The 70103-nt window shown below is 46.8% G+C and overlaps 4 protein-coding genes across 5 annotated transcripts in view; 1 reads left to right on the plus strand and 3 right to left on the minus strand.

Annotated features, from left to right (window-relative positions):
• Positions 1-1502, plus strand: part of Spmip5 (sperm microtubule inner protein 5) — a 5482-nt gene extending 3980 nt beyond the window's left edge. The window contains exon 3 of the mRNA XM_050144766.1: positions 1312-1502. Within this exon, the coding sequence (XP_050000723.1) occupies positions 1312-1502 (191 nt within the window). The remainder of the gene's footprint in view (positions 1-1311) is intronic.
• Positions 1503-11379: 9877 nt separating this feature from the next.
• Positions 11380-28699, minus strand: LOC126505095 (pancreatic lipase-related protein 2-like). Its single transcript, XM_050147832.1, has 12 exons — positions 28570-28699; positions 27980-28134; positions 26585-26710; positions 25828-25962; positions 24997-25108; positions 23718-23837; positions 22239-22358; positions 19705-19823; positions 17418-17547; positions 14085-14196; positions 12802-12969; positions 11380-11490 (listed from the first exon to the last, which is right to left on the minus strand). The coding sequence occupies exons 1-12, from the start codon at positions 28649-28651 to the stop codon at positions 11427-11429; spliced, it is 1443 nt and encodes a 480-aa protein (XP_050003789.1). The 5' UTR covers positions 28652-28699; the 3' UTR covers positions 11380-11426.
• An 11656-nt stretch (positions 28700-40355) lies between these two features.
• On the minus strand, positions 40356-56402 carry LOC126505084 (inactive pancreatic lipase-related protein 1). 2 transcript variants are annotated; one of them, XM_050147814.1, is made up of 14 exons: positions 56317-56402; positions 55535-55659; positions 55402-55450; positions 53935-54089; positions 53452-53577; positions 52081-52215; positions 50520-50628; positions 49217-49336; positions 48467-48586; positions 46773-46891; positions 46033-46162; positions 43902-44010; positions 43119-43286; positions 40356-40472 (listed from the first exon to the last, which is right to left on the minus strand). In XM_050147814.1, exons 3-14 carry the CDS (start codon positions 55448-55450, stop codon positions 40391-40393), a joined length of 1422 nt encoding a protein of 473 aa, XP_050003771.1. In that variant the 5' UTR covers positions 55535-55659; positions 56317-56402; the 3' UTR covers positions 40356-40390. The 2 variants fall into 2 exon arrangements, with proteins under 2 accessions (XP_050003771.1, XP_050003779.1); XM_050147822.1 differs by lacking the exon at positions 56317-56402 and having other exon boundaries at positions 55535-55799.
• Positions 56403-65476: 9074 nt separating this feature from the next.
• Positions 65477-70103, minus strand: part of LOC126505159 (pancreatic triacylglycerol lipase-like) — a 20644-nt gene continuing 16017 nt past the window's right edge. Inside the window, exons 10-12 of the mRNA XM_050147915.1 lie at positions 68982-69090; positions 68270-68434; positions 65477-65540 (exon numbers count right to left, since the gene is read on the minus strand). Of these exons, the coding sequence (XP_050003872.1) occupies positions 65477-65540; positions 68270-68434; positions 68982-69090 (338 nt within the window). The remainder of the gene's footprint in view (positions 65541-68269; positions 68435-68981; positions 69091-70103) is intronic.

Below are 70103 nucleotides of genomic sequence, written 5' to 3' on the forward strand. Positions count from 1 at the left end.
CCCGGGCAGTTGGGGGAGGCTGGCATCCCCCTCAGAAGCCTAGACAAGTCCCAGTGGACTTTGAGCATCAGCTTGTGAATCGGTAGCTGCCCTTTGGGAGTTTTCTCTGAGCTGGATTCATTGTTCTCTGAGCAGACACAATAGCCCTGTGAGGATGGGACTGCTCTTAGAGTCCCTTAGAGATGCTCCCGTTAGGCTCCAGGAGGGCTCCCGGGGATCACGGCAAGGGTGCTGATTTCTGTCCTAGGTTTGAATCCAGCTTTAGGTACTAATTCTGCAGGAAGAGACTTCACACTGAATGACGGATGACGCAGCACTAATTTAATGTGACTTTGACCTGGATTATGTGTATATCTAAAGGGTTATAGGAAAAGTCATGCAGGGTCCGGGAATGGTTCAGTTTGTAGCGTACTCACTGCGCATGCGTGAAGCCCTGCTTGCTTCCTCCCCAAAGCCCATGTAAATAAACCAGGTATGGTGGTACATGGCTGTACTCTCATGGTAGATCTCAGGGGCTTGTTGGCCGATTAGAATGGCTGAATTGGTTTTTAGAATCACTGAGATATCCAGCCTCACACAAACAAGGCAAGAGTAACAAAAGAAGACATTTGGTGTAGACCTCTGGCCTCTACAAGTACATGGGTGCACTCACATACAAGTACACTAATGCACTGTGGTATGCTCACATGTGCACACACAACACACACATACACACACACTAGGCTAATAGCCTTTCTTGTTAATGCTAAATTGTTTAGGAACTTATCCAAAATAGATGATCATTTATATGCTTGCTGGGCTTTAAAATACTACAGATGTGACAAAGACTCCCTGCCCAAGTTTTAGAATTTAGCTCATCTCTATGGTTACTTGCTGTGTGTCCTAAAGCAAACTGGTTTACCCCCCTGGCTCCTGTGCAGAGAGAGATGGACCGAGTGTCCCCTAGGGTGCCATTCAGCTTTGAATTCTGGGACTTGGGGGCCTCATTTGACTCTTCAGCACCCGCGTTCACCCTGCCAGTCAGTGTCAGCGCCAGGACCTGATGGCGCTTCAGGTGGACTCTAAGTGTGTCCTGGACCTACACTTCCTGACTAGGTCTCAGGACTTGCCCGGGAAGTATCCGTGGCTACTGAAAGCATGAAATGAGATATCTACCAGAGGGAAGCCTTTTCTAGGACCACTGGCTCACAGCTGGAGATCTCTGTGTGGCCTGGGGGTTTCTTGGGTTAACTTTTAATATGCCAGGGAGCTTGGGAGTGCTTCCCACTGGGCTGCTCTGAAATCCTCAGGACCCCTGCTGTCTCCTTGCAGAATGCAAGAATGTGAAAAAACCACTGGACGAGCCCCCCATCCCTGGCTGGGCAGGCTTCTTGCCCAGAGCCAAGGTCACTGAATTTGGCTGTGCCACAAGGTACACCATCATGGCCAGAAAGTGCTACGAGGACTTCCTGGAACTGGTGGAGCAGGCCAAGAGGGCACGACGGAAACCTTATGATCAGTAAGTGTAGCTGGCATTATCTGTGAGCTGCAGGGTGGAAGGAGCAGAGGGGGTGGGAGCAGGGGCAGGGGGGCCCGCCCCACCCCAGCACTGCTACTGACCTGGTGTGTAGAATGTGCACATTTGTCGTGACAGGGCCTTCCTGTGGCAAACATGCCCTGCACCATGCCCTCCAGCTGAGCCATGAGTATTCTATGCTGGGAGCAGAAGGACAGACAGAACTGTCTGTCTCAGCATTGGCCTAAGACTCAAGCTGCTGAAGGAAGCCAGGCGTGGTGGTGCACACCTTTAATCCCAGCAGAAGTGAGATCAGGGCCTGATCTACATACTGAGTTCCAGGACAGCCAGGGCTACATGGACCCAGTCTCAAATCAATCAATCAATCAATCAATCAATCAAACAAACAACCACAAAATATGAGGATGATGATTGGTTATGGCCTCTAGTGCCCCGGGGTTGATTTGGTAGATCCGCCCTGCTAGGCAGCTGCCCCCCCCCCCCCATGCATCCCTCTGGAAGTTTGCTTTGTTGAAGAGGACAGCCCTCCCCCACTAGAGGAGGACTGATCTGCTGTGCTCCCTTCTAGAACTTCCAACCAGGCTCTCAAGATGCTAAAAGGGAGGGAGCTGGCAGGGACCCTGGAGCACCCTCATGTCTCAGTTTACCATCTGTGAAATGGGGATGGTAATTCTGAACGCTGGGGTGGATTGTAAGGTTTAGAACAAGCACACTGCGCTTGCTCAGGACCTGTATGCTATACCTCCTACTATGAGGAGTAACTTCATGCTTTCTGCTTACTTTAGAATATATAGTGTGAGCTCCGCACAGCCTCCTGATGCGTCTCCAAAAGTCTCACAGCGCCACGGTCTCCCACCTGAATACCAAGACTCCTCTGTGCCAGGTAAGCTCGAGAGGCACTGTTTCCTTCTGAGCTCCCTGCTTAGCTGGGTCACCTGTGTGTCGCTCATATGGAGGCTTTCTCTTCCAGGTCAAACATCCCCAGGTGAGGACTTCCAATCTCCTGGAACCTGTGGCTGTGCTCAGTGGTCCAGTCTGTCATGCAGCAGGAATGTGTATGGGGAACCCCCATCCTCAGCAAGGAAATTTGCAGAGGGATAGAATCCCGCCTCCTCCCAAAGAGATGTGAGCCTTAAGGGAGTTCAGAAGCCTGCTGTGTTTGCATCAGAACCAGCCCTTCACACTCTTTGAGCAATGAGGAGATTTAATAATAATTCTTTAACCACTATCTGTGCCCTGAGTGATTGGCAATGTCACCCATGACCATCTTTGAATAGAGAAGCTACCTCTCAACCTGATAAGTTTTTTCTGTTTTGGGGAGGGTGAGGGGTAATGGTAATTTTCAATATGTTGACCTAGTAAAGGGCCCATTCCAGGGCTGTCTCCTCCTAACACCAAGGTACCCTTGTGTAACTGGGTCAGGCTCTTCTCCGAAAGCCTAACCAATCCTTCTAACCAGTCTGTCAGTCAACATGGGTCCTGAGGTAGCCTGTCCCCCAACCTTGGTACAGAAATCCTATTCCAACTCCAGTTTTTTATAATCCAAGTTCCCAGGGTGTCACTTGAGGCTTCTCTCCTGCCCACCAGTTCCTGAATAACCATTCAGAGACTTAATATTAATTTTAATTATTTGGCCAATGGCTTAGGCTTATTTCTGGCTAGCTCTTATGTTTAAATGAACCCATTTCTACTAGTCTATATTTTACCACGAGGCTCCTGGCTTGTTACCTCACGTCTTGCTTCTCCCACAGCTGCTGGCCTCTCCCTAATTGCACCTTCTTTCTCCATGTGTCTTTGCTTGGGTTTCCTGCCTGGCTCTATTCTGCCCGGCCACAGGTCAAAGCATCTTCTTTACTAACTAATGGCTATAAAACATATTCACATCATACAAAGAGACATCCCACATCACCAGGGAGATTCCAGCTGGCAAACCTCAGCTATGTGAGATTACCAGGGATGTTTAAATGCAGCACCCAGCTGGGTGGCTTCACCACACAGGAAGTCCAAATCTGTAGGTTTCAGTCGCTGGGACCAAATACCTAAAAAGCAACTCAAAGGTGGACACAGTTCAGGGGTTCAGCATTCATCATGGTGGGGAAGGCATGGCAGGCGGGAACATGAGGTGGTCAGACACATTGCATTGTCAGTCAGAAATAGACAGGAAACAGCCAGGCTACATCAAATCTCAAGGCCCGCCCTAAGGTGACGCACTTCCTCCAGTGAGGGCTCCGCCCCTAAATGCTCTGCATCGGTCCAAAATAGCGCCACCCTGTGGGGACAGCGTTAAAACACAGGAGCCTGTGGAGGATGCTTCACATTCAAACCCTGCGGCAGATCTTCAGTCTCTGTCTTCTGGTCACATGCCATTCTTCCAGTGTTTTTTTGTTTGTTTGTTTGTTTGTTTGTTTTTTCTTTTTTTCTTTTTCAAGACAGGATTTCTCTGTGGCTTTGGAGCCTGTCCTGGAACTAGCTCTGTAGACCAGAGCTGGTCTCGAACTCACAGAGATCCGCCTGCCTCTGCCTCCCGAGTGCTGGGATTAAAGGCGTGCGCCACCATCGCCAGGCTCTTCCCGTGTGTTTGTAGGTTCACTGCCTCTTGGGAACACTGGCCACACTGGCATAGGAGTCCACTGTGCTGCATCCTGATGTCATCCTAACTAGTCAAACCTGCAGGACCCTGTTTTTAAGTCAGTCGTATTCTGAGGTCCCTGTGTTTAAGGGACACAGTTCAGTCAGTCAGATTAGCTTCCTGCGTCTTTCCTGCTGCAGGTCAGGTGTCTGATCTCATGTGGCGGTTGTCGGTATGCAGAAGAAATCAGAGGGAGCTCTGAGGGGACAGATCTGTCCATGGGCATCAAAACACTTGCAAACTCACTGAGCCCACAGAGACAGCTTTTTCTGGGAGCTCCTCACACAGCAAGGTCATCCTTGCTGCACAGTGCTTAGTTGAATTCTCTGGGGGGTGGGGAGAGAAGAGCATCCAGGGGCTAGGGGAGAGTTTCTGGATTGGTTTAAGGTATTTTAGGGCCAGGGAGATGATGGCTCAGTGGATAAATGTCCTGCTGTCAAGCCTGGTGTCTTAAGTCCAGTCCCTGGGACCCATATATGGAAGGAGAAAAGCATCCTCCATAGGTTGTCACCTCTCACCGTCACAAGTGTGCCGTGACACACGTGTGCCTGAATACATAAAAAATTAAAAATATATTGGAGCTTTTGTTTAAGGAAAAAAGAAAGCCATGTCTCAGCAGAAGGCAGCTGGCATTCTCTCAGAGGGATGAAGGAACACTCCAAGATCAGTTAAGATGCTTCCAGGTTCTAAAGGAGTGACCACAACCCACACAGGACCCAGGAAGCAGGTCCCCCAGCTGCCTGGAGGTACGGGACCCAGACCTCTGCTTCTCTGTCAGCCTCTCTCGTCACTAGACAGTCTGAACAAGAAAAGTGGGAGTGGGAAGGGAAGGGTGTCTACTTGGCCCTTCTCAGGACACACAGTTTGCAGGTAGGTGTGTTGGGCTAGCAGGGTCTTTTCCGCGACGTGAAGGGGTTGACAAACTAGCATATTTCTCACCTCCTGTGTCAATATTTAATTTCTTGGCTAATTCGTTTTGCAATAACTTTTAAAAAATGGCTGAAACTTAAACCCTTAAGACCCCAGTGGAGAGGTAATGAGGTGGAGATCGTTCATCTCGTCAGCGGTCTGTTCTTTTCCAGGTCACGAGCACCACATTCAGGGTTCAGGGCTGTGATTCCCTTTGTCTCCTCAGTTCTGCTTTGAAATCCTTTTCCTTAGTCCTCATCCTTTCTGTTTCTCCCTAGCCTATAATTTCCATGAGTTTCTGTCGCCCGGGAGGGGTGTATAAAGGTGATTTTTGCCTTGCAGCAAATTATCATTATTATCACAGGCTGCATCTGTAATGAGCTCATTCGTGCTACTAAAAACAATCCCATTACCTGAGGATGAAAAGCGAATCCCTGGGCCAACCGGGCCTTTTGTCAGGATAGCTTGGGCCTTGTGGCAATTAAAGTTGTCTTCTTAGGGGTCACCTTTGCTTTCTGTACAGAAATTGATAGTCCTCCTTTATGTTGGTGGAGGGGGGACACCATTGGTCCCTGTCCCTGCTACAGGGCCCACAGTGGTGACCAGCTGCCTGTAAACTCCTTACAAAGCTCTCAGTCATGACGTAGCTTTGACTTTGCTCAAGCAGCGTTGTGTGTGGTGTAGGGCGCAGGTCTCCAATCTCAGCTTTTTATTTCTGCACGTGTGACCCATGGACTCACTCCGTAAACTCTCCGAGGACCACACTCCTAATCTGTGAACTGAAGATCATGCAAGAACCTCGTAACATCCGTATGATACTAAGAGACCAGCCAGGTGTGGGACTGTGGCTGTAGTTTAGTGGTAGAATACCCAGCTCGCATGGGCAAGGCCCCAGGTTTGATACACAGCCCTGTTATACTTTCCTTGTTGCTGAGGTCAAGTACCCAACAAGAAGAAACTTTTTAAAGTTTATTTTCTCTTACAGTTCAAGAGGGTATAATATACCTTGGTCAGGAAGACAGTGGCTGCAGGAACAGAAGGCAGCTGGTGATGTCACCCCCACAGTGGACAAGCAGAGAGTATTCAGTTCAGGACGTCAACCCGTGGAATAATATCCAGAGTGGGTCTTCCTACATCATCACTTAACCCAGTCTGGAAACTCTCACAGGCATGCCTAGAGGTGTGTCCCCTAGATTAGTTTAGATGCTGCCAAGCTGATGATATAAGAACAATTACACCCATAAAACAGAGCAAGACAAAGCCAACCAAATCCCAGCATAGACAGTCACATGGTACTGCCGGAAAGTGCAGTGCACTGAGCCCTGATGCCTCTCTGTGGTCTGTGATCTCCTCCTCGGCCATTGCCACAGTGAACAACTCCTAAAGAGCCATGGACTCACCCTGGGTCACCTCAAGGAGGCAGCAGGGGAGAACGGAAAGAGGGGAATACAAGAGTATACAAGGGTGATGGAGCCTGCTCCGGGATTTGGGCGGCTATGGCTGCCTGCGGCCACGGCTGGCTTCAGGAGTCCTCAGGCCTTGCATTGCCTGATGGTCTCCAGGAGAAAACAACCGCTTCAAGCTCCTGTCTTCTGTTATGAAAATGATCAGCCTGCCTTCCTTGTGAGGTTGTTTTGGAAAATTCGGTGAAACAATGGGCTTAGCGTGGTTTTCACAGTTTGCAGGTGTTAAGTTCATATGTGCAGCCCGTCATGTGTAACCATTGCTAAAAGAACAAGGGCAGACAACACGGGAAGCTGAATGAAGACAGACGCCTCACCTTGTGCAAGCTGGCCTGAAACTCCCCACTTGCTTAGAGTGCCGTGTGTGTGTGTGTGTGTGTGTGTGTGTGTGTGTGTGTTAATGCAATTGTCAACTGATTGGCTAGGTATTTCTAGCGAGCAAGCCAGTAAGAAGCTTTACTCCATGTGCCTGCCTCCAGGTTCCTGCTCAAGTTCCTTCCCTGACTCCCTTACTGATGAGTTGTGAGCAAAGTGTAAGCTGGAATAAACCCTTTCCTCTCCAAGTTGCTTTTGGCCAGAGTGTTTACCACAGAAAGAAAACCAGAATAGGTCCAGACAATGCATATTATAGGCTTCATGGGCCATAAGAACGTTCATAACTACTCTTGCCCTCAGTGGGAGAATAGCCAGTGTGTAACTAAATGGATGATTGATGTGTTTCAATAAAACTTTATTGACAGTCACTGAAATTTTAAAGTTATATAGTTTTCATGTATTATAAAATGCCATTTGTATTTTGAATTTCTAAGAAACAATTAAAACTGTGAATGCCATTCCTAGCAAGGGAGAAGAAAAAGAACAGGGGCTAGAACCCCGACTCCAGCCTCTGCTGTACACCACAAATTAAGCCAAAAGCATGGTGCTAGCCAGACTCTGGTTGTGCTTTATTTGCTGCAGTGTGGGCCAAGCGAGCACCGCTGAGAGACAACTCACTGGAAGATTCCAGAAACATAGCCTCCTGCAGCTAGCGCTCCGAGAACGCAGCCTAAAACCATGGCCAAAAGACAGGAGGACAAAGACCAATGTGGAGCTTGTATTAGCCAAGAGAAAGCCTACGGTGGCTTGAGAGAAGGCAGAAACAAAGGCCCAGGAGAGGCTTTTTATACCCTGCATTAAAGTTAAAATCTAATTTAGATGAAAATGGAGGCACAGAAATGAAAAGTGTGTGTGACCAGCCATGCGGCCGCATGCCCTCTAACGATGGCTTCACAAAAACACATTCCCTCGGCGTAGAAAAAAAAGAGGATAGTTCTCCTTTTTCCGCAATTTGATTTCGTTGTTTTTGCAAATTGCTTTAGCTTTGTGACGAGTACAAACTCCATTTCTGATCTGCAGCAAACAAAAATAGAGCATTAAAGTGTTTAAGGTCCAATCAGAGGCTTGCTGCGTGCGGCACGATATTAAAATAACAGAAAAATCAATTCCGTTTTTTTATTTTGAACGTGATTTGTCGCAAAGAGCATTCTAATAGATAACGCTGATTATATGGTAGCAAATGTAATTCATATATACCGAGCGCTACGCCTTTGTCGGTCGTCATTAAGGAATTTGACACGTATGCAGAAGGACAATAAATGTCAGCTGAAATACATACCAGCCAGATAGAAACGGGATGCTGAAATGAGCCACGCTGGCGCACACTATACTTAGATGTAATAATATGTAGTCTAAAGTAGCTTGGGTTTTCAAACAAGAACTCTTTTTATGTTGTCATTTAAAATATCTCATATTTCTGAAGGTCAGGAATAAATGGCACTATTAGCATTAAAAAGCTAGTAAAAGATATCCATTTAACATAACAGTTTACGAAATAGCTTTGTAAAGTATTCATTTTCCCCCCACCCCATGGAGGCTGAGAAGACGTGATGAAGATGCCGGATTCTCTGTGGGTGACTTTACTTTGCACCTTTGCTGCTGTTAACATCTTCATTCAGTAAAATCTTGATGGGATTATGTGCCTTGAGCCTGGGAGAGTGGGGAATACAGTTGTCTTGTGGCCTTGGCTGGTCTGGCAGTGCCGTGGGTTACAGGGACGTTAGTGTCAGAGGTGAGGATAAAGGGTTTTCTGTGGCTGACCTGGGTCTGGGGAGCTTTAGCAATAGCAGCTGATAAATCAGAATCTCTGGGGGAGGCAGCCATTGAAGGCCATTGGTTGCCTTTTACCTTCCATAGTTGCTGAACTGCAAATATAGTAACAAAGTTGATCTACTGGGCTCCTGCAACCCTGTCGGTCATTCTCTTTATTTCCTCTATTTCTTAAAAGTTAAACTACAAAGAAACTTCCCTAGCAGCTACCTGGAGTGATCAAAAATGAATCTTCTCATCATATTTATATCAACATCCTTTGTCATGAAAATAGATAAGATATTGTCGGTCTCTTAATAGGGTTCTAAGTGGCTCTCCTGGCTGTCTTGATATTTTGAGTAGCGTGGGTAGCGGATAGGAATATTTCAGGAGGACTGAAATATGCAAAGCCTCCGAGTCCGCGTGGCGGCTTCTTGGCACTGCTTGCGTTCTCCCCTGGATTGGGTGGCTCTACCCATTTTGGTATATATGGATCCTAGTTGGTTATTTTTGTTTGAAAAAGTTTAGTTTTGCATAATCTGATGAGTGGACTCTCATTTTGGTCTTATTTGCATCCCTCTGATTCCCCGAGTGAGGCGGAACCGCCAGCATCTGTCCCGTAGCTCCCCTTGATATGCTTCCGATGCGGACTGTCTGTGAGAGTGTCACACAGTGGAACCCTGGTGCCCTTGGTGGATGCTGAGACACTGTAGGTCTGTATGAGATGAGAGGACACGGCTGTGGGAAGGGACTGGTTGTCCTCACAAGGGTGTGAGTCGGGGCTCAGGGACGGGTCATTTCTCAGGAGGATAGGTTGGTATAGTCAGTCTGAGTTGGTGCTGCTTTTGTTTCTGCACACATCCAGTTGTCCCCCACCCTGTGACACAGCCCTTGCCACCCAGCCACCAGAACTGTGAGACAACGAGAAATAAGCCTTTTGTGGTTGTGGTTCAGCATCAGGTGGTTTTCCTTGTTTGTTTCAATACCAACAGACGACAGCAGCCTCTCTATGGGCTCACGCCCTTCGTCCATTTTCTCATTGTAGTTAGTTTTCTTCTATTTATGGCATCTGAATACTCAACCTTGGTTGTGCCTACTTGAAACACCTTCTCTGAGGCTGGACTTGCCTTTCTTGTCTGATTTTGACTCTCTGTTACTCTGAAGGAAAGCTCATGTCAACCAGTACCTCTTGCCTCGTGGACTGGCTGCTGGTTACGTGCCGGGTGCTGTGGTTATGTGGTTTACCTGCGTGCTGTAGTGACTTAATCATGACTGCCGCCCTTGGGCAAGGCTGTTGTTGAGCATGGGGGAGTCAGGTGGCTGTGACACAGAGCCAGCGCAGAACAACTGAAAAGCTTTATCCGCACTGTTAAGATCTGTAGGGGCTGGAGAGATGTCTCCGTGGTTAAGAGACCTGGGTTTGGTTCCCATCACCCATACTGGGCAGCTCATAACTACTTGTAACTCTACAATGAGCATGCATGCATACACACACACACACACACACACACACACACACACGACAGACACACAGATGCACACATAACCTAAAGAAATAGAGTAAGGTTCCCAGGAAAGGAATTTGTTGTTGGTAAAGAAGGGGGTTTGTTAGAAACCCAGAAAGAATTGTTCTCAGTGGTTTTCACCTTGCTTGTATGTTTTCTTGGAGCTTAAAAAACACAGGTGTTCACCACAGAGGAGGTGACTGGGCTAAGATGGAGCCAGGATATGAAAACCTCACAGTGATTCTAATACATGGTCAAGACCAAGAGCAGAAGCTCTGTGCTCTGGGGCTTTATCTAGAATACATAGTGGGGCTCAGATAACAGCCATTCATTGTACCAAGTTAAGATTTTTGAATGATACATAGGGTTTCAAGGAAAAGGAATGGGAAAATACCAACAAAAGAAACGAGGAAAAGGAGAATGGACTGAAAACCCTGAGATACTGAGATGAAGCGCTTTGGTTCCACCGTGGGCTCTCTGCTGCCACAACACCATTCTTGGAAGTTTCAAAATGAGACCATTTCTAGATTCTGAGAATCAAACTGACTACTTCACTGTGGCCTGCCAAGTTTATCCAGCAGGGAGCATCACAAAAGGGTATTGATTGTCTGAGCACATGTGATGGGAAGGAGCCCATCCTCTTCAGCAGCAGGACCCACCATTCACACATGCTTGCTTATGTCTGGACAGACAGAGCTTCTTGATGAATGAGCACCATTTTCTGTACCATTGGATAATACTACCAAATTAGTGGAGAATTAAAAACACCAATTGATACCAGCATATATAGTATTCTTCCATTTGTGCTTGGACAGAAGGGTAGGGTGTGAGGCAGACATATGCATAGGTAGAACGTTTCTGGGGAATAAACTCAAGTTGTCCCTGGGAAGAAAAACTGAGACACGTGAAGATGTAGGAATGTTCTGTATCACTTGAGTGTTGCACCAAGGGCAGGTATTGACTAACTGCATTAAAGCTCCTCCTCCCTCTTTCATGCCATGGGTGATTTGAACCCAAAACACAAAAGTAGGCATTATTGGAACACAAGATACACAAAATGCCCTGAAAGAGATGTGACAGAGGTGTGTGTGTGTGTGTGTGTGTGTGTGCGCGTGTGTGTGTGTGTGTGTGTTTTAAGTCCCGGGTATTATCTGTGGTGCCCTTGCATTTGCCCCATCATGTCCCAGTACTCAGAGAATGTCATGGTACACACCTCAAGCTCAGACCAAGTGCATTAAAAGCATTTATTATGGAAAAGAGGCAAGAGCCAGAGTACACCTCTAGCAAGGGTAAAGAGACAGCAAGGCGTCTTCACTCACAGTGTTGCTGCTACAGAAGTTGTACCTGCAGGGGAAGCAGCAGGCTGGTTGGTCAGTGGCTCCATGGCTTCAGTGAGACTGTCAGACAGTGCTTGTCCAGCACCCAGGTTTGCTTCCTCAGACTGAAAAACTCTAGGACCCTAGGCAGGGACCCAACTGATTCCAACTAGGGATGTTCTCCTTGCAGGCTGTTCAAATGCTAAAAGCACAGCAGCTACATCACACCAAAGCCTGTAAGTCAGGTTTCCTGTTGCTTCTGTCTTCCAGAAGCCAGCAGTGGCCCTGCCACTGGCCCAGAGCAGGTTTTCTCCTCGAGGTCTACATCTCTCTGTTTTTCTGATTGCTCTCTTTTGAGCTATCCTTTCTTTCTATGTTTTGAAATTATTTGGTTCCTGGTTATCTTTAATGCCAACTTGACACACTCTAGAATCATCTTAGAAGAGAACCTCAATAGAGGAATCACTTAGATTGGATTGGGCTGTAGGCAACGGTGGAGCACTGTCTTGACTTTTAATTGATTTCAGAGGGCCGAGCCTATTGTGGGCAAGCACCATTCCCAGACAGGTGACCCTGAGCTGCCCATGAAAGCTAACTGAATATAAGCTGGCCTTTGAGCCGTCTAGCAAGCAGAATTCATTTCGCTGTGAAGCGAGCTCCTTAGCCAGAGAATGCTGTTTGGGCTAGCAAGAGGGCCTGCCTTCCAGTCCAGCCTCGAATCTGAATCCGCCTGCACCCCCTTCAGTGATGGACTGTGACCTGAAGAGGTAAGCTAAAATACTCATTTCCCCCATCACCTGGTTGCTTTTGGCTATCACAGCAACAGAGCAGAAACCACAACAGTGGATTCTGTCGCAACTCCCACTAAAGTCGATTCTCTTCCCCGAGACCAAGAGCTTTTCTCTGTGAGCCAGACTCATGTCTATATCCCTCCTATGCCAAGTCTCAAAAAACTCCGTTCACACTGAAAACCGCATTCTAACCGAAACTAATTCCACCACCCTTTCCCTAGATACCTCTGTCATTGGGAAGAAAATGATCTAACAACCAGTGCTTTCCCTTGCCAGGCTGAAAACCATCTAAGGGAAATGATCCTCAGTTTCCACAGCAAACCAGCTGGCTGGTGGGGAGGGGATGAAAAGCTGGGTAATTTAATGAGAGAACGGACAGTGAGCAAGGGTCTGGGCGATGTGGGAGACGGATGACGTGGTGATGAAAGAGGACGTGAAAAGGAACGAGGCGTGGATGGGTGGGTAGGTGAGAGACTGGGAGGACAGGTGGAGGCAAAGGCAGAGGAGCACATAAATACGGCCGGAGAGAAGGAATCTCAGATACGTACTCTTTCCCGGCTTTACCACTCTGCACGGTGATTTGTGAAGCTCCTATCTCAGGACTGGAGAAGTTTATCTGATTGTTGTTCCAGAGGAACTTAACCATCTGGATTTCTCCAACACTGACGTCCACATCAATGTCCTTCACGTGTAAGGTATCTGGTATGAGTTTGCCGCTGATTGCACAGACAGAAATATCATGTCAGCTGGATGCATGACTACCTGGGATGATCTTCACCTATCCTCTCTAAGTAAAGGGGTGCTGGCTTTCTGCAAATACCAGGGGCTTTGCAAACAAACATTTCTGGAGAACACACTTAAAAAAGTCAGTCTTCAGATGTCCATTGTTTTTGCTTGTCCCAAAGAGAAGAAAAGTATTTGGGGTAGCTGGGAACTCAAAGTTTGCTACATGACAAACTGATGCAGAATCTTTGGCTGAAAGATTCATGCAGTTTGGTAAGCACAATTTGTTAATGTCACATTAGTAACTCCAGGAGTTGTCAAAAAAAAATTAAACTCACATGTGGAGCCATTAAAATTAGTGCAAAACCGGAACCTAATTTTTACCATCTAAGCTATATTTTCACTCAGCACATACCCACCAAGCTCTTCATACATCTAGCATAAGCTAGAGGCTGAGGCCATGATAGGAATAAGCTGTGGGCCCCAGGCTTCATGTGTGCCTCTGTGTATATTGGGGTGGGGAGCTGAAGGGGGGGTTGTCATATAGATGGACCTCATTCAAAGGAAGAATTAAGATCAAGCTAGGCCTAGTAATGCAGGCCTGTCATTCTAATTATGTATAAAGGGAGGCAGGAGTATTTCAAATTCAAGGACAGCCTGACCACTTAGTAAGACCCTGTCTCAAAACAAACAAACAAATGAACTGAACAGAAACACTAGAAAGAGGTCTGGAAGTACAGCTCCATGGTGAAGTATTTGCCCAGCCTGTAGGAGGCCCTAGGGCCCAACTCTAAGTATTACATTATGTAACACACACACACACACACACACACACACACACACACACACACACACCGTAGTCCTGTGATTAACAAAAGCAATCAACACATGATCTGTTTTAAACACCAAGCCCTTTCTCACAGAGCCTCCTCTTTTCACATACAAAGTGGGGTGGCTGAGTTAGACAAGGCAATTTCTTCCCAGCTCGGATAGTCTGGGCCTTGGGTTCTGCTCGCAAATACCTGAATTTGCAAAGCGGTAGATTACCAAGACTTTATGAGTCATCTCTTAGGTACAACTTAGCTATTGCCCTTGCTACAGAACTCACCTGAAAATTTCATACTGTTTAGAGTTTCCGTTACTTCCATACAGAGAGACCAAGATGTACCCGTTCACTTGCTTTTCTCCAGACAGTGTGACTGACACCTTGTATCTCCAACCTGTGCCAAGAAGTATATCATTTCAACACACGTATCTTGTTGGGAAAAGAAGTGACCCAACTGGAAGCGTTATTTTTCTAAGATCGACTTCCCCTTGGGAATGCGACTGTTTTCTTCCATGGAGTTGACACATGACTTCAGATACTGGGCAAGGTAAGGAGACCAAAGGGACAGAAAACACAACAGCTGAGCACAATGCAGTGTCTGCCCTAATGGATGAAGGACAGTCTATTGCTATACACGTCCCCAGTGGATACAGGAGAATGTCCCCCTCCTCCATCCCAATTTGTATATTGAGGTCCTGTTTGCGATGGCTAGTTTTGTGTCAACACGACTCAGCTAGAGTTATCTTAAGGTGGAAACTTCAATTGAGAAAATGCCTCCGTAAGATCGGGCTGTAGGCAAGCCTGTAGAACATTTTCTTAATTAGTGATGGGGGAGGGCCCAGCCCATTGTGGGTGGGGCCAACCCTGGGCTGGTGGTTGGTCCTGGGTTCAATAAGAAAGCAAGCTAAGCAAGCCAGTGGGTTGTTGCTGTGACAGACCTGACCATGTGTTTGGGAGGATTGCGGGAGGACTTTCGGACATCGGGCTAGGAGAGCCACGGAGTGTTGGGAGCTCCGCAGGCTGCTCTCTAGGAGCTTGGAAGAGAACATTGAGAGCAGAGCAGATGAGGGGGCCAGACTTGTGAAGCTTCAGAGGGAACTTTGCGAGTCCCTTAACAATTCTGTCAGGGCCGTGTGCTGTTCTGAGTTAAGAATCCGTGGTTCTGGTCAGCTGGGTTGGAGAATCAGCTGTGATTAGCAAGAGTCCAGGATCACTGAAGCAAAACCTTTGATTTACTGGGGTACTCGGTGCTGCTTAGCTGGAGTGGAGAAATCGGTGACGATTAAGAAGAGGCCAGCATTATTAATGGGAAATCTTCGTGGAATTGTTTCCTGAGAGTCAACACGCAGAAGTCGTGTGTGTTCAGAGGTGGCCAAGATGGTACCTTGTGCTGACAGGTGAACTTAGTAGTGTAAGAGTCTCCCAGGTGGTACCGGTTTTGCAGGCACGAAGGAGTCCTGGAGAGGCTTGGAAGGAGTCACAGAGGTTTGGCACTGTGAGAGCCCAGAAGAAGGCACAGGAGTAGCAGTGGAAGCCCCAGGATTGTAGGGGTCATGGAGAGAGAGAGCTTATGAGAGGCTATTGGGGAAAGTGCAGCCCAGTCACAGCAGAGGAGCCGGCATTTGGGGGATGCTACTACCGCAGGAGACTGCTAAGTGCAGCAACCACGGAGTGATGCCAGGCTGGGTCTAGAAGACAAGCTGTGTGTGCTGCAGGGGATGGAGGCTGAGCAGTGACCCAAGCCCCTTGGAGGAGCCCAGAAGGTCATGAATGAACCCTAGATGATTGGACATTGAGTTTTTACGCTGTGGGAGTTTGGTTTGCCCAGGTTCTTCCTTCTGGAAGTATTTATTTTTTATTTTTCAGGGGCCCATGGTTGAGAGGCTTTTAATTTTAAAAGCCTTTAGGTTTTGAAAGAGACTAATTTAAAGAGACTGGATTTTGGGATGTTTTAATTGTTATAAAGACTGTGGGACTTTTAAACTTTGGAATGTTTATATTGTAATGTTTATTAATGTGTGATCTTTGCAAAGAACAAGAAAGGAATGGGTGTAGCTTAACAGTGGTGTGTTTGTGTGTCAAGCTGACAAGGAGTCAACAGAGCTGACTAGTTATGTCAGCTTGACACCGGCTGGTGTGGTGGCTATCTTTAGAACTCCTGCTACAAACTGAGTTAGTTATCTGAAAGGAGGGAACCTCAGTTGAGAAAATGCCTCCATAAATCTGTAAGGCATTCTTTAAATTAGTGATTGATTAATTGGTTAATTAGTCAGCCCATTGTGGGTGATGTCATCCCTGAACTGGTGGTCCTGGGTTCTTCTATAAGAAGGCAGGCTGAGCAAGCCAGGGAAATAAGCCAGTAAGCAGCCCCCATCCAGGTCCTCTGCACCAGCTCCTGTCTCCAGGTCCTTGCCCTGTCTTAGTTCCTGTCCTGACTTCCTTCAGTGATGGACTGATACCTGGAAGCCTAAGCCAATAAAAACTCTTTCCTCCCCAGCTTGCTTAGGTCATGGTGTTCATCACAGCAACAGGAACCCTAACTGGGACTGCTGATGCCATACTGTTAGGGGAGGGGACCTTGGGAGATAAGTCTTGAGAGCAGAAGCCCATGGATGAGATTAAAGGGACTTCAGGTGGCTCTGCGGCCCTCTGTGCCCTACTCGTGGGCAGGAAGATGCTTGTGTGCAGAACCTGATTGTGCTACGGTGCACACCTCACTTCAGCCTCCAGGACCTTGGGGGAATAGATAGGTTTAAAAGCTCCCAGTCTACAAGAGGGCTGCTGTAGCTGCCTGAACTGGCTAAGGCTTGGTTGCAGGTGGCTTTGTTATTCGAGGTATTTGATCATCTTCTTTTCCAATTGGTCAGCATTTACATTTTCTTCTCAATCTTTTGATTAAAAGCAATCCTATGCGTAAGACTCTTTGGCCCTTCTGTGTTTCTGTAGAATGTTCTGAGAAGCAGAGTGATGGCGTCAAGAGAATGTGCATGTGTAGATACTTTATAGGTACTAATGAGTATTCTATGATAAAGGTGGGATTGCATGAAATAATGTAAGTGTATACTATATAATCATTTAAATTTAAAGCTGCTGCAGAAAAGGCTTTTCCATTAGTTTGATCTTGTGTTTTCTAATGAGAATTTGGGCAAAGTGACACCCATGATGATGGAGTGTTGCGTGTACATGCATGCATGTTTGTATGCATGCATGTTTGTTTGCATGTGTGTTTGTATGTGTGTGTTTGTATGCATGCGTGTTTGCACGCATTGCGTGTGAGTGTGTGGTAGGTGTCAGAGGGTGGTCAACTCTGATTTTTCTGATTTACAATCACATTGCCTCAGTTGCCCTCTTCTTGCATCAATCCGTGCATCTTCTCTGTCACGAGAAGGTGGACATGTGGTTCAGCCCCCCCCTTCCTCTAGTTCCCCTGGGAGTTATTGGCTACGGGAGTGACTATGAGCCCCGAGGCATGGCTCTTCTGCCACCCTAATTTACAGCTTGAGCTGGTGACAGCTGAGTTTTTGTCAGTTAATTAATACCAAGGGGCTTCACTAACAGAGTTCAGGTGCTTTTAAAATTATTTTCTAGGAAATTTTAAGTGAAATGGGAACTTACTAGCAAAGTCCTCAGTAGCTCCTGTGTTCAGATAGAACGTTTGTTCCACAGCAGCAGTTTTCCCGCTAAACTGATCAGCATAGTGTCCCATTTGGGGGCACCCTTCATCTGGACAAGGGAAGCAGCCATTCTAGCGGGGAGAGATCATTTGTTAGCAGGAGATCTTGCCAAGGTCACTCCTCCCTCCCTCCCTGCTTTTCTTTCTTCCTCTCTCCCTCCCTCTCTCCTTCCTTTCTCCCCTCCCTTTTTCCCTCCCTTCCTCCCTTACCTTTCTTTCTTCCTTCCTATTATTTAACTACTGATTTATTGATCTATCTTTTATCTATTGTCTATTTTCATTTTTATTTCTATCCATCCTTCTGATTATCAATCTTTTATTCACCCTCTTGGCTACTTATTCATCCTACTAGCTCAAACATGCTTGGATTTATTTATCTATACATCCTTGGACCCATGGATCCATGCATTCATTCTCCGAATTGTACATGGGATCATTCTTTATCATGTAGAAGACCCAAAAGTGTACCTTGAAAACTTATAGCTGGGAGACAAGTCATATAGGAAAAAGTAAAATAAATAGGAAGAGACTGTGAGATAATTCCTCTAGGGAGAAGTCAGTTGGGAAGACAACAAGTTACTTCCAGAGAAAAACGAGGATCTGGGCCAGGCATGGTGATACACATGCCTTTAATCTCAGCACTACAGAGGTAGTTGCAGTCAGATCTCTGAACTCGAGGTGAGCCTGGCCCATATAGTGACTTCCAGAACAACCAGAGCAAATAGAGAGACCCTGTCTCAAAATCACAAAACAAAACAAAAAAAAGAACGAAAGAAAAATGAGGACCCTTAATCACTTGCACTTCACTGTGAATGATTTTACTCACTTGGATCCCACCCGGTGCTCTTTAGACAGCTGCTCACTCACAGGGCCTTCCAATCAGATGAGCGCTGTCTTTGTTCTCTGACCTTATGCCTTACCCCAAGTACAAGGTTTAAGATTTGAAAAAGCCAGATGGATGCTAGAGGCAGTGCGACTGCCCAGTCCCCTGCGGTAACCAGTGCAGGCAAGGCCACTCACTAAGAAATCACAGACCATGATGATCAGATATGAGCTCCTTTTCACCTGATACATCTCAGGATGTCAAAGTCAACATTTTGGAAAAAAAAGAGTTTAAATATATTTTTCTTGATAAAGATATTTAAAAAAAAACCTGAGAGTTTTGCAATTCTTGATATAATAAGTGATTTAGGTGAAGAGTGTCAACAATTTTTTTTTTCCGAGTTTACTGCTGAAAACGGGGATCCCTAAAAGGTCATCTAGAACTAGTTACTGTGTTTATAACAGAGATCTAGCAGACGTGAGCTTACTGGGTAATCAACTTCAGTTACCAAATATTAGAGGAAGCACTGGGGAACGGATGCTCCTGGTTGTGATCCACTAAGAAGGGACCATCTCGACCACGAAACCAGAAAGGAACAGACAACTTCAGAGCATGGAGCATTCTCCCAACCCCCCTGTCTGAATCCTCAGAACTATCTGTGTCCTGGGAGACTGAGGGAACATGGTGAACTGTTCAGAATCAGAGGGGAAAGAGACATGACAATAAATGCAATGCAGAAAGAAAAGGGGGCTGGGGGAGGAAAGACAGAGGGGAGAGGGAAGGAGGAGCGACAGGGAGGAGCGGAGGAGAGACGGGGTGAAGGAGTAGGAAGATGGAAGGAATAGGGGAAGCTATGAGGGACAAAGGAAGGACAGATGGACAGTGTCAGGTTAACACAGGTAAACGGAGTTTCAACCACGGGCTGTGCATTTAAAATGTTAGTGCATCAGAGAAGGATTTCTTATGTGCCCTTTATAGGAGGGTGGCCTTGTTCTCGGAGACGAATGCCAAAGGACCTATGAGTGCAGTGCCCTCATATTTCTGATTCTCTTTCACATGGTACAGAACACACATACATGCTAGTGTGTGAAACATGAGCAATCGGCGTGTGTGGGACAGGTGTGACGGGCACTTTTGTGCTCCTCTGTCAACCTGCTTGTTGACTGGGAGTTTTCTAAGTGAGAACCTGGGGACCGTGGGGAGGTCCAGTGAGACCAGCAACGTGGTCTCTTCTTCAGTCCACTTCCCTGCTGGAGGAAGACGGTTTTGGAAACCTCCTCAGTCCCCCCCCCCAAACCCTGTTTATGTCTGTGGAGTCGATGGCATCTTTTCATTATTTATGTCACAGAGACAGACACGGCCAGCAGGGCCACCGGGCTCGTCTCCGGGGTCCTGGAGTGACCTACCTTCTGGAACTCCTCATAGGAGCTGCAAGGGAACCCCAGGAAGCCATCCGGGTGGAGAATGCTGCTGTTGTAGTACATGAAGCTCCGCAGGTGGTTGCAGGCTACATAGTCTTGAACTCCTGAGAAAACCAAGGCCACAGGAATGAGAGAAGGGCCTTCACCTTCGCAAGGAGCAGCTGCCACCCCTCAGGACTCGGGGCCAGGCAACTGCTGGGAGTGTCAGGTCCTAGAAGTATGCTTGTTAAATGTGTGTGACATATGTGAAATGACCGAAGGATGGGGAGCCAACCGGCAGAGAGAGAGAGAGACAGACACACAGAAAAAAAAAAAAAAATGGACACAGACAAGTCCGCATATTCATGGAAAGAGAAAACAGAACAATCCATTAAAAAAGCTTTTAAAGACTTAGCTTTTAAAAACAGAACACACATATAGGTATGCAAGTAGGGAGAAGGGAGACAGAGATAGTCAACAGGGTCAACAGGTGATCTTCATTGTCTGTGAATGCTACACCCTTGGGTTCAGCCGACCATGACTGGACCCTGCTGCTAGGTCTTCGATGGTTATGTTTGTACCAAGCGTGTGCTGATTTCTGGTCAGCATTACCAGAACACCACTGCATAGCAGCCATGAGGGTGTTCAGCCTTTCCTGGGGGCCAACCGTTCTCAGGTCCCACCGTTAAGGCTGAGTTAGGCTGAGTGACCCCTTCTCTAAGCTGGCCCGAGCTCGGGTGATCCCAGTGAACCACCTCCTACTTTGACCAACGATGCTTTGTTGGGAAAATCACTTTTCATTTCTCCAGTTACTTAACATAAAACTTCCCATGGAGGAATCTAACAGGACCGTTATGGGAGTCCCTCATCATGAAAGGTACTTTGTGGGTGGGGTAGCTTTGCCCTCTCGGCTCCTGGCCCTGCCAGCTGTACTTACAGCCCATCATCCTGTTCAGAGTGCTCACACCAGTGCCCCTCAGTAGACAACAGAACCTGCTTTAAACTTAATTGTTTCTTTCATCCAAAATTGCTGCTCAGGGATCCCATAATAGAGGAGAAAGTGTGTCCAATTGTTCCCTGTGCCCAGTGCCTGCGTGACTTGCGTGGCATACAATAGAAACACACACCAGTGCTCATGACTGGTTCACTCTAAATTGCCTCTTTAATTAAACCTGGGTTCTCCGCTATTGTGTGTGCCCTGCTCGTCACTTCTGGGATGGGGCAGCTGTTATTATGGCTCAGGCTTCTTTAGGGGGAGAACAGCCAGTCCCCCCCCCCATGAGTTACTAGATAAGGGGCCAAGAGGTCGAAAGCTCTGTTTATTTCTCACGAGGTGCTGGATGTCGCTTTATCCAGACTACTTGCACATGGGGCATTTAAAAACTACCACAAACTCCTCAACAGCATATGCTTGCTGCTTGCTTCAGGTCAGGGCCAGGTTCTGGAGTGATGGGGTCGGGGTTCACTAAGACCCAGCCACATGAAGCTTCCAGTTCAGAAAAATAATAACAAAAAAATAATTACTGACCCCCAACGCCCCTCTCTCAGAGAGGACAGTGATTCTGGTCTCGGGAGAGGGACAAAGAGAACAAGCGGCCGTCATATCAATGGCTCTGGGATGTAGCTTATGATTAAGGGTTTAAGTCCTGCTCTCCAGATGAACACAGTTACACACAGGCTTCAGGAGGCCACATTTGGCTAGCAGTTCAGGCCTCCCTGCCCATGAACACCCCAGTTCCTCAGGGTGCATCTTCTTCTAGCCAACTACCTCAGTCTCCTACCCAACACAGCAGAACCTCCACCGCCTGTGGGTGCTCTGCTGTCTTTCAAAGAGCAGGAGCTGAGGATGTGATGGGGGTGGGGGCGAAGCCAGAGCTGGGGGCTTGCCACTGTGTCCACCTTATCCTGCTAGTCTGGCAGCTGAGATATGAGCTCAGAGCCTTCCATTAAGAGGCCAGGCTTATATATCACACAGCCTTGAACAAAGTGTGTAGATTTCCAGATGCCAAGTGTCTGCATGTATGAAGCAGGGCCAAACATCTCACGGTGTTATGAACACCTGACTTGGAGCAAGCCCTTGATAGACGGCAGCAAGGTGATCAGTATGGTGGCCAGACTCATACATTCTGCTTCCGTCCCCAACTTGTAGTTACCCCCTTTGGTGTGGGAGGTTCTTCTGTCTGTGTGCTGCTTTTATTGGTTAATGAATAAAGAAACTGCTTTGAACCTATGGCAGGGAAGAACAGAACTAGCTGGGAAAGTTAGGCTGTATGCTGGGAGAAAGAAAGGCAGAGCCAGAGAGAAGCCACGGAGCCCCTGGAGACAGATGCTGGGAACTTTAGCTGGTAAGCCACAGCCACGTGGTGATACACAGAATAATAGAGATGGGTTAGTTTAGGATATGAGTTTAGCCAGAAATACGCTTAAGCTATTGGCCAAACAGTATTGCAAATAATACGGTTTTCGTTAGTTCGTGGCTGGGCGGCCCGGACGAACAAGCAGCTTCTTCTGACACCCGCTCAGTTCATTTGCACACCCACCTTGCCATATTCGGTTTACATCAACAATGGTGGAAAGAACGTTTTTCTTACATCCAGGCATTTCCTTCCCTCCGTTTGGAAAGAAATCCAGATGGCCCACCTTCTGGCTCATCCCAAAACCTGAAACATTTGAAGCAGAATGATCAGGGGTGTACACGGTCCCAAGGTCACATCTGGCCTCAGTGAGGTCATCGGTACACTCAAACGGAAGCATGGGCCTTGGCAGTTTTCTCCTTCACCACATCAGTTCTCTCTACAGGCAGTTCTCAGGAGGGCAGCTGGCAGGGCAAGGAGGAAGGAACAACACAGGAGGCGAGGAGGGAGAGGATGAGCTCTGGGCGCGCGCGCGCGCGCGCGCGCGCGTGTGTGTGTGTGTGTGTGTGTGTGTGTCTATCTGTGGGTATGTGGATATGCCCATCTGTCTACTCTAGAGAGGCCCTGGACAATATTGGTAAGTCCAAGATCAGAAGCATGCATCTAGTTAGCACGTATCTAGTAGCATGTATATTATATTATTTGTTTTAATATTTGGTTTCTGCATTATATATGTTTAGATTGTGTGTGTGTTGAGTGTCCGTGTGTGGATACATGCACTCGAGTGCAGGTGCTCTCAGAAGCCAGAGGTAGAGTTACAGACCACTGTGAGCTACCCAGCATGAGTGCTAGGAACCAGACTCAGGTCTTCTGCTAGGGTGGTACGTCCTTGCAACACTAAGCAAGCCCTCCCTCACTGTAGTGTCTTATGCTTGTGATCACAGTGAGCCTATGGCAGAAGTTCTCTAAAACTGAACACCATCTCAAATCTTCTAGACTATTGCTGTCGCAAAGCTGCAGAGGTTCTTCGGGAAGGCGCGTTAGAGTTTTGAGGTGCACAGACCTGTGCTCAAACCCTGGTTCCACTGACCAGCTGGTGAGTCTCCTCAGCTGTGAGGCGGTGACAATGTCCCTTTCACGGTGCTGCGTCATAAGCTGTCGTGTGCACGATGCTCAGGGCAGCACATGTTAGGTACCCGGTAAATGCTATCTCTGTCATCGTCTTGGTCCCTGTTGCTAAAGCACGCCCTGTGTGTTTCTTGAATGGTTATCTGATACAAAGCACTGGTTTTAGAAGCATTTAACACAACAAGAATGTAGTTCCAACAGGACAAATTGTAACCAAAGCTTTGACATTTTTTTAAATAAGAAATTAAGTCTAAAAACTTTACAGTCAGGTCAAGTGAAAACATGTACGACTTTGGATGCAGGGATGGATGTGTCGTCACCTCCCTAGGCTATAGAAGAGTTTTTGGTCCGGCCTGGGATTGCAGACTCCATGCAACAATCCATGGGTGATTGTTGTGGCTGGTATCCATAGTTACCGATTGGGGCCTAAGGTACATTGTAGCTATTCATGCTGAATCTTCTCTCTGCAGTGTGGGTGTCCCCTGGACATGATGACATCAGTCACTGGTCATGAGGAATTGGGAGTGAAGAACTCACCTAGGTTGGGAATCATGGGTTTACTATCTGTGTGAATCACATCTACAAACATGGCATCTGATGGGTCCAGCCGGACTTCCTCTGGCAGGCCTTGGAAACAGGGCTCCGCAGGGTCCAGTCCTGAAGGGTAGAATGGAGGCAGAACAATCGTACCCCACAGAAGACAAGTCCACAGTCTGAGGTAAGGATGCCAGGGAAAGAAAGCCCTCCACACCCTAGCCATCACCCTTCTGGGAGGCTGCAGCTCCTGGTCTACTTGAGAGAAAGAAGTGAGGGCAGACAGTGGGGAGCAGGAAGGTTCCCTAGAGCAGGTTCAGAAACTCCTAGCGTTAGCTCCAGGGAAGATCTGGGTGGGACACTCATCCCTGTCACTTCCCCTTTTCTGATCACAAGCTCCATGGCCTTGCTCAGCTGTTCCCCAGTCTTTTGACTCTTTGACAATTCTTCCCTTATTTAACCCTTTCTTCACTAAAGCCTCGGCTCAAATACAGCCTTTGCATGGAAACTTTCATTTCTCCTCGGGTCCTAGACACAGCATTGTTTTGCGGTTGTAAATTCTGCTTTGAATTTGTCTACTTATTTTTCTTCTACACACTGGCCTGGTCTGTGGGTTTCCTGAAACAGAGTCTGTGCCCAGCATTTTCAGAGAGGAGCCGAGATGAGAAGAAGGTAGAATATCTCTGTTCAAATGTCTGCCCCCATCCAGACAGCCATCCATCCCTCTTCCGGGTTTATTATGAAAATCCCATGAAAAGATGGAACAGACTGGCTTCTGCAAACTGACAATGTCTGCGGGATTATAAAAAACACTATTCCTGTCCTTCAATCCAGTGCCCTGAGCGGGGCAGGTTCAGCAGGCACAAAAGCAAGAACTGTTTCAGCTGTCTTGTGCTCGTGAACGTTGTCTGTTTCTTTCATTCACCGAGCATTTCCTAAATGATTTGTCTCTAACTGGCTGTGCCTGACTGAGCAAAAACATTCAAGGAGTGAGTGGAATAGATACATTTTAAAAAAATCACTACCAGTAATGTCCCCAAAGTTAGTTTTTATAAGCCTGAACCTGGTTATATTTTTCTTGTTTTGGAAACACATATTTACCTATGACTGTGGATTTTCTAATAGGCATTAAAAAACAAGGCCAAGTCATTTTGAGTCAGGATATCACTTAATGTCAGGAAAGCAGGACGGGTGTCCTCTGCCGTGGGACAGACACTGGTAGAGGCTTCCCCTACTTACTTCCCTGACCCTTGGACCCCAGATTGGCTCTCAGGACTCTTACCTGTGATCCTGCCCAAGTGACCCTCAAGTCTCCTGCCTGCTTCCCCAGCCACGTGTGATCCCAGACTGTGGCCGATGAGATGCACGTTCTCTGGGCTGTAATTCAGCTCTGTCTGTGGAAAGAGATTTCCACATTAGGTTCCCGAGAACCACGTGGGAACGAGAAGGTTGGGGAGTAGAGGCTGGTCTTTGCCAGAGGACTGGGCTCTTAGGAGCTGGAGACTTCAGGGGACTGAGCCTTCCATCAGGGACTGCTTGGCCAGGTCATACTGCAGTCTGTTAGGCCTGTGGGGACGGTTCTCTGCTCTTGCGTGCGGCAACAGTGCTGGCCAGTGGCCACCACACTAACTGCAGGCCGCCTCTCAGGCTGCTGCTGCCACCTGGTGTCGCCAGGAAGGCCTTCGCCCTGGTTATAGAGGACTGGGCGCTGCGAACTTACAGCAGGGAAGAGAGGGAGCCAAGAGTAAAGTCCCCACCCCACCCCTCTCGCATATAAAGTGTGAAACTCAAAAGCTTTCTTACACCGCCCCAGTCTGCTTTCAGTTCCCAGAACAGCTTGCAAGGAAAGCCTTAGGTCAAAAGGGGAAACTGAGGCTCTCAGGTCCACAGCTCGGGCACTGTGGACAGTCAGCAGGGAGTAAGGTTGTTGCTTCACCTCAGGAGGGGTGTTGAGAATTTGTTTTGCTTGATCAATCTGCCGCTCCAGCCCTGTACTTGGTCCCTAGCAACCTTCTCCGCCCCTCTCTAGCCCCGCCCCTCTAAAGTTCTGCTTGTACCTAACTCTGCCCTTCTCTCTAACTCTCCCCCAGACTTGGTCCCACCGGGACCTTACCGACAGGACTTGTACTAAGTAAGCAATCTCAGCGCCCACAACCCGAGTGTTGTAGGCGGCTTGGGTGTATTCGGCCTTGGCGCCGTGCCTCCAATCGACACAAATACAGTTCACTTTCTCCACTTGAAACATACTCTAGGGAAAAGAAAGAAATAGAGAGAACAAACTTCATAAACAGGCCAGGTCGCACACCCCAGAGATAGGAATTCACCTCCATAAAGCACTTGGTTCTTGCCAGCATCTCAGTTTCCTGCCTGCCATCACGGTTGACCCTGAGGGTCGCGCTGTGAACTGGGTATGCTCATCTTACTTAAAAGATGTGGAAACTGAGTCCCGAGGGGATGAGTTCCTAGCCTTGGGGCTCAAAGTCAGGTCCAAATAAACGACCTGGTCAGAGAAAAACAAATTCTTAGGCTGTGAAACTCACAATGCATTTCATCGGGTACGCTAGTCTATCTCAAAGGCTCTAAACCTGCATGTGGCCAGGGGCACAGACACAGACCATGTCTGTCACCACAGAACATTCCATGAGCTACCGGAGCTGAAGAGGGCAATATGTTTGTTCGAGTTAATGCTGCACACGAGTCAAGACAGAATTTCAGCTGGTGTGTGGAGCGTACTAGCAACCGTGGGAGAGCGCGGCAGTGGCATTGGAGGAGAGAAGTGAGCATTCCTTAATAGTTTTTCTTTGAACATTTCCTTTCCTGGTGTCGGGGGCACTGAGTGTGGGGTTCGGGGGAGGAGGACGGATCATCACCTTGCATATGTCAACCGGCCAGCTACCCTCTCCCTTGTCTGTGAAGCCATGGATGACTAAACGTGTCTTGCGGTCCAGTTGGAAGCCGGAAGCCTTGATGGTGGCTGGGTCAGTGGCAGAGATCTCCTGGTTTAATTAGACAAGATGAGTTTGGCTATTGGTCTGGCCCATCTGCAGGCTAGTGACAGACAAACAGGCCCATGAGACAGAGATCCTAGGCTCAGAACCACCGAGCTGAGTTCCGTGAATATAGGAAGTACAAGCTCACTGACTTCCTGTTTTCCTGAACCTTGAACCTAAATCTAAGTGTTTCTGTCAAGCGTGGCTCAGGCAGGACGCTACAGTGGGATTAGCAGTAGCTGTGACTCAGTTCCTCAAAGTCACAGGCATCCTCATGCTGCTTGGTATCATTTGTAATTATTACCACTTAGTTACAGGAGTTTTTAGAGCAATCTTTATTGAGATGATAAAATAGCATATTTAATACTATGCTTCTTATTTTCCGTTTTATTCATATTCTGATGACTGTTTTCAATCAAATTGGTTTCCTTTGTAGCCCATTAACTTTTATATCATCTGTTTGGAATATTACCCTGAGAAGAGCCTTTAGGCTTCCTCCGGTAGCTAAATAGATTCCTGGCTCGGGGAAGGTAGAAAATCCTTGACTGGACGCCACAAGCCTGAACTCCAGTTCTGGGGAGCCTGATACTTTAGAGCACACTCCCCCATGCCCACAGACTTTCTTAGGACCCTTCTGCCAGCACATGCTAGAAGAATAGGACATTAAAGGCGGTAATGGCTGCTGTGGTCTACACAGCTTCCCGGCTGGAGGAACCAAGTCCTAGAGTGGGTGGCTCAGGTACCTAGAGGCAGACCCGTATGCTAGGGACCAAAGCTTGAACTACTTGAACTCATACCAAAGTCATCATTGAAAACCTCTCTGGTCACCTGACCACCTGGGGCAGGCCTGTTCTGAAAGTCACCCCAGGGATCTCATATTTTAAAATCCTTTGTGGTTAATAGTACTCCGTCCTTTCCCGTCTTGTGGATTCTTGTTTTGTATATGTTATTGCCCCGTTGCCGTGATGAGAAAGTGACGGAGGATGTAGTTGGGTTATCCTTTATTCTCCGTAAATGTCACCATTGCTCTTCTTGGGACGCAGTCCTAGGGTGGACCTGGAGACCTATACACTAATATGTGACTGTGTGTACATTTTTGGATTTTATTCCTATATTCTCTCTGACGCTCAGGGGTTATGACTCTTAGAATCAGAAACTCCCACATCCAAGAACTGTTCCAAAGTGCCAATTCTGCCCTAGCTAGCTACTTAAGGGCCCCGGCACGTGGTCCAAACTGACCGTCATCCAGCCCAGCCATCCTATGCCCACACTTACTTGGTAGTTGTTTGGATTTTCATTTGTGTACAGAAGAAATTTGGTATCGATTTCCTCTGGGGACCAAGGTAGTGCCTTCGAAGGCCGCTGAAGCATCCCTGCCCATGGCTTCTCATTGGAAAAGCAGCCCAGATGTCCATAGCAAACCTCTTTCCCTGGTGCAGGAAGAGCCACAAACAGGACAGGCATGAGGTTCCGGGAGGACATAATGTCATCTGCCACAGGAAGGGTGGACCCTGGCCAGACTGGTCATCTTGTTAGGTACCAGAACTCCTGTGCCTGTAAGAGACGTCTGGACGTGGGTGCATCTGACAAATTCACACTCCAAGGCTTCCCCCTCAGAGAGTCTGACGTTGAGGGTTCTAGGTTGACCTTACTACAGAATATTTAATAAGCAGGCTTACCAGGCAAGTTCAAGACACCGTTACCTGTAACAAAACAGCCCTGGGAGCTGCTACTTAGCGCGAGTCACGCCACTCTTAACGTTAAGTACCTATGAGGTGCCTAGGCCCACCAGCACAGGCGTGCCGTTTAGTCACTCAGTCCCCACTGTCACCTTTTCCTCTCCAGGATGGCGATAGCATTCTCACCTGTGACGGTGGCCACCAGAAGGCCGACGGTCCAGCAGAGCAACATCTCCCCCGATGGAAACAGGTATCTACTGACACCCATAGGCACAGGGAGGAGGCCAGCAGGGGCAGGGCTCAAAGAGGTGGCACCTCCCAAGTGTACCCAGGAAGGTGAGCCACTAGAAGCCCAGCAGCCTGGACTATATAGATGAAGATATCTCTGGAGGGCGGGACCACAGGCTGAGGCCTCCCAGGGTATAGTGAGCCAGACCACACCACCCTGGGATCTAGGGCCGAGTCTTCTCCTGAAGCCACCTCCCTTTTGGCGCCAATCCCCACTTCTGTCCTTGTTCAGGTGGCACCGTGACTTACTGTGTTACAGGGGATATATATCCATGATCAGAGGTTTGGACACGATCTTCCACAAACTTGCTTTATCTTTTGGACTCTGTTGAAGAAATTCCAGGACAGGAGGTTGCATCTGAGTGCCCCGAACCCCAGTTATCATAAACACAGAGACCGGCACGGTCTATGGAGCAGGGCTGTTAGGAAGAGAAACTCAAGGGAAAGAAACAGGGATGGGTTATGAGAAAGAACGGATTCTGTGGTTCTTTCTGAATCAACAGGTTCAGCTGCCAAAATACTGCTTCTAAAATAAGAACAGGGAAAAAGATACACCCCCTACTCCCCGGCTCTACCTGTACAGTCAGCATCACAGTCTCTCCAGACACACGGTCTCCAATCACATTGCTGCTCTGTTGTTTTTAACAGCCCCAGGAGTGGGTGTCCTCGGACTTGCTCTTCAATTTAAAGTAGTTGTGAAGACACATGCCTTGGTCACTTGAGGGGTGGGGTGTGTGGCCCACAGTCTTCCACCCTAGTGAACCCAGAAAGAGACAGGAAAGGCCCAGAAGGGGGTGGAGGTAGCCACACTGATGTCTTTGTTCCCAGCTGGGTTAGTTTAGAAATAATCTCATCTGTTTGCAAAGCACCTGTGAGCTGCTCACTGTACTTCGGCCCACAGATAAGAAGCAGAGGTGTTTTCTGTCCTTCACAGCTAAGAAGCGGTCCTGGGAACAGCCAGGTGCCACCCTGCTATGTTCTGGGTGGACGTATCGCATGGACACACTGAAGGACACAGAGCTTTAGTTAAACTTAGCAGGGAGCTCTGGGGCACGCATGCTGCTGTGGATACGTTTGGGTCAAGATTCCCTTCGGCTAGCAGTGCCCGTGGTGGTTCTGTTACGACATCTGTGATGATCTCTTTCTCATTGTCTATTCTAGCGTGTTTGCTAAAGGAGCTGGTATTCGAGTGTCTTTTATTCCTCGCAGAAGGCATCTTTGAGAGTCTCCCATGTTCTTGTATGCAACAGTAATTTTTTTAACCATGTGTGCGTGTGTATGTGTCAGGGTTGTTCTGAGGCCAGAAGACGGCATCAGATGCCCTGGAACTGGAGTTGTGGCAGTTGTGAGCACCCCAACATGGATACTGGGAACTGAACTCTGGCCCACTGCAAGGGCAACAAGCAGTCTTAACCACTGAGCCATCATTCCAGCACCCACCGCTTTTGACAATCACTGTACAGGTCAGTCATGGCGGGACAGGAACACCTGGGTGATGGTGGATCCCCTTTTGAGTGGGCACTGAACCTAAACGACACAAGAGAAATCAGGAATGTCTGTATAGTGATACCCAAGAGAGAGCACGCCTCATGCTCCCCACCCCAGTTCCCTTGAAGGGATTCCCAAATGCTCCAACAGATGTGGTTCTTGCTAAGCACAGAGTGTTTCCAGTGATGTTCCTAAGGCACCACCAGCATCCTATTCTCAGGGTGGTAGATCTGGCAAGAATTGGGCTTTGTCCCAGAACAGCTGGGGGACAGGTTAGCCGTATTTAAAACCAAAGCATTTGTCTCAACACCACAAACCTAGTCCAGTGAAACATTGTGAATTCAGTCTGTTTGTTGGCCTCAAGAGGTCGAACATAGACTAGCATTTTACCGACCCGTTTCCATGGCAAAGGACACAAGACTTGACCACAAGAAAGAGTGGCTTCCCAGATGTGAATTAGTTAAGCTACACCCTAAGAAGAAATGATATTTCAAAATCGTTAGATTAAAAGTGTTTTGTGTCAAAGTTAGGATTTTAAAAAATATAAAAGTTGCTCTCCTTTTCCCAATGGCTACAAACTGCCAATATCTCCTCAACAGAAAGGTGGGGCTTCATCTGTTCCTCCTCCTTCTTTGCTGGGATTTTTGTCTGGTTTCATTTTGTGCACACTCCCAGACATTCTGAGTGCATGTGTGTAACTATGCCACCATGTCTGGCAAATGCTCATACAGGCCACACTAAGTAGACTTAGTGAGTATTAAGGAAGGAGAAGGGGGAGGGGGACTCGAAATTGGGAGGGGAAAGTTGGGGAGTGGGGAGAAAGGAAATGAAAGAGGAGAGAACATGGCATCAGTTTGGTCTAAATGCATGTCAGTATATGCATATTAAAATACTTAATAAAATCTTTCAAAAAAGGAAAAAATTTACAAAAGTTAAGCCCACTGGCATAAATAAAAATGCAGTTCCAGAACAGTTTTAAAATGTCACCCTGGAACCCCACTACATCCTGTAAACAGGCGAACCCCAGGGAGGCCTGCGGGGTAGTGGGTAAATGGAAGCCTGCCTACTGCCACCTGGGTGACCTTCACAGTGTCCGTGGCAGCATGCGGGCCAGGTTCTGACTTGGCACAATGATGGAACATGGGCAGAGGCTCTGAAGAGCTAACACAACCAAGCCCTGTTGCCAGAGCAAACGGGGCGTAGGGAAAGTAGCCTAATCTGGCATCTTTTAGCTTTGGCAGCCCTCAGATACCCTCCTCTTTCCCCAGGTCTGCCGTAGCTAGGCAGTCAGCTTAGAGACTGAGCCTGTGGTCACTGCAGACTGGCCAGCATTCAACTCAAGGCCCTTGATTCCAGTCTCTGGTGTGCAGGGGAGGGAGCAGAGCTAAGAGCTCAGGCTGAGGGCGGAATGAAGGCTGGCTCAAGCCTTGGGATCATTTCTCATGGTCCAGAAGAAGGCAGGATGAGGGGCAGATACGCCATTGAGTGGTCACTGTACAACAGGAGAGAGAGGCATCACTCTAGGAGTGCGGGCAGCACTGGGACAGCACAGGCAACCGTGTGGCTTTCTGTGCACTGTGACATCATCAGGCACCACTTCCTCTGAATGCGTGCTGAGCAACTTCTGGGCCCGGCCAAATGTGACTGTGGTCAGGCCCAGCTACTCACTGGCATGCTCTTGTCTCTGATCCGCTGACTGGCAATTTCAGCAACACTTCCTATAGATAACCCCACCCCATGTCCTTCCCGTTGTCTCTTATGAGAAGGGATTCTGGGAAAGATCCTGGTCAGTAGCACCTCTGACGCTGAATTAAAGCCTTAACATAGCTGGTGAATTTCAACTGTGCTGGCCGGGACAGAGTAGCTGACCTGGGGTGTAGGGTGTCTGAACCCCAACCTCGCAACCCAGTACCACTAGGAGAAGTCTGAAGCAAGAATCAATATTTACATTTTGATGATTATTTATTTAGAGATTGCTTTGATAGCAGGGTCACGATACATACAGTGATTTCTGGCTTGCCTGACCCTGGCTGCAGCATCTGGAACACAGCAGCTGACTAACTCTTGCTTGGTGGAGACCTGATGACTCCCATTGGCCTCTCTAGATCTGGCCTTTGCCCCTTCCTCCTTTCTCTCTGTCCTGAGACTTCCTCCCTCAGCAACTTGCTCTTGACCTTCTGGCTGAGTTGGCCAATAGGAGGCACCCACAATCAGGGATTATCGAGAGGATGAAGTATTGATACCAGACCCTCGAACTCTTCTACCATCCCGGGCTACACTTCTCTCCCGAAGGCCACAGTCTCTCTCCATCCTTAGCCCCGGCTCTTAGGTGCACTGTTTCTCTTCTCCCTATGCCCCGGGCCCTAAGGAAAAAAGCTTCCCACTGATACTTGGTTGCTCTTTACCTGGTTCACTCAATCCTGTCCACTCCTCTATAAAGAGCCCTTTCAAAAACTCATTCCGCGGACCGGCTCCAGTCTCTTGGCAGATGTGGCAGTCCCTTGTTGGACTGACCACCAGGAATGACCACTGAACCATTCAGAGTCCCGTGGCCCATTTTAGGAGGTAATCTAGGTGCCTGTGTGCACACCTTTCTTCCCTGACTCTAGGCTGCATTCCTAAACCGCTCAGAGATGGCTTTGGGTTCTGCAGTTGTCTGATTTGTTTTGCTGCCCACATTAGTGACTAGGTGGTGGCGTGTGTGGTGATTTAGCTAAGGTGCTTTCAGGTAACAAGAGGTCTTTTATCCATACTCACCCAGTCCCATCTACAGATAAGTCAAGGAGCCAAGGGAGACCTCTCCGGAGAGAATGGTGGTGTTTCATCTGGTACACACCAATCTGAGGGGAGAGCTATACACCAGGGAGAGCTATGGTTCCTGGAATATGAGAGGTCTTTCTTGCTATCTCCAAGTTCCAGGCTGTGTCCTGAAGGTCAAGGGCAGGTCATGGTCATCCTCAGAGGTCTTTCTTGTTATCCCCAGGTTTTGTTATGCCCATGTGTTCTGAAGATCAAGGGCAGATCATGGTTGCCCTTGCCTCCAGGAATTTGTTAAAATAGATTTAAACCATGCAAGGAAACACTTGTAAAGGCTGAACTCACAGTCAAGGGTTTTGGTAGTGGAGTTTGAGCCTCTGCCTCACTTCATGAGAGAGCTATTGCTCAGGAATGCCTTTATTTGGGTTGTCTCTTTCCTCAGCTGTCTTCACATCTGGGGTTCTACAAGAGAATTTGGAAATCAAAACCAAGTGAAAGGACACCGTCTTCCATGTCAAGCAAGAACCACCCCAAAGGAGAGCATCTCTTTGTTACAAGATGTATGGTCACAGCCTGTGCCCCAACAAGCCAGGATTAGATTCCCATTCTCAAGAAGCCAATCAAAAAAGCCAAATTAATAGTTTAAAAGCAGAATGCAGTTTATTCAATGCGGCCACACTGGGAAGGTGGTAAAGAGATGCTCTGTCCCACTGACAATGCCCCCCCGCAGTCTATCTTCCAGATCCTGGCGTGAGGTTTAGGTTTAAGCAGAGGAGCAGAATCATGGGTATCTAAGATGTTCCATCAGACCTTCCCACAGCTGACCCATCCTTGTTTTGGCTTCACACTCCTGCAGGGTTCGCTGACAAGTTGCAAATCTCTTCAGGAGAAGAAAATTCCTTTCTGACCAGCCCAGGGTTTGCCTGTCTGTTTTCAGCATGAGATTACCAGGGATAGTCTCATTCCTGGGGGTTCATTGTTTCTATAGTCTGGTGGCCAAAGGGAAGGACACCAGTGTTTCCTTATAATATATCCAGTGCTTACAGGCCTGACAGAATTGCAGCCTCCATTGTACAGTGATGGTGCTCAAAGCAATGAGACAGGAACTGAGCATCTGGGGAACATGGTCCAGAGGACAGGTGGAAAGGACAGGTTGTTCAGAAGGTGTCCCCAGAGAAACAGTCAGAGACTAGACTTCTGTTCTAAGAGCGGTGTAAGGCTCATGAAACAGAGACTTGCCAAGTCCCACTTCACAGCTGAGACAACAGGGTCCTGTCCTACACACTAGCACTCCTCTCTCTATTCCTGAAGGTTTCTTCTCTCTCTCTCCTGCAGGTCTCCTCTCTCTATCCCTGCAGTTCTCTCTGTCCCTGCAGGTCTCCTCTCTCTATCTCTGCAGTTTTTCTCTCTCTATTCCTGCAGGTCTTAGTCTGTTGACCCCAAGTGGGTGGGATTTAGGAATATTCTCCTTGCACGAAGCTGCCTCCAGGTGCCCTGCACACAGAGTGAGCATGCTGGGTGGCAATCCCGGCATTACACCTTAGGCCTATCTGTCTTATAGCCCCGTAGCCCTTAAGCTTGTTAGTTTACATCACAGCTCTAACGTACTGCGTCTTCCTACCCAGGGCAGCCCTTGTGCTTCCTACAGTCCATCAGCTCTAGGCATCAGGGGTCCTTGTGTCTTCTGATGCCCGTGTCCTACATTAGCTTGCCCGTTCACACACATTCCCATGGGAAAATAATGTGCTTGATTCTCTCCCACTGCTACAGTTTGGATCTTGAATGTCCTGCCAAAGGTCCAAGGAAGTGTTAAAGGCTCGGCGTCCAATCTTTGGGGCTCTTGGGAAGTATCAGGGTCTTTAGGAGGTAGGACCTAACGCAAGCAAGTGCCGCATTGAGGGTGTGCCCATGAAGGCGATGTTGGGACTCTGACCTCCTTCTGTTTCTCTCTGTTACCCACTATCATGAGGTCACCTCGGTGGCATGTTCCTGCTGTGATACACTTCGTCACTACAGACTCAGAGCTACAGGGCCAAGTGGTCATGGACTGTCGACCTCGGGAGCTGACAGACCCAAGAAAGTCCATCTCAGGGGAGGAGGGAGTTTATTGGTTTCTATCTGGTGTGACTCGGGCAACGTCACCCATTTATCTTTTCTGTAGTGGTAATCAGGATCTCTGGGAGAGGAGGGACTTGTGAGTCTGATCTCCCCATCCCTCCACAAGGAAATGTCAATAGGTTGACTATTGCAAGGGCCTCATACAGAATCACAGCCGCTCTGTTTCAAAGGCGATGGTCTTGTCCCGCTCAGAGAGAACTAGCCATGCCACCCTTGTGAGCTGTTTGTCTCAGGTATTTTCCACACAGGCCGGAGACCGGCATAACTGTGAACTTATGAAGACTTTCTAGCTCTTAGGGTACCAAGAGTCCCACAGGACACATGATCCTCCACAAATAAACACACAATTACCAATAATTAAGTGTTGGGGACTGTGGACCCGCAGACCCTGAATTTCCTGTAAACAGCTTGTTTTCCTGTGCTTGCAGCCACTCTGAGCACGAGACAGGGGAATTAGTCTGGTGGGTTTGCTGCTGAAAATCCCAAGAACTAGGGCGTGGCCATTTGTCAGGGAAGGCACTATATAAGCTGCCATGGAACACAATAAACAGGGCATTCTTATTTCAAGGATGATCTGTGTCCCTGTCTCTGTGTGTGTATGTGTTTCAATCTCTAGCCCCTTGCCCAGCTCGCGAACTGTCCTGTAGTGCAGGCGCCACAGGACCGTAGTACCTGTAGTGCGGGTGCCACAGGACCGTAGTACCCGTAGTGCGCGCGAACCGTAGCTTGTAAAGCGCAGAGCTAGAATTGCTTTACAATCAAGAGTGCTAATAAGAGAAAATTCACTAGCAGGGCTCACATCTGGCTTATTCTACATGTAATTTGGACTTTTTATACCAAGAATTACTGTAGAAAGTGGTCAGAATTTAGAGTCAGAGCTCATAAACTAGGTATATGAAGCATTGTCTTAGCTTGTTTGTGTAACTATAATTAATGTCTGATATTAGATAATTTACAAGGAAAATAATTTTCTTGTCATAGTTGTGCAAACAAGGGAGCTCAAAATGAAACATCTGCTGTCTCGTAAAATTTGTCCTTTGCTTCGAAGATGGTGCCTTTTGCTTGGTTCTCCCATGGCAGAGTGTAGTGACATTTTGTTTGTAATCTAACAAATAAAGCTTGCTTGAAGATCAGAGTGTAGAGCTAAGCCTCTAGTTAGCAATAGAGGCCAGGCAGTGCTGGCACACATCTTTAATCCAGCACTTGGGAGGCAGAGGCTGACAGATCAAGGCCACCCTGGGCTCCACGAGATTGAATCTGTCTAAAAGAGAAACAGAGCTCACACAAAGGTGATCCCAGCACTTGGACTCACACGCCCTTAACTCTAGTAGTAGGGCCGGCCAAGGACTCAGCTTTCCAGAGCCATGAACGTTAGATTGTCAGAAAGTGTCTTGCTCGCTAGCATCTCTACCCTCCGTGTTGTTGTGCCGCATCACAGGGGCCACGTTCTGTTGAGCGTCTCAGCAATTCTTGTCTCTGGTTTTCCGTATCTCAAGCTTATTTTTGATGCTCTCTTTCCTCCGCGAGTACTTAGTCAACTAACCTATGGATTTGAATGGGGCTGAATCACCTGAGGGCAGCTGGTAGTTACCTCACTGGTGAGTTAACAGCTACAAGGGGATGTCTTCTGAAGAGGCCTTGATCCGGGGGGTGTAGAATGTCATGAGTTCAAGGTGTCTGTAGCTTCTTTGGCCTTCTCAGTGCTATCAAGAGCCACGGTGAGACTTGATTCTCCTGCTGCAGCAGCTCTGTCTGCAGGAGGTTCTCATCCTGGGCTGTGGCCAGTTCCAGCTCAGCTTGGACATCTTCTGACCTCATCTTGGAGACATTGAAATTACACTGCAGCTCCTCTGCCAAGTCCCTTTGCTAGGTGACCACCTTCTGCTTCTGAAAGTTCTCTGGTCCTTCATCCAGGCTTTCTTGCTCCTATGCTGCTCAGCACAGGTGTCATGGGTCCTCCTTCCACAGCCTTCTGGTCGTCAGTCTCAACCCACGTGCATTCTTCTTCAGCTGAGCCCAATTTCGTAGGACATGGCTGTGGAAGTAACTGAAAGATTTGGTCTCCCAAGGCAGCCCTTTGCACTTGTCCAAGGCCTCACTCGTCTCCATGGGCAGTTTCTGCAGCTTCGACATCACCTGCTCACTGGTCTCCATGGGCAGTTTCTGCAGCTTCGACACGACCTGCTTAGGTTCCAGTTCCAGCATCTCAAGCTCATCATGAAGCACTTCCAGACCACAATCCATCACTGAGGGCAGCCATAGGATCTCAAATAGAAACTGAAGCAGAGCCCATAAGGATGGATGATGCAGACTGGCTTGCTCGCTTGCCTGAAGATCAAACACACAAAATATCACTACAGCAGAGATGATGGAAAGGGATAATTCTGTCTTTGCCTGGCAGAAGACATGGGTGTATTAGCAATCCAAAGACTCTTCCTAGGACACTAGTCCCTTTCTTGAGGATCATCATAGTTTCTCATAGTTTCTCATAGTGGCCCATCTCTCAATACCATCAAAATGGGAGTTAGCTTCAACATGAATTTAGGGATCACGATTATTCAAATTATGGCTGCTACTATATATTGAATCGTGTCTTTCCTAACCCCCAAATTGTTGAAATCCTGACTCCGCCCCCAACTGCCTCAAAAACTGTTAGATCTAACAGGATCTAACCAGAGTTTGGTCTTTACAGAAGTAATCAAATTAAGACAGCATTATTAGGATAAGCCCTGGCCCACGGAGATGCTCGCCCTGATAAAGAGGGAGAGCATTTGGATTTAAGAGAGTGATATACTCAGTGCAGACGTGTGAACACGAAGCAGAGATCACACAGGCATGTCAAAGACTACAGGTGAAATAACAGAAGCTGGATGAATGGCTTTGGGCAGATGTGCCCATGAGCCCCATGGGTGCACTGGACAGATGTGCCCGTGAGCCCCATGGGTGCGAGGAGCTAACCTCGCCCACGGCTCTGGGCTTCTCCATCTCCAGGAGACCAGGGCGCCTGCTGCAGGAGCCACAAAGGAGCTGCAGCCCTGCTCCCAGTTTCCTCTTGCCACCCTTGACGTCTTCCTCTTCCTGCCTCGCGGTTTCAGGGGTGGAGGAACCAGTTGCAGAGCGCACCTGCTTTTCCTAGAAATCAGACTTTACTAGTCAGATATTTCGTTTTGAGCTTCCCTGTATCTACAACTGTGAAATTATTGTCCTTATAAATTATGCTGTAACAGGCATCGATTATGGCTACATGAACATTTGCACCTGCAGTTCCTCCTGCCAGGGACATTGCCACACCCCACACTCCTCATGCCTGCTCTTTCACCCAGGGGCCCAGACAAAGTATCTGCTCTCAAAGCCTATGGCTAGCTCTTCCATAGTTTTGGTCCTCAGTCAGACTCCCCAAACTTTCTCAGATTCCAGTAGATATGTAGATGTCATTCTTCCTAAAATGTTCTCATAATGATCTAAAATATTCTGATTCATCAAGCATTAGCTCGAGACAAAAGTTTTAATGCACAAAGAAAAAATATTTCTAAAACTGGTTTAAATAATCATGAAAACTAAGTAGGCAACTTCCCAAAGAAATGAGAATTATTTTATGGCATGTTCAAACCCTGGGAAAGGAAAGCCATTGTAACATGGTGGGTCTTCACCCGCATGAACGTGGGAATGATCCACAGGTTTTTCCAAGGGTCAGATCTCGTGATTGCCTCTTAAATGTTCTCGTGGGATCTTCCCTTCATATATGCTTCCGTGTGATTCTGGTATGCAGCCAGGATGGAGGACACTCAAAAGTTCACGGCAACGTCTGTCTTCAGGAGTCCTTGGACTCTGAAAGCCCCAGGCCAGGGCTAGCCCTGTGCACTCTGGGAGGTTGTATACAGGGTGTAGATGGGTTGGGCATAAAGCCTGTGTTCACGAGCACTGCTGTCTCTCAGATCTGGGGATTATAACAACCCTCCTTGCTTCGTGTACCCAGAACACAGTAGAGCAGCACCAACACTGCTACTCACACTCCCAGGATATGGTTGGTATCTTCTGTACCCAGTGCCCAGCACAGTCACAAGGACAGAACTGGTGTGTGGTACCTGTTTGCAGAATTGTAGAATCCATACTGCATTGATTGAGTTATTTGGCTAATACGGGGCCACCTTGCTTGGAGCATGGGGTCAGGTCTACTGCTGGCTCCAACAACAGCAAAAGACCATGTAGTATTTGCCATCCCTGGCTACTTGGAGCACCCGATCCCGAGGAGTTGAAAGTAAGATATACAGAAGGAAGAGAAAAGTAAAAGCCCGGAGGCACAAGGTAGATAGGTTAATTTAAGAAAAGCTGGCAAGGGCCAGGCGATGGTGGCGCACACCTTTAATCCCAGCACTCGGGAGGCAGAGGCAGGCGGATCTCTGAGAGTTCGAGACCAGCCTGGTCTACAGAGCTAGTTCCAGGACAGGCTCCAAAGCCACAGAGAAACCCTGTCTCGAAAAACCAAAAAAANAAAAAAAAAAAAAAAAAAAAAAAAAAAAAAAAAAAAAAAAAAAAAAAAAGAAAAGAAAAGAAAAAGCTGGCAAGAAACAAGCGAAACTAAGGCCAGGCATTTATAACTAAGAAAAGAATGAGCCTCCGTGTGTGATTTATTTGGGAGCTAGGTAGTGGATCCCTCAAAAAGCCAAAAAAGTAAAACATCACATGACACCTGACTGAGGGCTCCCCAGTAATTCTAGCAGGAAGTAAGTCTGCCTCATAATTCTAGCAGGAAGTCTGCCTCGTGCACCTCCTAGAATCCATCCTGGATCCTTCTTGTAGGAAGACACTCAGGGAGGGCCTAAGAAGTAGCCTTGTAGTCAGAGGACTGGCTGTGCACATGAGCTCATGTGAGTTTCTCAACAAGAACCATCATGGGGCTCTCCCCCACCCACCCAGACCCCTTCATCACCTCTAACAGCCAGGAAGTGAGCATCATAAAGGATTTCTATGACTCCACAGGCAGTAGCCGGGTGGGGGAAGGAACACCGATGGTGGAGTCAAGCTTGGCCGTCACTCCTGACGGGGCATGAATTCACGTGTGAGCCTAGACCTTCCCTGCTCTCTGCCTCAGTTTCTCACTGTAAGATGATCACCCTTTTCTTGTTCTGTGAACCTACACCCTCTCTGAGAAAGAAAAGTGAGCGTGGAGGAGACCAAGGAAGTATGGTAAATAATGCTTTGTTGGATGCCAAGGTGAGGGACCCACATACAGAGACATGCTCATTAGTGTCTCCAATATTCGGTTGCTGAATGTCCCCATGGGTGGCAGCTGACATCCAAGAGAGACGCTCTGTGGGCGTGTGCAACAGAGGATTTTATTGGCATTAACAGGAGGTCACATCGTGTCTGGGGCGTCACAAGGCATGAGGGTGAGCAGAGTATCTTCTCTCACTGTCTCGGCACTACAGAAGTTGTACCTGTAAGGAAACACAGTGTTTGGTACTGGTGTGCTCTGTTAGCCTTGTGAAAGCATTAAGTACCAGTGTACACGGATGCGCAGCTCAGAAGCCAGGGAGAGGCTGCGACCATCTGGATTTCCAGTATAAAGCCCACCCAGCCCAGGGCAGGGCTCGCTGTTGCTCTGAAGTGAACCCATTGCTGGTCCAGTCATACACAGACTGTGGCCCACTAAGGCAGCACCCTCCCTTCTCCCGTTTTAACAGACGCTGATGGTCACAGTGACTGACTTAGAGGCAGTCAGTAATGCTTTCCTCAAAGCTCTCAAGGCTCAGCTAAAGGCCATGGCATCTATGAGAGACTGGATTCTCAGTGGCAGGCAAATACATCAAAAGGTTTACATGTGTAAACTACACTACCCGTGGGTGAGGAGGTCTTCTGATTAGCCCTGCCTACAGGAGAAGAAACTGAGTCACAGAAGGCTCTGTGTAAGGTAAAGGTCCAAGATACAATTCCAAGTCTACCCTATGCTGTTGGCCATATTTTCTGTTGTAGTATTGCCCATCCAAATCTCCCTTGACCTGTCTTCCAGGGCTAGGACCAGAGAGTCCGACTTTCTCCTTGTCCCTACATCTCTTCCACTTGCCAGTGATAACTGTTACCTGATGAAATCTTCATTTGTAGAAGAGGGCTCCCTCTCACGTTATTGAGACTCGGGTGGTAATTATGCAACATCTCACGACAATAAGTGGGAAAAGGTTTCTAATATGAAACTAACACAGACACGAGCGGCTGTTTCTGTGGTTATTGAAGAGCCAAGGGCTGACACCGAGTGAGCTCTGACGCTCTGTCCCAACTGTTTTCGTTTGCTTTGCTTTTCCACAGTAGCCACTGGCAAGGTGTGCACGCACCCCTGAGGAGCCCGTTATCCATGCTCCTGTAAGCAACCCCAATGAAACCGCTTGTCTCTGTTGGCCTCCTCCAACTTTCTCTTCTGAGTGTGTCTGTCTTAGACGTTTTAGCCTGGAAGCTCCACATTTAAGTTCCAGCAGTCTGGTCTCTGTTTGCCGGCCCCTCACAGTTCATGCTGCTCCTGACTCCCCTTCCCCCATCCCCCCAGCATTCTGTGGTCTCTGTCCTCCCCATGGGTCATGTGACCTGCCATGTGCACCCAGTCTTGTTTTTCTCTACAGTTAAAGTGTAAAAACTTCCTTCTTTCCCCCCCTGTTTTCCAGGACAGGTACCCATGGACTCCTTGTCAATGGCACATTTACCACATTTACAATGGGTCCCGAATGGGATGGGGGTAGGGAGAGCAGGATGGGCTCTGTTTCTCTTTTTGTCTCCTATCATTGGAAGAAGTCCAGCCAGCAGGCCCTACGTAGCACTTGGAATCTCACTGAGATGACTACATCAGATTACATGGGAGAGGGAACCCAGAAGAGGTTGAGTCGCAATATTGATTGCTCTTTAACTTATAATTATCATTAGTGTTATTTAGTAAAAGCGTTCCTGGAAAATCCTCCTATTAGTAGAATCTCTGAATAATTTACTAGTTGAATTTTTTTATTCAACTAGTTTGTGGCAATAGGAGTGGGTTTTGACTTTCCTATATTTAACCACTGGTGTCAGATTGCTTGAGAGATTCTTAGGCCAGTAAGATGGTTCAGCAGGTAGTGGCCCTGGAAGCCTGCTGGCCTGAGTTGACCCCCAGAACTCACACAGCATAAATGAGTCCAGCAAGCTGTCCTCTGGGTTTGTGCGCACCATGACACATGCTCACACATACCTACCCGAATAAATGAATGAATGAAAACTTTAAGGGAAATTCTCCTCCTAGAGAGGAAGTGGGCAAAATATCTGTGCTCAGTCACTGGAGGGCCCATGACAGTGATGGGCTCAGGACCACAGGGCCACAGGAGTTGCTTCAACTCGACCTGTTAGGTTTCTAGGAAGTGAACATCTATCTTCAGAAACCTTCAGGATCCCAGTGACATTCTAATATGCCTTTAGCCACGCGGTGGTGGGATCTGGGCCTTGGAATACTTAACAGACCTATAGGCAGTGGCTTACAATGGAGACTCTGAGGTGAGAGGTAAGGCTCTCCACTGGCCAGCCTGGGTCTCCTCTCTCTGCTGTAGTCCCACTGAGAACATGCTGAGTACGGGCGGTCACCTGACCAGTCTGATGTCTCTGCCTTCTCACCTTAGGGGAACAGGGGTGACTTCAGAAGTAGAAGTTCACCCAAGTTTGTGACCCATGGGCCAACCACAGGCCAACACTTCTTTCCCACCAGAAGAAGTGGTATTTCCAAAAGTCTGAGTTTGCTGGCCCCATTTAACTACCAATCCCCAAGAACACCAGGATCTGACACTTCTCACAAAGCCTCAAAAGGTCTGCCGGCTGCCTTAGGCTGGAGCTCTCTTCTGCCTCCCTAGGGCATCCTATCATCTCCATCCCAGCTCCCTCTCTTCCCCTGAAGGCCCTGTGCCTACTCAGGGAGAGATGAAGCTGTGGTGAGGATGGGATTCCTCAAGAATGGTCCCATCCGTGTTTTCTCCATCCCCTTTCAAGTGATTTCTTTTCTATCTGTCCCAGGGAGGGAATTCCCACACAGAGATCCTCTGCACACATCCCCGGACGACTCAGCCAGGGAAGATACGTACTCCGTTCGTTCCGCTCCCTTTTGTACAGTGATCTTGGCCGCGCCCACTTTGGGGAAGCTTGGGTTTATCATGTGATTATTCCAAAGAAACTTGACTTTCTCAATTGTTCCCACATCAAGCTTGGCATCAAACTCACTGGAATGTATAGCTCCTGGCTTCATAACACCCCTTGAAATAAAGAAGTTATAAATATTCACGTTTATGGAAGCACACAGGGATGACCACAAGGAACCATGACCCGCCACTCTTATCTGACTTTTAATAATGAATCTTTTTCCAAATGCATCCTCAGTCAAAGATGGAGGAATGAAAAATTGGAATAAGCTGGCAACCTCAATCTACTATTTAGAATTGTTTTTCAAATTCAAATTTCTCTCTTTTTTTGTAGGAAATGATTAAATTCTCTTAAATTATTTTAGTTTTTTTCTAGAAGAATCATCTATATTGTAGGTTATCATCTTAACATGTGTTATCTGGAACAATAGTAGATTTTTAAAGTATAATGTTAAGAAATGATTAGATGTTTTGTTTGTTGTTTTTTGAGACAGGATTTCTCTATGTAACAGCCTTGGCTGTCCTGGAATTCTCTCTGTAGACCAGGCTGGCCTTGAACTCACAGAGGTCCTCCTGCTTCTGCCTCTCAAGTGCTGGAAAGAAATGGTTAGGTATAAATTAAAAGTAATTGGAAGCATAAAATTATTTTCTGTACATAAAGTAGTTTCAAACCCACTGATGTCTAGAGATGAAAATGTCTAGCACTCTGCACACCGTAACGGGGATTACCTGAAGATATCATACTGTTGAGTGTTGCCCTTGCTTCCAAACAGAGCCACTTTGGCCTCCCCAGTGACTGTTCTTCCAGACAGTGTCAAGGAGACCCGGTACCTCCAACCTGGGCAAAGCAAGGGAGTGGTCACCTCATGGACACAGAAAACAGTTGAGCCCAGATATCACCCACATTCTTCTATGGCAGCACAGAGTATGAGACATCGTATTTGCTAATCCACACCTTAAATGAGCACCCAGTGGTGGTCCCCCTAGACCTAATTACGGTTACATTCATGATAAATAATATTAACTGTGCACTTCCTCAAGTTCACTAGCCAGGTTGTGGGTTTTAAACTGCCACACAGAGCCGATGGCTTTTGGATCCAACAGGGCCGAGCGAGCCCTTTGCTGGAGAAAGTTCTGCTCCAGAGTGGTGGTGCTGTGTGTTATGGCAAGAAGAGGAGCCAGGGGTACAGGCTACCCACGGGAGGATGGCTTAGTGCAGAGTACCTCCAGGCTAGGGCTGTCCTATCTCTGCATCTCTAGGACCCTGGTGCTCAGGTAGCTGTCATATGAACTCATACCTAGAGTGCTGTTCCAGGGCTTATGAGCATGCACAAATATGTACACACAGACATAACACATACACACCCAGAGGCATAGAACACGCAAACACATAAATAAACATATATAGTCCATCCATATACACACATATGTGCATATGTTCATTCAATGTACACACATAAACACACAAATTCACTCAGTTATCTATACGTATATACACAAGTGCATACACACCCCTGTCTAAGTCCCACATGCTTTTACAGTCCCAGAGATGTTACCCCTTCTCGTTATCTTTTCAGGGTCAAGTTTCCCATCCGTTAATTCCAGCAGCAGCCCACCTAACCCAGTTCTACCTAAAACTCATAAATTTCAAAACATTGGCTTGATCATTCTTTTATCCCTGTACCTAGCAACCCATATCTGTGACCCATAAATAAGTGTTGATGGGGTAATAAATGATCCCTTTGTTATAGTTAAAATAGAGACAAGCCTTCCAAATATTACTACATTAGTATGGGTTGATAAATCAGTCTTCTGCTAAAAAATTATAGGCATGTGTATTTACAGTGTTATGAAGGCCCTGAATCTTCATGAAGCCATCTGCCCATCTATTGCTTTGTCAAACTAGAAACATGCATTAAAGTATGTAAATTATACCTCAATATACCTGCCTTTCAGAAACTACACAAGACATATTGTTTTTATATAGACACATAGTTTCTGTTTTTACTGAGTGATGCCTCATGGTATCACAAATGTAAAAACTGTCACACATGGACCAAACATGTCTAATCTGGACCTAGCATCTGAGTGCAATCAGTGAGGTTATGGAAGAAGTCATCCCTCCCTCAACCAGTCACTCTACAACAGAGAGGAACCAGGGGCACATGAGTAGAGAAGGGGAGGTGCCCAGACTGGGGCTAGCAAAGAACTAGTACCAAGAATGTCTGCTAAATGAATACAAGTGTGTGTGTGTGTGTGTGTGTGTGTGTGTTAGAGAGACAGAAACAGAGACAGAGACACAGAGACAGGATGATGGGGAGAGACATAGAAAAAGAGAGCAGAGAGGATGGAGAGGCAGAGAGAGAAGAGGCAGAGATAGAGATAGAGAGGCAGAGAGAGAGAGAGAGAGGGAGAGAGAGAGAGAGAGAGAGAGAGAGAGAGAGAGAGAGAGAGAGAGAGAGAGAGAGAGAGAGAGAGAGAGAGNAGAGAGAGAGAGAGAGAGAGAGAGAGAGAGAGAGAGAGGCAGAGAGAGAGGCAGAGAGAGAGGCAGAGAGAGAGAGAGAGAGTCCTAAAAAGGAACAGAACGATGAACTGGAGAGGGGTAAAAATTCCAGCTGTCCCCATAGGTATACAAACTTCCTCAACCCCACAAATCACACTTTGACTTCTGGTTGTTCCACAGAATGGAAACAAATAAAAGTAATTCAGATGCTCTCTTCTCCTCAGAGGAACCAAACAGGAGAGGCTCAGGGCAAACATGCCTTTCTCTAAGAACATGCAGAATATTTTCAGGTTAGTGGCAAGCTTTTCCTTATAACAGGCATGTCACATTCTTGGCCTGAGTGAGTAGTCAACTTACGTGCAAAATTCTTGGCGTCGCCTGTGTTCAGGAAGAACTTCTGCGGCTCCTCACTTGTCCTGTTGGCAAACTGATCAGCATAGTGGCCCATCTGTGGGCAGCCTTCATATGGGCAGGGGAAGCACTTGTCCTAGAGAAGAGAGCAGGGGGCTGAGAAGCAGATTGGAGAGAGCTGTTGCTCCATTCCCTACAGCCCAGTTCCCCCATTTGTGATGGGAGGAGAATTGGAGCCCATTGTCTCTGAGTTCCCTCCATCTCAGCAGAACTCCTAACCCTGATGTGCAGTGTGTTAGAATGGTCAGGGACTTTTAAATGGCACTGCTGTCTTGGGCCCGGCTTCCATCAGTTGTATTTCCCAGCGCTAGGATATGCCGGTGGCGTCAGCTCTCCATGTTGACTGTAGCACTTACCAGTAGTTTTCCTTTTCTTTCTTTTAGACAGAATCTTATGCATCCCTGGCTATTCTCTCTCTTTGTCTCTCTGTCCCTGTCTCTGTCTCTGTCTCTGTCTCTCTCTGTCTCTCTCTCTCTCTCTCCACACACACACACACACACACACACACACACACACACACTTTTGATACTTCCAGCCAAAGTTGTTGGGACTCTTCCCCTCCTTCACTCCTAAGGAGTATGCATTCTGAGGGACAAGGCAGACGTTCATCGAGAGGAACTGTGGATCCTCACATAATAGAACGTCAGTGTGTGCTGCCCACCACTCATGGCTGAGTAATAGCTTACAGACTCAAAATCTCTGTAGGAAGTGCAGGGGTATGCAGTGAACCCATCGGGGTTGAGGATGCTCTCCAAGTAGTACTTGTAGCTTCTCAGGTGGTTACAAGCCACGAAGTCCCGGGTTCCTGAGGAATACGCAGAGGGTCAGTACAGGCAATTGGAGGCAGTCTGTGACCACATCTGTGCCTCTCTCTCCCAGGTCCAGAGTGAGCCTGCATCTACAGAACTTAAGTTCATAATTTATTCACAAAATAAGCAATAAAACAATGAGGCTTTGGGTGTTGGGGGCAATGTTCCGGTTACTTCACTGGCACTGTCCCCAGACCCTCCCCTTCCCTAGCAGGCAGATGTCCTAGTATCCCCGTGTGAAAGTATCCACAGGTGACCGGCAGAGCACAGCTATCACAGGGGAGAGTGGTAACGAAACGCAGTTCAGCTGGTGCTCAACACTGCCCCTCCAGCCTCTGCATCCAGGAGTAACACAACCAGATACAGCACATCCTCCCATGTGTGGCACAAGCACCAGGACGTTGCCGTGATGCTCTTATGCAAATGAAGGTCAAAGTAGATTTCAGAGGCTTCAGCTGAGGGTCGTTCTTGTCCCGTCTCATTCCTACAGCATTCTCCCAGGTCCTTACCCAAGACGCTTGACAAATCGCCCAGCATATCCAGACCTGGCCTGGACTTTATTGTCCTTTGCTGGCGGAGCTGCCAAAGCCCAAACATGGGTCCCTAGTATTTGCATTAAGGACATCCGAGCTGTTTGGACTGAACTGAGCAGAAATGACACTTGTAAGATTCTATCATCCCACTAAGGATTTTAACTCGGATGATGGCCGAGACTGACTGCTGGATTCTCGGTATCATCAGGCGGTATTGGAACTGTTAACTGAAGGATGCCCTTTATCCCCAGGTCTGCTCACCAACGGTAAGCGGGCAGTCCCATTCTAGCCTTCCTCATGTGATTGCTCCTCATTCCTGCTCAATAGAAGTGAGCAATGACTTGTACTGTAAAGATAGCTTTGCCATGCATGCGTCTGGGTTACCCTTACCCTAGTTACCGAACTGAAGCTAGCTACCTACGATTGAACCATAGTATTGATTCCCAGGGCACATTTGCAGGAAAATTCTCTTGAGATACCCATTAGGTCATGCTTGTCACTTCCCCTTCTCTATGCGGTGGTTGCCGGCTGACAGCTGGGGTTAGGGCTTTGAGACCGAGGGCTGTGATTCCTTGTTGCTGAGGCAAATACATCCATGACCGTGTTTTGAGGAAATACAGAATCAGTAGGTCTGAGAGTTATGTAGTTACTTTTTCAGAAATAATATGCAGAAAAGAAAATCATATATTTTTAAAAGGAAGTACATTTTTATGACTAAGATTTGCTCTGGGGCTGGGGAGATTGCTCAGTCAGTGAAATGCTTGCCTTGCAGGTGTGAGGTCTGAAGTTTGACCCTCAGAACCCAAGTGGAGAAAATCTAAACATGGCAGAGCATGCTTTCCGCAGCGCGGGCAAGGTGGAGACACCTCTCTAGGCCAACGAGGGACCCTGTGTCATTTTAAAAGGTGCTTATTGTCTGAGGAGTGGCACACGAAGCTCCCCACTGGTCTCCACACGCACCAGGCGGGATATCTGTCATAGCAAGTACTGAGTACCCAAAGAAGCCTGGCCCTCCTGGCCTGGCCCCCGCGACCTTACCTGACCAGATGCCGTCTAGATCCACAATCTGCGACAGGGCATTCTTCTTGCACCCGGGCATGCTCTGTCCCCCGTTGGGGAAGAAGTCCATGTGGCCCATCATTTGATTTGTTCCAAAACCTAAAATATTTGTAACAACAACGAGATGGGGTTTGGCTTGCACAGCGCTCTCAGGGTTAAAACACCAACATTCTTTTTTTTTTTTTTTTTTTGGTTTCTATAAACATATAATTTATCTTAAGGCTTTTTTATTTTCTGGTTAATATTAACCGGTTTGTCTTATAATCTAGAGTCTGGAAATGTTTAAAATTTCCAGTCCTATTTGTTTTTTTTTTCTTTCTTTATTTATTAAATATTTCAGTCTCTTCCCCACCTCCGCCTCCCCTTTCCCTCCCCCTCCCCCAATCCATTCCCCCTCCCTCGTCAGCCCCAAGAGCAATCAGGGCTCTCCGTCCCGTGGGAAGTCCGAGGAAAACCCTCCTCCGTCCAGGTCTCGTAAGGCGAGCATCCTAACTGCCTAGGCTCCCACAAAGCCACTACGTGCAGTAGGATCAAAGACCCATTGCCATTGTTCTTGATGTCTCAGTAGTCCTCATTGTCCGCTATGTTCAGTGAGACCGGTTTTAACCCAGGCTTTTTCAGACCCAGGTCAGCTGGCCTTGGTGAGTTCCCGATAGAGCATCTCCATTGTCTCAGTGAAACACCAACATTCTTATCCACAGCTAGAGACTGGGACAGCAGGGGGCTCACCCAAGAATGGGATCAAGGGAGCGGCATCTGTGTGGATTACATCAACAAAGCTGGCATCGGAGGGGTCGAGCCGGACCTCTTCAGGAGTCCCTTCAAAATTTGCTTCTACGGGATCCAGCCCTAAAAGAGATGGCCCAGCAGTGTCAAACAGCCGGTCCATGAAGGACCGAGGTGTATGGCTGTACAGGCTGGGCAACATGCAATTGAATGGGTACCACACTTGTAGTCATATGGTGTCATTGCCTGTCTATAGAACATGGGGCGTGGCGTCCTGGGCCACTCATTTAAAGGGGGCTTTGTGGCAGGAGAGGAGGGCACGTGAGAAAAGAACTCAGATTGTGTTTGAGCAAGGATTTCTTTTGACGTCAGACTCTTCCACGCATCTGTTATATTTAATATTCGCATTTTCCTGCCTTTTATTTTTGTGAAGAAAAGAGAGTGCTGGGCCTGTGTGGGCTGCTGGTTCCTAATCTCTATTAAGCTGCTGCTTGGAGAACTCGTGTATGACTTTGAGAAAGTCATTCAAGGTTTCTGTGTCTCAGTTTCCCTAGTTTACAAATTGAAGGCAAACACTTTATCAGCTTAAATAGCTGTTGATTAAGTAATTTAATATATAATGCGTGGCACAGGGACTGGCCAGAGCTCATATCACCTGTGTGTCCCTGGGCAAGCTGCTTGCTTCCCTGATGGAGCTTCGTTTTTTTTTTTTTTTTTTTTTTTAGTATTTACGGTAATCAGGTACTTAACCTGTGTTCTCTTTGATAATGGCATTAACATTCTCATGTAGATATGTTCCATTGCTCCTGCTATGATGCAAAGGCTTTGCTGTGTTTGAAGGCTGCTTTGATGGTGTCGGTTAAAGGGTTTTTTTTAGTGGTTTCTGCAGTTGTGATCCTTTAACCAGCAGAAAAAGAGGGCAGCAATTTCCAGGTTCCATTCTCCCCTGACTTCAAAGAGAAGGAGGAAGAAATGGGTAGTGCAGTCCCTGTTCAAGGGTACTTTCTCTGTCCATACTAGCTATATTCTGCATTTTCCCGAATGCGCAAAGCTGCCGCATGAACCACATCAAGGGAAAGATTGCACCTGGAGAGGAGCAGCAGGGGCCACGGCAGAAGCATCACAGAGAAACACAGCTACTATCTTCCTCGCCAACAGCGATGGCCCACATGTTAATTAGAAGTACCCTAAAATCTCCTGTCAGGGTGTCCCCAGCTCTGCCACAGCCAAGGGGTTCAGACAGCTCTAAACTGAACTATGGGCTTATTACCATTCGGAGGTGTGGGAATGTGACCTGGGACCTTACCAGTAATCCTGCCTAGGCCTGTAGTCTGACTTCCTGCTTCCCCGGCCACATGGGCGCCTAGGCTGTGGCCGATGAGGTGGACTTTGGAAGGCGAGTAGCTGTAGTTTGTCTAGAGAGGAGAGATCACATGTCCAGGACGTGCTGGTTAGCATGACAATTCTGCTGGGAACTTTCCCTGCTTCCTGGGGCCTCAGCATTGAGTGCTAACTCCTGACAAGGACCTCAGGACTTTCTCAAAGTGGCCCTTCCTAGACTTTTCTCCAGCTAAAACTCCCTGTGGCCTCTAAGAGTGTCCCACTCTGTCACCCCTGGGCTTGGTTTACACCACACTGTAGCCCATTTCCTGTCTTCCTGCCCAGCTATCATCTAAAGATCCTGTCTCCAGCAATCCGGATGCCTCTTTCTTGGGAGGCTTCCCAAATGCCACCCCACCCCCACATACAAGGTGGATTAACCATGCTCACATGCCTGTATAAAGCCTGCATACCTGCTCTCCCTCTCCAGAACCCTCTAACACAGAGGTTCCCAACCTTCCTAATGCTGTGATGCTTTAATACAGTTCCTCACATTGTTGTGACCCCATCCATAAAATTATTTTCATTGCTACTTCATAACTATAATTTTGTTACTGATATGAATCATAATATAAATATCCATGTTTTCTGATGGTCTTATGTGACCCCCGTGAAAGGGTCATTTGACCTCCAAAGGGGTCATGACCCACAGGTGGAGAGCCACTGCGCTAAGAGATCACACTCTGTGGTCATTGCAAGTCTTCCCTATATGTAGCTCCTTGAAGGCCTAGGACTTAGGGATCTCCTTTATCTCCTCCTGCATGCTATTGCCCATCTGCTCTAGAAACACGGGATCATCACGGTGTTCACATGCAATGTTCTGTGATATCTCCCAACAGGCCTCTACACTGCTTTCTGTGCAACCCCATGGGTTCTGATTTCTGCAGGGGCGCAGAAGCAGTTGGTTCTTTCTAGACCTGTTATGTAGAAGAGATAAAATAGTGGGACCTTGACCTGATACAGAAACTGACCATAAAGAATTCCTGAATTAACATACAGAATGAGAGACTTAAAATATTAGTGAAGATCAAAGATCAGCACAGGAAGAAACAACTGAAATGACCATGGCAGGAAAAATTTCAGTGGGACCCATGGTTATAGGGACCCGTGCTTATCCGCCGCACGTCCCGCCTCCTGGCTCTGTTTGGCTTTCCTTGGCGGTGTCTGGCTTTGCTTTGCACAGATTCACCTTGTATGGTGGGCAGCTCCTGGAGCCAGACGGTCTGAGCCCCCGAGACAAAATCATCTACTCACCTGCTCTGTGTTTTGGCAAGCTAGTTACCCTCTCTGTGCCTCAGTTTCCTTAACTGTAAATCCAAGGGGACAGTAAAATCCCATCACTATGTGTTAGCTGTAAATCCAAGAGGATGATAAAACCCCATCGCTAAGTGCTCGCTGGTAAGTTTTTCTCTCACGCATGTGTCACTAAGGTGGTGCCCACTTCGTGTCTAACTTCACCTTTGCTCCCATCCCTGCAGCCCACTCACCGCAAGGACGTCAAGCATGTGAGCCACCTGGGCACCCACTACTCGCACGTTGCTGGCAGCTTGCGTGTAGGTGGTCTGAGAGCCTCCCTTCCAGTCCACACAGATGCAGTTCAGCTCCTCCACTTGGAACAGGTTCTAGGGTTGGGGAGACACAGTGTTGACATAGGGTATGGGAAATCCATCTGGACAGGGATCAGAAGTGTTCCTTATGTCTTAGGGTGCTGAGATGGACTAGACTCTGTCCAGGGGTTCCTGCAACCCACAAGGGCAAATACTAGAAGCAGAGAAAAATCCATACCCTAAAGATGAAGGAAAAGCCAGCCCCTTTGATTTCTTCAGCTAAATCTGACAAGGTGGATCAATTATACCATTAGAGGAATCGGGTGTGATGGGAAAAGACCCCAGTGTAGTGTCTGGTAATTATGAGCTATGTGACCTTGCGGTTCTGTTTGTGAGGGGTCCTTTAGGCGACATGCCAGACCACTGGGCATTTCTTGAGCTATAAAGAGGGAGGGAGGTGTCACTGTCCACAGTCAAGTGGCATAACATTTCCTGGAGGGAACACGCACGCAGGGATATAAAAACAGAAGAGCGCCACTGTGAGAGAGATTGAGGAGTTAGGACGGGAGAGACTTCCCGGGTGCTCAGCCGGGTTGTGCATAGCTGAGGTCTCTTCTAACCTTTTCAGGACAGTGCCAACACACATGGCATCTCCAGTTTCAGACAGCTGCGTCCCTTGGAACCTCCCTTGCCAAAGCAACCCTGAGAAATCCCTCCAGACGAGAAAGTTTGGTGCTGAAAACCGAACTAACAGGATGCTCATTAAGAGTCAGGCTGAGGTGGTGCACACCTTTGATCCCAGCCCTTGGGAGGCGGAGACAGGTGGAGCTCTGTGAGTTCAAGGCCAGCCTGATCTACAGAACGACCTCCAGGACGCGCTCCAAAGCTCCCGAGAAATCCTGTCTTGGAGCCCCCTGCTATCCACCCTCCCAAAGCCATCCTGTTGATCTTAGTCTGTTGTGCCCTAAATCGTCACAGCCACAAGCCTCTGACTTTTAGGAATGTGGGAAGATTTGGACAAAGCTCCACAACCCCTCATTTGCAGAAATACAAACTCTGCTGGTAAAACTGAGAGCAGGCGGTCCTGAACCAGGTCTGAACAGGAAGCTTGACAGTGGTGAGGGGTGAGTTCCCAGAGCAGATCCCTGCTTTTGGCTGCAGATGTGGGTTAGGAGCAGGAAGGGGAATTGCGGCTTGGTGAAGAGAAGCCTTTGAGTCGCTGCGAAGATCTCTTGTTGGCAAGCGCATGTATTGTGGCTGTGTACCGCGAGCCAACTCGGTGGGATGTGGCGGCATGGGTCAGTCGCCTACCTTGCACATGTCCAGCACCCAGTTTTCTTCTCCTTTGTCTATGAAGCCATGGATAATGAACCGAGTCTTCCTGACCGTTTGGAAGTTGGAGGCCTCAATGGTTGCCGGGTCAGAGGGCTGGAGAAGCTGTGGCAACAGAAAGGGTTTCGGCGTTTTGCCAACCTGTCCCTTAAGCCTGTCTCTTTTCCCCGTTCTTGCCTGGCCCAGTGTGTTGTCCTCTCAAGGCTGAGCACCAAGTCAGCTCTTCAGGATGCCCCTCCTGACTTCTCCACTCCCGATTCCCTGCCTCCTCTGGGTCTAGGGCAGGACTTACAGGGTTACCATTCCTATGGGCTTGTTGGACAGTGAACCCTGGGCCCACACCAGAGCTACAGAGAGAGCAGGAGGATCCAGCTTCTGTGAACCGTCGGCTCACCCAGAAGGTGGGTCATGGCCTGGGGAGCAGGAACAAAGATTAGGAGATGCCTCCCAGAGAAGTCTCACCTGGAAAGCGTTTGGGTTCTCATTGGTGTAGAGCAGGAAGCGGGTGTTGATCTTCTCAGGGCTCCAAGGGAGAAGTTTTAGGGGCCTGATGGCTGTCCCTGCCCAGGGCTGAGTGTCAGAAAAGCATCCAAGTTTGTCATAGCAAACCTCTTTTCCTGAGGAGAAAGAATGGGTAGACTCATGGGGAAGCTGGTGTGGCTGGGCTCCCGTGCTCTCTCCTTTCCAGCAGAGATCCCTGAGCCCTGAAGCTAACGGTTTGACTGAGACATCATCCCTTTTAGGACTGTCTTCCAAGGTCTCTAACTCTCTGTACACTGTCTGACTATGGGTCTCTATATTTGTACTGCAGGAGGAAGCTTCTCTGATGATGACTGTGCAAGGCACACTAACCCAGAAGCTATTTCAAATTGATAGCCCCTGACAAATGAAAATCTGGTTTCCTCCAAAGGAGTCTCCCTGGGGAACCAAACCCTCTTAGGGCAGGCCCCACACCCAGCAGTAGACAGCTGACACAAAATGAACTCAGCAGCATCTTTTGAGGTTTTTTGTCTCATAACGAATTTGTTTTAACCACATGAGTCCTTTGCATAGATGTTGTGGTGTCCAGTTTTGGATTTTTATGGGATTTCTGTGTGTGCGAACATGTATGTCTCTGCATCTATGTATAGGTTCTACACTTTTTATTTGGCTCTTTTTCTTGTTTGGTACTTTTGTCATATTCTTGTTTTTTTTATTTTTTAAATTATTATTCCTTAGATTCCTGCTTTCTTTTTCCTTCCTTCCTTCCTTTCTTTTTTTGAGATGGGGTTTTTTTTTTTGTAGCTTTGGAACCTGTCCCAAAACTCACTCTGTAGACCAGGGTGGCCTTGAACTCACAGAGATCTGCCTGCCTCTGCCTCCCGAGTGCTTAGGTTAAAGGCGTGCCACCAGCTCCAGGCTGCCTGTTTGTTTTCTAACAAGAGGAATAAAGGATGTGGAACCATATGGGAGGGGAGATGGGGGGTGAACTGGGAGGATCGTGGGGAGGGGGAACTGTTATCAGAATATATTGTATTTAAACAAATCTATTTTCGGTAAAATAAAAAAAATCTGAGGCATTCAAAGATCCCCTCCCAAGTTCTTCTAACATACTTGCAGATCACCCGCTGAGAAGTCCACATTAATTAAGCAAAAGTTCATTTGTCACTTCTAGATATTCTAAAATATTCCCTCAAAAATTCAGGCCATCAGCTCCTCCAGGCATAGGGATCTATCCCCCCTCCATTACCATCATCTCCAGGCAGAGGGAGCTATCCCCTCCATTACCCAGCTCATTCTCCCAGGCTGTGAGTTCCACCACCTTTCCTAGAAGCCCAGCAAAGTCTGGGGCTCCTGCAAGCTTCGTCTGGAGAAAAGCCCTGCTGAGAGCACGGGATCGATCCCAGGGGATCGCATAATCACTTCCCACAGGATTGTGTTGTCACTTACCTCGGACTGCTCCCAGGAGGAAAAGTGGGATTGTCCAGAGTATCAGCATCTACAACAAGGTCAACGATGTCAAACATATGCAGCCTGGATCCACAAGCAACATCTCTTGGGAATTCAGGGCTGTCGGCCTTACCTCTGCTTTTTAGCTGATGGAGGAGGGGTAGATGCAGAGGTAGCTTATGTGGTCCAAGGAGGCAGGTGCTGGCTCCCCTGGGACCCACCGGGACCTTTTTATACCCCAGCCTTATCGGTTGAACTCTAGTTCAAGCAAACAAGACAGTGATGAGAATAGAAGCTACGTGAGCTTTATGCTTTAATCTGTACCTTAAGTCTGCCCTTCAATCTGTTGTGTGTATTTACACACAGGGCTCGGATGGCGGGCAGATATTCCCACCAGCCTGGGAAGACAAAAGTGTCTGTAGCTTTGCACTACGCGTCTGTGTGAATCATTAGGAGCCAAGCAGGCTCTGTTGTTTTCAGTTTCATCACCAAGCATGCAAGAGCAGACAGGTGTCCTGAGATGAAGAGAGTATGAGTTCAAGGACCAAGTTCAAGTCCACCCTGCGTGACTTAGTGAGGGTCTGTCTCAAAATAAAATAAAATAAAATAAAATAGTTCCAGTTGTATCTCAAAGATGGAATATTTTCTTATCATGTGCAAGACCTTGGTTTCTATGTCTAGCATGACCCCTCCCCCACCCCACTGCACCCCAGTAAAGATAGCAGTAGACCTTACTAGCGAGGGGTAGTCTCTTATGTACAGTAGATGGGATACCCTTGACGATTGGAAAGTAAAGGGAAACTTCTGTTAAGAGAATTCCCTCCTTAAGTGCCCCTCCCCTTGAAGGCTAGAAACACCCAGCCTGGAAGACTCAAAGCCCCCCAACACCCTACCACAGTCTCCAGTCGCGTTAACCTGTTGTGCAATGAGCCAATCTGAAACACAGAGTTTAAGGCAGCTGTAATGGTTGTACTCATTGTAACTTGCACAGTGGGGGTTCAGGAGCCCCCAAACTCCACACCAGTAGTCCATAGCACGTCAGTGTTGTTCTCCCAGATCCTGGAAAGGTTGCACAGCTGCAAGACAGACCCGACCTTGACTCACCTTCAGGTCTGTGCGCCCATAGCAGCTGGCCAGTTCCCACGAGTCAGATAAGCCTCAAAGCAAGCGCGCGGAGGTCCCAGACTTGCTTTTAAGTTAAATATGTCAAATTCACCAAAATAGCCGAAGAACTGGGGTAAAGGCCAAAGAGCCCCCCTGTTAAGAAAACAGAAAGGGCACTCATTCCCCATAATAATAAAGAGTAGCAGCCAGTTTAGGGATGTACCCCATTTGGTAAAGTAATTGCCTACCACATATGGAACTCTGGCTTCTTCCCTTAGCCCCTGCCCCCCCAACAGGTAGTGTATGCCCAACCCCAGAGCTGGAGAGGTGGAGGCTCAGAAGTTCAAAGTGCTCCTTGATTTCCCAGCAAACTGAGGCCAGCCTGGGCTGCATGAGCCCTGGTCAAAAAACAAACCAGAAACAGCAGCTCTAGTCATTGTGGTTCAAGCACAGCTAAGGTGCCAAATGATCTCATTTAAGCCTGACGTAGCCACACCAAACAGGACTTATTGTTAGCCTCCCTTTACAGAAACCGAGGCACAAAGAAATAAACCACCCAGCTGTGAGGAAAGATGCAAACCCATTTATCATGTTGTTTTCCTCCTGTAATTTTGGGGTCAAATATAAGAAATGTTTGTCTAGACAAACGTCATTAAGTACTTACCGTAAAAGTCCTGAAGCACTTCCCATATAGTCTCTACCAAAATTTCCATGGTTTTAAACTCTTAAATTGGATTCAGTATCATTCTGTGCTCATTGTTATATAAACTAGAATGTAATCTTTGAATTACATTCTTCTCTGTGTGGACATATTTTTTCCCTGAAACAATCAAAGACGTTTTATTAAAGAACATTTCTATTTTCCAGTATATGTGTTTGGTTCTCTTGTCAAAAACTAGCAAACTGCAGCTCCAAATGTCCTCACGAATTCTCTATCCCACTCCATTGTGTTTCAGTGTCTGATTTACGCCAATAGCGTGGAGGTTCTAGGGTCCTCACGCTGCTTTGATGAACCCTTCCCCTCCTCTTGAAATCTAGAATCTACCACCACCCAAGCTCTGGTGTGGATCTGAAGAAAGAAAATCAAATGGGGACAGGTAAAACACAGTAGCCGTAGATGAGCCGTCGTCTTAGAAACGGAGGGAAGAGCAAATGTTTCCCTGAAGGCTAACTCGAGCTTCAGAGGGATGGTCAACCCAGTCCAGAGGTGCCAAATCATGAACCTGTGAGGTGGGGCCCTGGTAGAGCTTGTCACGCTGGCGTTGCACCAGACTGACATGCTGCTTGCAGAAACGTTACTTTGAGGTCGTGGTTTGGTTACAGACTATGGGGGCCTAGAACAGGAGGCTATTTCCGAACTGCGCCCTCCTACAAAATGTATTTAGCAGTAGTTATAAACACCCACTGTTAGAACCAAACAGAATGGAGCTATGTGTGTTACATGTCACATAATCAAACTGAGCAGTGAAGCAGGAGATTCTATCAACCCAAACAGCCACAATAAGGAAGTCCCCTCTGTTTTACACAAGGAAATAACCATGAAATGACCAACCCAAGCTGTATTCTCCAGTTTCGCTTTGTCAGCACTTTTTCTGCCTCTAAATCCAAACTCATCAGGTCAGAATCTATTACTGAAGTGAAATTTGCATTGAAATATTAACATCTGAATTTTGTTTTATTGGTGTTAACTCATATATTTATGAATATATCATAGCTACTGCCTCCTTACACACTCTAATTCTTATTCCCCTCCTATAGTCTCCCCAAATTTATAGTCTGTGTTGAAATAGGAGCGGCAGGGCTGCGTCCCCGGCACCCGGCCGCCCACATGGCTAGTTTATACCCAGAAATAATTACACGGAAACTGTATTCTTTCAAACACTGCCTGGCCGGCTAGGTCCAGTTTCTTATTGGCTAGCTCTTACATATTGTTCTAACCCATTTCTAATATTCTGTGTAGCCCAAGAGCTGGCTTACCAGAGAGGATCTTAACCCGCGTCTGTCTGGAGTGGGAGCATCATGGCGACTCTGACACTCCCACATCAAGTCTGCATATAAAAGGATGAATGAATGAATTAAACTTAGGCCCTGGCAATGCTGAAGCATGCATGAGCAACCCATATATGGCGGTTCTGTTGGACTTGCCCACAATGGGTTTCATGGTCTAAGTTGATGAGGACGACTGACCAGGTCTCTTCCTCAAGAGAGCACCAGATCTCATTGCAGATGGTTGTGAGCCACCGTGTGGTTGCTGGGAATTGAACTCAGGACCTTTGGAAGATCAGGCAGTGCTCTTAGCCAAAACATGCAGGATTTGTCTTTCTGAGTCTGATTTAGTTCATGTAACACTTTGGTTACAGAAGGTTTTTCTTCATGTCTGATTGTATATAGGCACCATGTGTTTTTTTTTTTTTTGTTTTTGTTTTGTTTTGTTTTGTTTTTTCGAGATAGGGTTTCTCTGTGGTTTTGGAGCCTGTCCTGGAACTAGCTCTTGTAGACCAGGCTGGTCTCGAACTCACAGAGATCCGCCTGAGGCACCATGTTTTCTTTACTCATTGGGTGATGGACAACAGCTTGTTCCATCTCTTAGCTCTTGTAAATAGAGTCACAATAAACATGAATATCCCTGTGGTAAGCAGACTAAGAGTCCACTGTGTACTTGGCAGGAGTGGTATGGCTGCATTGTGTTTGTATCTGCAGAATTTTGAGCAATCTCTACTCTTGTTTACATAGCGGCTGCACAGTCTACACTCCTGCCAGTAGTGTGCAAGGATTCCTTTCCCTCACATCCTTCCCAGAATTCTTGTTTTGTTTTCTTGATGAGAACCATATTGAAAGCAAACTCTATAAGAACCTTCTTTGATGCCCATCATCCTCTTGAAGTAATTGGTGCTGCCAGGAACAGATGCTTCTCACTGTTGAACATATAGTTTTAAATACCACATTCTATAGGTCCTTGAAGTATTCAAAGATTGCCCATCTATTTGAAATATATGTCTGCATTCTAGAAAACATAACCAATATGGCTATAAGTTTACTACGAGGCTCATGGTTTGTTACATCGTATCTTGCTTCTCTGGCTGCTCTTGCCATCTCCCTTGACTCTGTCTTCTTTCTCCCTATATTCAGTTTGGCTTTCCCAACTAGCTATATTCTGCCCTTCCATAGGCCAAAGCAGATTTATTCATCAACCAATAAAAGCAACACATAATCACAGTATGCAGAAGGGCATTCTACAGTGTGTGTGTGTGTGTGTGTGTGCCTGCTACAGCACACCTATAAATGTCAGAGAAAAACTTGCATGAATTAAGGCTTTCCTACCATGTAGGCTCCTGAGATCAAGCTCAGATAGTCAGGCTAGGTGGCTAGCACCTTTACTGACCCATCTTGCCTGCCTTTTCCAAGGTCTTAAATTTTTCATTGTAAAGGTCTTTCATCTTCTCGCTTAGGTTTATTCCCAAGTATTTCGGCTTTTTTGAAGCTGTTGTGAAAGGGATTTATCCCCTAAGTTCTTCCTTGGCAAGCTCATTATTGGTGAAAGCTACTGATTTTCCATATGCTGAATTTTCACTTTGTTACTTTGAAGAAATATGTATCAGGTTTAAAAACTTCTTGGTGGAATTATCTTCTTGGTCTTTTGATCACAGGATCATGCTGTCCACAAATACTGGTTCTTTGACGCCTTCTGTCCCTTTTACATCTTGTCTCTTGTCATATTGCTCTAGCCAGGATTGTGAGCACTGTGCTGAATAGCAGTGACGTAAGCAGGCAGAGAGGGGCAATGACAGTGCTTGCAGGTTCTCCTCACCAGCACAAAGCTGACTACAGTGTTGAAGGCAGCCTTTATGTGGCAAGGTATGGCCTTTCTGGTTCTAGTTTCTCATGGGCTTTTATCAGATATTGAACTTTGTCAAATTCCTGCATCTGTTGGGATGATCATGGGATTTATGTCCTTAAGTCTGTGTTGTATTTTTTATTTGCATATATTGAACAAACATTGTATTAACTAAAGATGAAACCAAGTTGTTTCTGAAATACATCTTCTTTTAATATGTTATTTGCTTATTATTTATTTATATTTCTGAGGCAGAATTTCACTACTGTTCAGACTGGCCTTGGACTCATGGTGATCCTTCCTCCTCAGTCTGCAAGAATTATAGGCCTGTGCCACAATGCCAGGCATCAGTGAAGTCTTTGAATACAAATTTCAAGTTTATTGAGGATCTTTGCATATGTACTCATAAGGGATATTAACCTATAGTTTCCTATTTCTGCAGTGTCTTTATCTGGTTTTGTTGTCAGGGTCATGGTGGCTTCATCAATGAGCGCCAGAGTTTTTCTCTCTTCCTATTTTGTTGAACAGTTTGAGAAGTGTCGGTGTTAGCGTGTGGTCATGAGTCCTACTCCTTGCTGAGGAGCTATGATAACTGACAGCTGTGGGAAGAGGGACGGTTGGTTTCTTTACTGCTGTGCTTCTTGGTAGGTGAAGCACACTTCAGTGGATGGCCTCACATCCAAGATTATACAGCCAAGACCAGTTGGGTTAGATGAGGACCAAAAGTTAGGTGGGTTTGGAAGTGGGGGAGGAGCTGGGGAGGAGCGTGAATGTGATCAAACTACAATGTGTGAAATTCTCAATTTATAGTGTGTGAGTGTGTGTATGTGTGTGTGTGTGTGTGGTGTATGTGCGGTCTGTATGTGTGCATGTGCAGTGTGTGAGTGGTGTGTGTATGATGTGTTATGTGTGGTGTGTGATGTGGGGTGTGTGTGTAGTGTTGGTAGAATTCAGCAGTAAATCTGCCTTGATTTTCTTTGTGGGGAGACTGTTCCTGCTTCTATATTTTTGCTCATTCCTGGTCTACTTAAGCTGTTCAAAACTCTTAATTTAATTTTAGTAGGTCATATGTATGTAGGAATTTTTATTCTAAAATTTTCAGATTTGGGGAAATATAATTTTGTACAAAATTCCCTAAGATCCTCTAGATTTCATTTGAATCTGTAGCAACTTCCCATTTTTCATCTATAATCTTACTAATTTGGGTCTTCTTTTTCTTTTTATTAGTTTGGCCAGGAGTTTGTCTATCTTATTTCTCTTTTCTGAAAGTCAGTTTTATTCCGAGGCAGAAGCTGTCTCTGCAGGTGGTAGGGGAAAGGGGCCCATGGTGAAACTGCAAGTTGTTTACTGGTGCTTTAGTGAGAACAGGTGTCAGTGCTGAGGGAAAGCTAGGGGAAACCGGTGGGGCTGGGAACGCTAAGGATGGGAAATCTGGAGTTTGCTCTTGGGTGTAAGATAGCCAAGCAGGCCTGATAAGAGACAAATAGAAACCTCGAGAAACAAGGCCAGGGTCAGCAGGGCAGCTGGCAAACTCCCATGAGACCCCTCCTGGCAAGGGTGTGCTGTGTGAGACCCCTCCTGGCGAGGGTGTGCTGTGTGAGACCCTCCTGGCGAGGGTCTTTTTTGCATAGTCCTTCCTCCTAACTCAACTAATTGTGACAGGTAACACTAAGAAAGCCTCCTCCTATTTAGGGCTAAGACTTCAGACCGTGCCACAGACAATGAATTAACTAGGAAGGAACAATTGCCTCTGTTACTTAGACACGTGACAATAAACGCCAATAATTAATCCAATAATAAATGTGTTAATGAAGCGGTCTTAGCATTGACACCTGTGAGATGAGAGGGTAGAACACCCATCTGACAAGTGACAAACAGCTAACCCGCAGGCCAACAACTAACAAAACAGGAGTCAGAAGTGGACAGAGGAGCATACATAAAGTGTGTGGGACTCCCATTGGCTTGGCCAACAACAGTTAAAACAACCAATCTCACAATTACGTCAGCTTTCATCCAGTTTCTGTAATGCCATATAAACTCTTAGACAACAGTGATCAATGGTTCCTTTCTTCTCTCGAAAGCCCCACCCTCACCTTCCCTCAGATTTTCTCTTTTCTGGGATACTTTGTAATATAGCTTGCTTCTGCTTTGCTTGCTCCCATGACTGTCCACAGCGCTAATTTTCGTTGGCACCGCTAACACATCTGTCGGTGAGAAGAAGGGTGTTTATCATGGACAGGAGAGGCAGAATAGCCAGAGGCCTTTGGGGAAGTCCAAAGCTGACATGGCTACCTCTCAGGGGAGAGAGGAAAGGGGCACACTGGCAACGGCCAGGGCTACCTCTGCCAGAGCAAAGAGGAGGGGAGGAGCAGGTTCCCGAGGAGAGGCAATAGCGAGATTGTCTCTCCACCAGCAATCCTATAGTCCTACTTGAATTGAGCCAAGACCACCATTTTGGACCAAGTCAATGGCCTTGCCTGTTTTGGAGTGCTTGGGGTTTTTCCCTTTGGACTGAACAGCCCAGCCTTTTGATGATGATTAGGAGGACATACTCTTCTGTCTCACAGCTCCCTTCATGGATAGGGACATGGTCATGGAGGCCAGGAAAGCCAGAATGTGAGTCAAAGTGGTGGTGCGAGGGAGGTGGGGGCGAAGCAGGCCGGCTATGGTAGCAGGCTTGACAAAGCTCTCTTAGAAGCTGGTTTACTGATCATAGGTAATTTCCCCTCAAAGTACCTGAAGAGACAGGGAGCAATCACATATCATGGGAAGGATAGAGGTCAGTCAGCTGAGAGAGGTAGGAGCTCAGGAGTCCAAGGGAGACCAAAGGACCTTGGAGGTGGCCTCTGGAGGCTGTAGTTTGCAGGTCAGTTCTCCTCCTCTTGGCTGGACTAGCTCACGTTGACTTTCAGCAAACTCCTGTCTGGCTGGTTTGTGGGAACAACTGGAATTAGTGAGATGAGCCCATTTGGAGCAACTGCAAGACTGAAGTTGTTTCTGGATGGTGTCTGACAACCGAGTGAGAATCTGCTGGGACAGATATACACTGGGGACAGGAGGGAAAGCTAAGGCGATCTTGGTGGTGGGGTCTTTTCCTGCAACATTCAGGCCGTCTCTTTGCCTAGGAAGTTGGGAAGACAAAGAATGTAGACAAGAGGAGGGAGGAAGGAGCCTTTGACCGGGGACAGATGGCTCGAAGGCATGAGTCCTTGAGTGCTGACAGAAGAGATAAAAGTTTAGGTGTGTTAGCATGACCACTGTCTGTATTCTGCACCGAAATCATAGTAAAAGTTTAGGTGTGTTAGCATGACCACTGTCTGTATTCTGCACCAAAATCATAGTAGAAAGAACAGTCACTGAGTGTAAGCAATTTGACTAGGCTCATGCCTTTGAGTCGTAGCACAAATGAAGTCAGAGAAGTTATCAACATGAAGAAGAATGAACATTCATCAGTTTCTGGCAGGAAAGAGGACATGGAAAGGGGAGCTTGAGGACCCAGAAGATGGTTTTAAGGTAGAGGCGAACGTTCTTTCCTCTTGGACAGAGGCCTGCATGGATATGGGTTGGACAGAGGTGTTTCGGTGCAATGAAATGCATATTTGTGTTTATAAAACAACCACAGGAAAGTTGAGAATTTTGGGCCTGTGACGATGGTAATTATATTTTAAAAAAGCTTTAGTGTCCCAGTGTCTGTGACCAAGGCCAGATTAAAACAACAACTCTTGGGAACTCCACTGATGAAACAGCAAAGCTTTTCCATACCTTAAACCATTTTCTTAGACCTTCACAACTGGCATCAGCTGTCAACGGTTGCCTTTCCTTTCTGAAAACACTCAATCATTTACTGTGAGGCAGAGGTACTGATTACTGAGCCGTCCCTGGAAGGCAAGTTCTTTTCCAGGAAAGGAACAGCAAAAAGTCAAGTTTTAGTTGGTAACAGCAACATGATAGCCTGAGTTTGTTTCTCCATTGAAATCTGTCTAGTTTATCATTGTCAGAGAGAGGCCCTGCAGCTCTGGGAAAAGCAAGGCCTGATTTTTATATTTTCTGCTGCTTTGGGGGTTTGGTTTGTTCTTACTTTTCACCAGCAGCTTTTAAAGACGCTTTCTTCCCTAGTTATTTACTTTCAGGGCTTGAGAAGTATAATTCTACACTTGCCTCACCCGAGGGCTGCTGATGAGAGAGCTGATACTATTCTGATGTGCTTGCCTTTGGTCAGTAGGATCTATGTTCCTGTTCAGCATCAAAGAAATTACAAAAGGAAATTGTTCAGCCTTCTGTAACAAAGTCCTAAAGGGGGACATTGAAGCAGCGTTGAAGACTGGGGAATTGTGGGACATGGGAGGAAAGAAGCCCCTCACCCTGGAGTCAGGAATTCCAGCACAGTTAACCTTAACTGTAAAGGCTGTGACCCAGAGTTCATATTCCTCTCATGCTTAGATAGTTTATGTTAAAATAACAATGTATTTGCCTTAAGGCCCAGAAAAATTTGCCCTTGGATGGGGCCCCAAGCCCCATTCCTTTTCCCTGACTTCATCTGAGAGTCTCACACAGAACATTTATTCTTAATAATTTTAAAAATTATTAATTGAAATATTAATACAGAAGTTTAACCTTGGGCTGGAGGGATGACTCAGCAGGTCAGAGCACTTGCTTCTCTCCCAGAGAATAGGGATCTCAGTTCCCAGCACCCACATTGAGATCCAATATAAAAGAGAAACAGAGCCAGGCAGTGGTGGTTTACACCTTTAATCCCAGACTTTAGGAGTCACACGCCTTTAATCCCAGCACTAGGTAGATAGAGACAGGAAGGGATATGGCTGGGCAGAGAGGTGAATATAAGGAGGGAGCAGATAGGAGATCAAGGCATTCAGTCTGAGGACTTGTAGAGACAGGATACCCACTTCCGTCTGAGGATTTTGTAGAGGTATGTAATGTTCCCAAGTGTGACTGCCACATGGTATGCATCAGAATGTAACCGTTCACACCAGCTGAAGATGTGGGATTGTAACTACCACATTAAAAGGGTGTCCCTGTGCTTAGGGGGACTGAGAGCAAAAGACACAAGAGACATATGGATTGCTTCGATGCTGGATTTTATTAGTAGCCAGATGCAGTGATCCCGTCAGCAAGCCCTTAACATGCCTCCAGGGTGAGCGGGACGTCCTTCCTCACAGTTTTGGAACTGCAGAAGTTGAATCTGGGGAGAGAAAATGCCAAGAGGTCACTTCTTCCTGGCACACAGCTGGTGCCATCGTGACAGGTGTGGGGACCCCTATAGCTCTCCTTGAGTCTGAGCGAGGTGCACACTCTACAGTTGAGGCTGGCCACTGACTTTGAAGTACAGAATCCTTCCATCCGAGCTTGTTTTACAGTTGTACAAATAGAAAAAAGGAGATGCTACCGTTGGAGCCCTAAAGATATATGACAAATATATATATATGAAATAGTTAAATAGTCCGTTAAACACTGAACACTTGGTCAACCACAGCAACTAAGCAAGAGCAGAGAACAGCACACAGCAGGAACCCTACACGAAGCCCATGAGATCTTACGCTAGCTCGCTGTTCTTATTTTAATTCAACATTAAACTGCAATAACTGAATTTCTCTGTAAGCAATACTTGTGACACTTTGGGTTTAATTTACTCTAATAAAGTATATTAGCATGTGTAAAGTGCATGGCCTTTAAAAAGTATTCAGAAAACCCACTTTTTCCCTCTTCATGTTGCTCCCCCTCCACGGTCTGGCAGCTTTGCAAATGTCAGGATAAAGGTTAAGAACCAATATTAATGAAGGCTACGTAATATCTATATGTAAGTAAATATAGACATACTAAAGTGTTGTAATTTGGTCACATTTAATGAGCTTGCTGCAGTTAAACTTCATGTGAATTCTGGCATTGAAGTTGTGTGTGGTTATTTGTAAAATGGGGTTAACTGTGGGAATTACCCCAAAGGCAGACACATTTATTATGATCGCTTTATTGAGCACTGATTGATATAGAATAAATTCTGAACATTTAAATTTAGATGTTTCTCCAATGGAATCTGTGTTAGAAAAGGAGAAGTGGGGACTCTTTAGGGAGAGAAAAGAGACCATGTGGAGGGGCAGGGAGGATATCCTAGAAATAAAAACTATCTTTTTGAAGGGCTGCCAAGATGGTTCAGCAGTTAAGAGCACTCAATACTCTTGCAGGGGACCAGGGTTTGATCCCCAGCACAACCATCTTTAATTCCTATTTCAAGAGATCCAATACCCTCTTCTGGTGTCCACATATATACACAGAGCACTCAGACACAGAAAATCAAAATAAATTTAAGAAATAATGAAAAGTAAATTTAGAGGTTAGAAGACTCGGGGTCAAGGTACTTGCTGCTAAACCTGAACCCCTGAGTTTGAGCACTGGGACCTATGCGGCAGAAGGAAAGAACAGAATCCTGTGTGTTATCCTCTGAACTGCACATACACCATGACACACATGTTTCCCTCATACATACATAATTACAGTAAGTAATTTGAGTGATACATGGTGCTGTAATGAAAGTATAACAGCCCTGTTCTGGAGCTATGAAATTAAACAAAATAATAAAGACTTGAGCCCCAGCCTGTAATGCAGCAGACAATCTGATGGCCGTGAGGGCTACTCAGAGACTGACGTGAACAGGTGGTGTATGCCCATGGCTACCCCAGAACAGCTGACGGCTTGTGCACTGGAACGAAGTGGGGGCAGTGTGAGCTTTGGTGACACTATTCAGAAGAGCATGCGATTTAAATTATAGGTATTTTCAGCTCTGGAATTTCCGTTTAATATTTTTGAGTGAGGAAAGTTATTGAACCTAAGAGTTCTGTGGCTGTATTGCAGATTGATGTAAGCTTGGGTTTTTAAGACTTGGTCAACTTGGCTTCCAAAGTGGTTGTAGCTTTTTCATTCAGTGTTTGCTATTACTCTACAGTTTTTGCTTCCCTTTCCCCGTTTTCATGTCATACTTCAAAACACGAAGTTCCCTTCCCCCCAATTTGTTGATTTACTTATTGCCTCAAAATTAAAAGCACACATTTTTTTAACTTATCATAGTAAATCTCCCAATGATACTATAGTAGCTTGCCTACGGGGTGACGGCCCTCCAAGATTATTGCCATCTTTCACTTAAACCTAGCATATAAAGCTATCATATAAACCCCAAAATATTATTTCTCAGTAGTCAATTGCTTAAGAGGGATTTTAAGAATGCCTAAAATATCATGTATTTTTGAAATAATTACTTTTTTATTTGTTATTCACAATTCCTTTCTGTAGATTCATTTCCTGCTAGAATAATGTGTTTGAAGGTTTGCTAGCATTTCGTGTGGTGCTGACTTACTGCTGAAGCATTGTCTAAGTGCTGGTAGTTTGGAGAGGATTTCATTCTCATCTCTCAAAAGTATTTGTGAGTTAAGTATGTGTTCTACTTAGCATTAACTGCCAGGTTAGCACAGCCCAGAATCCCCTGGACTACCCTCCCTCTACGCCTCTCTAGCAGGCTGTGCTTTGAAATCTAGTTGCCTTGTGTCTTCTTACCCTTAACTCTCTGACTGAAACTTTGAGAGCCCGAGGCATATTTCTATTCCTTGATAAATTAATGAGTTCCCAAACAACTGACGTGACAATTTGGTAAACCCCTGAAGTTTAGGGGACAACACACACACACACACACACACACACACACACACACACACACACACAGTCTAAGCCTGTCTGGTAAAGGAAGCATTCTTTTCCCTGGTCTATCAAAGTGGTACTCCTAATATCTGACACTGTCTCCTAAGGAAACACGAGGTCTTAGGAAGTAGACCTGTCTGGGCCACGTGACTCGGTAGGCGATGTAGTCTCAAAGAAGAGAGTGATGGATGCCCCGTGACCCTTCCCTGCCCGTTTCTTATCGCTTACACTCTGCCATCATTTCTTTCCACCGTGATCCTCGATGCCCCCACTTTGGGTAGAGTTAGGTTGATCACGTTGTTGTACCAAATAAATTTAACCTTCTGCACGTCCCCGACATCCACATCAGAGTCGATCTCACTGGTAAGAGTCTTTCCAGATTGGAGAAAGCCCCTGGGAAGTGAGGAAAGTGAAAGCAATAATACGCAGCACAAGAGACACATGCATGCATTTGCACATAAACACACGTGTGATGTGTTTGTGTTTGCATGAGTTTCTAACAGCTCAGACTGTTTCTTGGGTTGATTGGTGATAGGCATTTGCCCTTCTACTGTATTTAATACGTCACACATGTATGCTAGGTGGTAGCTTTTGCTTTTGACAATTTTAACTACTTCAAGGATCACTCTAGCTTTAATCAAACTGGAAATATGATTTTGCACAATATATCACATTATATTATGATATAATTCATTTACCACATTTGTATTATCTTTGCCCCAGCTTTTTTCAAGGGACAGAATTACTTACCACTTACGACTCAGGCATCAGAGTATGCACAAGGGGTTGTGGAGATAGAGCAGAGAAATAGGTAGGAGTAGACTTCTGAAATGTGTTAAGATGTAAGTATGAAAAGTATTCTCTCCATGCTATATGTGATGATACCGCCAAACTCTCATGCAGTATAACAGTGAAGAAGAGCAGATAATATTCTACTCACTTGAAAATCTCATACTGCTTCGAGTTCCCACCATTTCCAAACAGGGAGACCAGTATGTGTCCTGTGACTCTCCGTCCAGACAGGGTGACAGTCACCTGGTACCTCCAGCCTTCAGGAGCAAAAATGTCACAGAATATCAATTGGAGAAAAGACACAGTGAAACCAGAATAATTAAATTAATTAATTAATAACTAATGATAAATAATTAATTTAGATCTTTAGATACTACTGCACTAGAATTTTGGAAGTTTTACACACAGTATTAGCAAGCCTACCGATAGCATAGTCTCAGCCCTAATAAGTGGGAGTTGTGTAGAAACTTCTGGAGTTCATAGATATTTTGATTTGCAAGTCAAAGGACTAGGAAATATATTTGTCTTTCAGTTTAGTAATGTGGCAGTTCATTGTTCAATGTTCTAAGAACTCTACCTTAAGAAGCATCAGAAAATAGTAGAATGGGTCATTTTGCTGTATTTTTATTGATCACCAAGTTGTAGAGTCCTGCCATGTTTCTGTGTAAGCAATCTGAATTTATTTTTTAAATTCTATAATTCTATTTTTCGTTAGCCTTGGAAATAAACCAATTTACACAATCAAAAGAAGGTTGCATTGGTATTAATCCATTGTAAACTGTTAGTCTGCGCCTTTAGGTTTAGCCTAGGCCAAACTGGAGGAAGAATACATTTTGTCTTTAGTTTCATAGGGCTCTTAACCCCACCCACACACATCCAAGTAATTGTCTTCCTCCATACCTCACCATTCCACAGCACCATGGCCAGCTCCCATGAGTCTACTGCCCTAAACGCGTCTCTGCTCTGCCAATCTAACTATTCCATGTGTCTTAGAGACTACTACCTTCTGGTACAAAATCTCAAAATTCTGTTCAGCAAAATCTATGCCTGAGTACAAGAGAATGGAGCCAAGGAAGCCTTCTGAGTTCAGCTCCTTGATAAAATGTGAAGAAGTTTGTTTTGGTTTCGGACCACAGCTTTACTTTATGTGGCCTTGGGCATTTTCCACGGTGCGGAGCCATGTTTCAAGTTGCCATGTGGAAATCAGCTTCACCCATCATCAGTGAACACGGGAAAATACTTTGTACTTGGAGTGTAAGGGAAATAAAGT

This window comes from Alexandromys fortis, unplaced genomic scaffold (genome assembly GCF_014885135.2).
Source record: "Alexandromys fortis isolate MF-2015 unplaced genomic scaffold, M_Fortis_MF-2015_v1.1 scaffold_16, whole genome shotgun sequence".
NCBI lineage: Eukaryota > Metazoa > Chordata > Mammalia > Rodentia > Cricetidae > Alexandromys > Alexandromys fortis.

Excerpts from the sequence above, each read along its gene's own strand:
- LOC126505095 (XM_050147832.1), bottom strand. The coding sequence starts at position 28,651 with ATGGGTGTCAGTAGATACCTGTTTCCATCGGGGGAGATGTTGCTCTGC. Across the intron at positions 23,838-24,996 it reads TCACTTGGGCAGGATCACAG|GACTGGACCCTGCGGAGCCC; the intron begins GTAAGAGTCCTG and ends TCTACCCTTCAG. Across the intron at positions 22,359-23,717 it reads ACCCATGATTCCCAACCTAG|GTTTTGGGATGAGCCAGAAG; the intron begins GTGAGTTCTTCA and ends CAAATGTTTCAG.
- LOC126505084 (XM_050147814.1), bottom strand. The coding sequence starts at position 55,450 with ATGCTGATACTCTGGACAATCCCACTTTTCCTCCTGGGAGCAGTCCGA. Across the intron at positions 53,578-53,934 it reads AGAACCCAAACGCTTTCCAG|CTTCTCCAGCCCTCTGACCC; the intron begins GTGAGACTTCTC and ends CTGTTGCCACAG. Across the intron at positions 40,473-43,118 it reads AAGGGAGCGGAACGAACGGA|GTACAACTTCTGTAGTGCCG; the intron begins GTACGTATCTTC and ends GTTTCCTTACAG.